The 72,089-nt window shown below is 36.2% G+C and overlaps 5 protein-coding genes and 1 non-coding gene across 7 annotated transcripts; 2 read left to right on the top strand and 4 right to left on the bottom strand.

The window, feature by feature from the left end:
• Positions 1 to 4,919: 4,919 nt before the first annotated feature.
• On the bottom strand, positions 4,920 to 10,614 carry LOC103957952. The gene is made up of 3 exons (XM_009370177.3): positions 10,119 to 10,614; positions 7,711 to 7,958; positions 4,920 to 5,419 (listed from the first exon to the last, which is right to left on the bottom strand). The coding sequence occupies exons 1-3, from the start codon at positions 10,390 to 10,392 to the stop codon at positions 5,063 to 5,065; spliced, it is 879 nt and encodes a 292-aa protein (XP_009368452.3). The 5' UTR covers positions 10,393 to 10,614; the 3' UTR covers positions 4,920 to 5,062.
• A 14,095-nt stretch (positions 10,615 to 24,709) lies between these two features.
• LOC103957942 (dnaJ protein homolog) lies at positions 24,710 to 27,094 on the bottom strand. The gene is made up of 6 exons (XM_009370168.3): positions 26,809 to 27,094; positions 26,319 to 26,487; positions 26,077 to 26,218; positions 25,685 to 25,961; positions 25,365 to 25,563; positions 24,710 to 25,268 (listed from the first exon to the last, which is right to left on the bottom strand). Exons 1-6 carry the CDS (start codon positions 26,956 to 26,958, stop codon positions 24,943 to 24,945), a joined length of 1,263 nt encoding a protein of 420 aa, XP_009368443.1. The 5' UTR covers positions 26,959 to 27,094; the 3' UTR covers positions 24,710 to 24,942.
• A 16,603-nt stretch (positions 27,095 to 43,697) lies between these two features.
• Positions 43,698 to 51,342, top strand: LOC103957915 (protein IQ-DOMAIN 5). 2 transcript variants are annotated; one of them, XM_009370139.3, is made up of 8 exons: positions 43,698 to 44,012; positions 44,928 to 45,026; positions 45,125 to 45,236; positions 45,450 to 45,692; positions 46,779 to 47,006; positions 49,076 to 49,189; positions 50,012 to 50,495; positions 50,752 to 51,342. In XM_009370139.3, exons 3-8 carry the CDS (start codon positions 45,159 to 45,161, stop codon positions 50,904 to 50,906), a joined length of 1,302 nt encoding a protein of 433 aa, XP_009368414.1. In that variant the 5' UTR covers positions 43,698 to 44,012; positions 44,928 to 45,026; positions 45,125 to 45,158; the 3' UTR covers positions 50,907 to 51,342. The 2 variants fall into 2 exon arrangements, with proteins under 2 accessions (XP_009368414.1, XP_009368423.1); XM_009370148.3 differs by lacking the exon at positions 44,928 to 45,026 and having other exon boundaries at positions 43,700 to 44,012.
• Positions 51,343 to 62,493: 11,151 nt separating this feature from the next.
• Positions 62,494 to 63,864, top strand: LOC103958290. The gene has a single exon (XM_018650185.1). The coding sequence runs from the start codon at positions 62,494 to 62,496 to the stop codon at positions 63,862 to 63,864; it is 1,371 nt and encodes a 456-aa protein (XP_018505701.1).
• Positions 63,046 to 63,150, bottom strand: LOC125471168. The gene has a single exon (XR_007253447.1). It is a non-coding gene; the product is annotated as a small nucleolar RNA R71 (small nucleolar RNA).
• Positions 63,865 to 67,270: 3,406 nt separating the features above from the next.
• Positions 67,271 to 71,537, bottom strand: LOC103957893. The gene is made up of 6 exons (XM_009370117.2): positions 71,368 to 71,537; positions 70,019 to 70,072; positions 69,858 to 69,930; positions 69,686 to 69,726; positions 67,649 to 67,708; positions 67,271 to 67,556 (listed from the first exon to the last, which is right to left on the bottom strand). Exons 1-6 carry the CDS (start codon positions 71,431 to 71,433, stop codon positions 67,503 to 67,505), a joined length of 348 nt encoding a protein of 115 aa, XP_009368392.1. The 5' UTR covers positions 71,434 to 71,537; the 3' UTR covers positions 67,271 to 67,502.
• Positions 71,538 to 72,089: the final 552 nt, after the last annotated feature.

Genomic DNA, 72,089 nt, shown 5'->3' with positions numbered 1-72,089 from the left:
CGATTAGAACTCGTTCTAATCAATTGTGACTTGAAACTTACTTTCAATTCTCTCTTTAGTGATTATTCATCTTTAGGGCTTCCACAAACCATGAGTGACACTAGCAATATGTCATGGTTACCCAAGCTAATCAGAAGAGGTTGGAGAACCTATTCAGTTTGGGATTACAATGCAATAAGGCCCATCTCTAAATCAAGACACTTGATCACATTATTTGGTTCATAGTTAATTCATATCTTCTATCCAATATGATTCTTTTATCTATATGATTACCTTGAATGTGATTTGGAATGTCTTCCTAAATCTCATTCACACTTTGGCACACTTTGGCCATAGATTCTTAATCATATCATAGAATATTCTCCCTCAACATTTGAAGGTTAGAGATCATTTGTTATGCATTCACATGCCCACACAATAAAGTAGTTTAACCTCAACTATAACGTGGACATCCTCAAATGGAATGACTTGAACACAGTCAAAGACTAAAGACCTAACAATAAGACAACTATAATGTCTGAGGTCAAATGACTACCTTTGCACTATCTCAAATATGAGTTCTCTTGTGACATGAGTATGAGAACTCCTTGTTGATCACATTCAGTGGACTAACTCTCTATTGACCATCTACGTACTTGTCTTGGTGTCATTCACACAGATGACTTGAGACCAATCACTCTCTAGGGAGAGAAGATATAGTATGTACTTGATCTATCTGGATTACCAATGCCTGATTGTCCTATAATCATAACCGTTTAGAATATGTGTATGAAAGAGAAAGGTCTCATGAATCTAAATTTTTAAGATCAGATTCTCTTAATTACATATTCCTTGGACTTATCATTTAAGGGTATAACACTTACTGAGATAGCTTTTTAAACAATAATTTTTTGCCCTTGTATTAAACTAGTTTAGTTTAATGTGTGAAAAGTCTGTAAGGTATGATCTTATGTTTGACTTTAGGGCATTTCCAACATGGGGTGTATTTATATTAATTAGAAAAGTCCTTGTAAGGATAGTAATCCATGTTAGGCTGGGAGAATCCTAGTGAGAAAGGTGGTTGTTGTCAGGTGGGATATTTTTACTTTTGCTTGATGATTATTTAATTTTAATTTGATATGAGTGATAAATTGTTGGATGTGCGCCCTAAAAGTAATAAATATTTGATAAACTTAATAAGAGGATATAGTGATTAGTCCAAAATTAATTGCAGGGTAGATGACTATGTGTATATTATTAATTGGATTGTATTTTTGTCCTGTCAATCCCTCCACTTTTTTTTTTTTTTCATTTAATGGAGATTTTTCACAAAGGGAATAAAATGATTGACAGTGGACAAACTCTGGGACCACTTCTATTGATTTTTCAATGTCAGGGACCAAAGTGAGGAGTTATGCCAATCTTAAAGACCATTTTGTCTATAAAACCTAAGAAAAAAATTGAGACATGGAATGTAAATTTGAGAAAACAAGAACAAGTATTAGAGGCTAAATTCTACATTAATTACAAGAAGTTATTTTGTTAATTGTCCATAAGGAGAAAATGTGTGTATAAAATTACTACCTTTTAATTTAACAAAGGCCACCTTCCTCGTTTAATATCCGCTTTAGGAACCATAAATGGCATGTATACGAATGAGGTTGTGCTACTAGTATAATTAAACTACAAAGACCCGTAGTTCATGTCGTGTTTTCATATTCATGTTGTTTTCGATTCCATACCTGATATCTTAAGTAGTTCATGTCGTGTTTTCGCATTCATGTTGTTTTCAATTCCATACCTGATATCTTAATGTATCGTGCTGTGTAACATATGTTAAAATCAACAGGTAATATGACATCATCCCAACTTGAACCAACGGGTAATATAACCTAACCCGTTATCCATTAAAAATATATATTTTACTTCAATAAATAATCAAATGAAAAATATAATACTAAATTAGTATTTGTATACCACATTGTCACATGAATATTATTACTTCAAAACATAAAAGTTTTGTGAAGAATGTAAAAAAAAAAAAAAATATATATATATATATATATATATATATGCACGCAAACGTTCATAATGACAAGCTCTACAAGTTTTGTGAGGAGGTCAACTCTGAAATTCGCCACCATAATCCCATAACTTATAGATTTAAATTTAACCCTTGATTGTCGGTTACGTTTATGCTTCATTCTTCTCACCGAATTTCATTTTATCATTTTTTTTTTATCTTTTAGCAAATGCAGAAAGATGAACGGTTCAGATCATTAATATCACGTTAAGATTTTTACAGTTAGTGAAAATTGCTCGAAATTTATAAAGTCTCTAAAACTATTGAAACGTGGTACCAATGATTCGAACCGTTCATTTTTCTGCATTTGTTAAAAGATCATGTTTTTAAAAAAAGAAAATCTAAAAAATGAAATCCAATGAGAAAAGTTGAGCGTAAACGACAATCGACGATTAAATATAAATCTAGGGTTAATGAATTATGGTGTCGAATTTCAGAGTTGACCTCTTCACGAAAGTTGTAAAGTTTGTCATTACGAGTCATTGTATTTTTTATTATTTACCTTTTTCACACTTCTACATTAATTATTATGAATGTTCATTAATTTTGCCTTCAATCAAAAACACTATTCATGAGAGTTTGGAAGGTTTTAAAAGTCTAAACAACGATGTAACTATTATCTAAGCATAACGAATGTAATCACGAGCGTTTGTATATTCTTTTCATATTTCCACACTTGTGCATTAATTATTATGAATTTTTATTTATGTTGGAATCCACAGAAATACTATTCGTGAGTGTTTGTTAGCTTATAGAATCACATAGTTATAGCCATAGATAGGCTCAAATCATGGTTTATCATGATAGAAAATCCAATTAATGGTTGGATGATAAATACCATGGAACTATTCCTCTGCTGAATGATGGAAAGCTTTGACTCCCTATTGTTGGGTATTAAAAATCTAAACGATGATGTGCACATCGTTAAAGTATAGAGGATGAGATTGTCACATCCCGGCCTGGGCAGGACTAGTACCCGGGCCCGCTCCACCACCGTAGCACGATATTGTCAACTTTAGGCTTACCATTCCCTCACGGTTTTGTTTTTGAGAACTCACGAGCAACTTCCCAGTGGGTCACCCATCATGGGATTGCTCTAGCCCCCTTCTCGCTTAACTTCGGAGTTCCAACGGAACCCAAAGCCATTAGCTCCCAAAAGCCCTCGTGCTAGGTAGGGATGAGAATATACATTTAAGGATCACTTCCCTGGGTGATGTGGGATGTCACAGAGATCATGAGCATTCGCATTTTTTTATACTAGTAAATTAATTATTAAGATTTTTTTAATGTGCTTTTGTATATTTAAGTTGCGTTGATATTATAAATTTGTTTTGGAATTTTTTTAATCTTACTTATGTGATATTAAATACTAGCTATTTTGGTAACTAGTAAGGTTTTTTTAGTTAAAAATTATCAAACTAATTTTTTTCTCAACAGGTTTCTCGCCAGTAAATATGTTAGAACCCATTATTAACGGATGACCCAATTAATTAACGTGTTGACACAAAACCCGTTATTTAGTGTCGTTTCATGATGTGTTATTGGGTCTTGCAGAAAATTATCAGGTCAAAGTGGAAAGAGGATGACCGTTTAGAGTATAAGGCTTGTTCAAAAGTTCTTTTAAGATGACTAAAAGTATTTTTAGAGAAAATGTTTTTAGATTCCAAAGCAGTTTGAAGTGCTTCCTACAAGAAGAATCCATTATGTGCTTCTTGCAAGAAGTACTTTAAGTGGTTTTCATGATTCATTTGCATTTTAACTAACGATTAGTTTTAAAAAAAAAAAAAATTTCACCAAAAGCTTTTTCAACCATTTTAAAATCAGTTTCAAATGTGCCTATATAATGTAAAATGTGTCACATCACACAAATTTGGTGTCTGTAGCATCACTCATTTTTTTAACCAAAAGAAAAGGAAAGAATAAATTAAAATATGAGATTGGCTACAATATTTACATGTATTTAGTATAATCATCATTTGACAATCAAATATAATTCATGTGAAAGAATCACTATCCGACCGTTGAAATGGTAATTGGATTAGATATATATGCATTGGAAGCCTTTAAGGTAAAATATCCTCATATTTTTATAAAAATAGAGATTAGTTGTAGGGCACACACCAAATTGAACTTCGATGATCCGAACCATCTATTTTTTTAAGTTACACCTCATAAATCATCTTTACAAAATATTACCCAAATCAATAATATATTAGGCATCTAAATGAGTTCAAAAAAATTAACGAACACTTTGTTCTCTAAGAAACATTGAAATTTCATCATGATAATTAAATAAGCAAATGATTTTAGATTTAATTTAATTTTTGCAAAGATAATTTATGAATCGATACTTTCAAAATAGATGGTTTGAATTGTCTTTGAATTGTCTGGGCCCCATCCCTATTTTTTCAAAAAAAAAAAAAATACGAATCCCTTCCCTTAAAGGGCTTGTATATGTATAAGTATTGTAGCCATAAAAAAGAAAAAAAAAAAAGAAACTTTAAAGAAAAACTCCTGGTACTGTTCATTTAGTCAATCCTAATACTATTCACTTTACTCTTTATTTTATCTTTAGCGTTAAAACTCAAAAATTTCCAACTCTTTTCATTAGTTTTCTATAAATAAAAAATAAAAATAAAAATAAAAAGATACGAAAATCTCCCAACTATAAAATTAGAAAACTACGTGCTTCCCCGTGAAAGAAAAAACCAAAGATCCCACACACCAAAAAAAAAAAAGAAGAGAAAAAAAAAGAAAAAAAAAAAAAAAAAAAAAAAAAAAAAAAAAAAAAGGAAAGAAAAAAAAAGGGGATATGTTACTTCTCAATACGTTTGGGCCACTGAGAGGGGATGATTGGTTAGTCTCGAATCTATTTGCTAGACATCAAATAGCAGCATCTGGAAAACATCATACCAAAATGACACTGCAAAATTAGTTAAAACATCATCACAGTTAATATCTTACTAGTATATTAAGCTGCCTGACCAAATACACGCTGAATCAGTAGTACCGTGACCCGGTATCATAGACTCGGCCACCGGGATATGGACCTCTAGACTCAAACCCATGATCCCGAGAACCTCCAAGAAATCGAGCTCGCTCATTGTATGAATCATATTGATCAGTATTATAGCCTCGGCGTGCTTCGCCAACAGGAGCCGAGGCTGCAGGTCCACTGTACCCACGATGATCAGAGGGGACCATGCTGCTGTTCGGGTAACGATCCATCACGGATTGCTGGTATTGATGTCGTCGGGCATTTGATTCCCTCTCAAGTAATTCATCTCTGAGTTTAGCATGCCGTGACCGAAGTGATGCTAGCTGTTCTTGGTATTGAGCATTGACAGCGCCAATTTTCTGAGAACCCATCACGATGCACTTACATGTAAGATACAAATAACAAAGACAAATGAACATCTATTATCTATCTACATGGAATAAAAGCATGAAATAAATCCTCGTCCTCAGTTAAAGATAGGATGTGAGAAAAAGGAAAGAACACGCAAAACATTGAAACCTTTTAGGTCGTATTCTATCCAAGGAAAAGAAATGTCATTGCCAGAAGTACATGTTATCCACACTTTGCAACCTCTAATAAGAACAGTTCTATGGTTTCGGAAGTGGTGGCCACAGCCATGTCCAGTTTTAGTGACTTGAGAAAACTAACTATAATCCGAAATACATCTGGTGAGTAGATGGAAAATATACTTTCACAAGGCATAAGTTTGATTCGTAGGGCATCAGAGAATACCTAACCATGTTCAAATATATCTAAACCCTGAGTTTGGGGCTCAAATGATGGCTTTTGAGTTTTCTCTATTTGGAAAAAAAGGACAGGAGAATTACTAAACATGAAAAGGAGAGTAATACCATCCATGAAGAACTTCTGCACAAATCTAAGTCCGAAGAAGTCTCAAGCACACATATCCAGACCCATCCAGGAAAACTGTATATGAGCTAGTTTCGCAATGATGTGTCATAAAGGTTTGCTCTCACATTCCAAATAGTAAAAAGACATTCAGGTTTTGCTACTTTTACTGCCCCGGAAGAATTTAATAGCAATGGTTCAGCAATCTATAATCGGCGTCCAAATGTATGTATATGAAGTTCTGAATTTCCTTGTTTCTCCTTCCATTTGGACCAATTAATTCAACTTACATACAAACAGTAACAGATCCCATAAAAAGCATTTGTTACTGTACTCAGTTTTAAATGGATTTGGAAAGGGGGGAGTTAACTGGCAGTTCTATCCCTAGGACTTGCAGAAAAAAGATACCTGTTCTAAAACAGTGAAAATAAGCTTTGAAGCAAAAGATAACCCGTACAGGTATCAAGGTTCCAGCTAGTGATTGTTACAGGATCAAGCACCGAAAATTACTATCCACTATGGCTCAATCTGTTACTTAAGCAACATTATTTCCTAACCTGATAACAACAAAGCTACACATGTATAATCCCAAAACTATTAATAAAGGAAGGAAAGGATTGGATGAGCATGAAGTCAAAAAATATACGTCAATTATAGGCATGTTAACCTCATAAAATTCGGGTAAAATTCTCATCTAGCCAAAAAATAAAAAATACAAATTAAATATAAAAAAAAATCTCACAGCAATCTATCAGTCGATCACCATACAGGCAGAAATAAGACAGAAACAATAAAATCAAAAGTTGAAGATAATAACAGAGACGATGAAATATCTTTCACCTAATTTATGTCATAGTTTCACTAAAATTCTTTTTCATTTAATAATTGCCTTGATAAAGCTAATTCAATCTGCATTTACTCTTCATCTCTCCCACCACTTTAAATCAGGTTCAAAAAGGAATATCAAACGGTTTATCTGCTTGGCTGTTAGGGAGCACGAAGACGGGTACGGGACTGGTACGATATGATTCAATTTGGTGATTCGTGAAAACACAAAATTTCAATACATGGGGACGGCATGGAGACGTTAATTAAAAAATAAAATTAAAAAATAAAATAAAATATATCATCTTGACCAACTGAATGATTCAAATCCAAAGCACATAACATAACAAAATATCAAATAACAACCCTAAAGATTAATTCTAATAGGGATTGGGTAACTTAACTTAGAGTGGGATAGGCTCAAACGTATCGCAGCCGTCTCACAGGCGATTCTGCGAGCACCAGCCGCGTATTGGAAGTAGTTGTTTCAGTGATTCGCAAATCAGTGGCCAATCGAAAACATCCCCGTATGCGATTCGTCACCCCGGTTACGAATCGGTGCTTCATGGGGGGCCACACTTGCAATGCACAAGCCTAGCTTTGCTTGGGTTAGTCATGCCCATGATCGCTTGCTTGTGTTTGGGGCACATTATGGCAATTGAAACATCAGTTTCTTTTTATGTTTTATGACTCCTGAAATAGATTTTGAATGGAAAATGACTAGGTGAATGTTCAAGTTGTGTTTAAAGATGAGTTCATAAGGTAAGCACACTAAGACAAGGCTAACTAATAGAACATGCACTTTTACTTTTCCTGATAAATTAAAAATATGTTTGTTTTCAGAGAAAAAAGGGGGGTTGGGAAATATACCACAAAAACCCAAATAAAGCAAATCGGGAATCCAAGGCATAAATATAAAAGCAAATTCACTTCCAGATATTAAATATAAACTAACCTCTCTATGCCTAGCATATTCCGCATTCTCCGCATCACTTTGTTCCTTGGCTAGATTTCTAATGTCATCAAGGAACTTCTTCTCAAGATCTTCAAAAGTCTGCGACGAAGGCTTGTCCTCATATACAAGGTCCATCTCCTCATTAAGAGGTTGAGATCGGGAATCGTTGTTGCTCTGTTTCTCCAAAGTATGTTTTGAATCAGTCCTTTGACCTTGGAAATAGGATCTTGATGTATCACCTCCTTGACCTGCAAGCCAAGTATGTGAACTAAGCATCAACCAGGAAAGCATAAGGCATATCATCACCTAGAGGCCCTCATCTGAGCACCTAATCCAGCTGCCTCAGGTGGGAGTTTCTATATTATAACATTTGCAATTGACCGTAAAATGATGGGAATGTGACATCTAAAATATGACGCAGAGCCAAAAGAAGCGTAAATCAACCATTGTTTTACCATTGTTGAGTTCCAAAATTTCCTGGAATTATGTGTCTCAACCATAATTCTTCCTCAGTATTTACTAACAAGCATTAATTTTAACTAATAAAAGCCATATCATCAATCCCAAACCCTCTCCCCAAACATCAGGATCAGTTTCATTATTTTCCTAAACTGAGGTACATATGTACTATTTATGTTTCTAACATGGCAACATTTATCTCTTATGTGCACTACCACAGATTAAACTATATGGTCAAATTAGCTGATTAAACAAATAGTTGAAGAGTTAGCTCAAGACAACACCTGAGAGCTTAAACGACAAATCATGCAACCCAGGAATTAGATAGAATAAAACTAAGTTTGAATCTTGCTAAAGTCTAGGACGGAGTACATGAAGAGTTGCAAAAAAAGAGGCCTACGGAAAGTTAATATGAGCAGAGCTGCTGCCGGCACAAACACCAAAAATAGGCCAACTGATGTAGCTATATTAGCTATTGAGGCCCATCGGAAAAAGCATTTAGCCGAAAGAAATGAGCTCTAACCCAAGAGCATTCCCGGAGAACAAGTTGCTCCAGGACAGATTGGAGAAGCAAAAGAGCCCGTAAGCCCAGATGACTAAGAAAAAGAGCAGCCAGTGACCAGGATCTCTTTGTCCATGTGTCCAGGATAGATACGGAGTGATGAAAGAGCCTCCAGGGACCATTCAGAATAAATGGTGAAGGGGATGGGGTAACATTTGAGAGGATATAAAGGCCAAACTTTACCATAATTGATGTTACAGGATGGCTATTGGATCAACTAGTCACCCTCTCACAACATAAGTTTTCAACCCCTAACTCCAAGATGCTCAATGGGAAAATCGATTCCATGCAGCCTACTATCACTTTCCCAGAATAAAATGGAATTATTAGGAGAAGACGACACTCACTATTATCACGTGTTCCAATTCACTCTGTCAGGACCAACCCTTTCTAGTTTAGGCATATGCCTCCACAAACTATCCCTAGATTTACAAAGCTGCTCGAGCTGTCCATGATATCTTAGTACAGTCAGGAAAAAGAGGCAAATGAAGATCCTTACTTCCGTATTCATGATGAAGATGGCAGAAGGAGAAAGGTAGCTACGTTCTCAATTCATTGGGATGCTTGAATAATCAATCGTCACTAAGAAATGAGAACTTATGTCTCACCGTAAGAAGAGTCCTCAAAGTAGAACTGTCATGAGGTGTTTTGGTATAGGGGCCAATCTAAAGATAGATGTGGACACTTTTTAACGGCACGGCACCCAGAAATAGGCAAAATGATGTAGCAGTATCAGTAAGACTATATGCTAATTTTCGTAACGGACACAGATTAGGAAAAAGAGTTTCTTCGGAGCAATCCACCTTGAGGACCAGAGATATCCTGTAAAGGAAAGTCTATAACTATCTCTTATTAGGAACCAAGTTCAACAAGAAACAGGGGACAAGTATCAAGAGATTCCTTTTCCTTGTCCAATAAGACTCAGGATCATAACAATTATGGTATGATTTCTTCATAACAGGAATAACTGGATTCTTGTAAAAAGAACCCTGCCTAGGTGCTTCTCCTTTCCTACCTTGAGCGTCACAGCATAGTTTACAGGTATTGCTCCATCAAATTCGTGAGAAGAGTGAGAGGTCTAGCCAAAGTCATCAAGTTTTGCAGTTAGCAAATAAAACAAAAGGCATACAACCAACCTCTTTTATGGAGGTCTGGAAAAATCAAAACCCTTGTGAACTACATTCCGGGAGCATAAAATGAACTTCAAACAACAAAATATATGGTTGTTAATTTAAAATCTAGATTATATTTTGACTTATACCCATTAACCAACACAAAAACGTAACAAGATTTCGACATTTGAATTAGCAATTCATGTCACAACAAACCCAGCGTATATGTATATGAGAGAGAGAGAGAGAGAGAGAGAGAGAGAGAGAGTACTTACCTTCATTGTACATATGAGATGTGAGTGGATTTGACCCCATTGATCCATCTCTTTCCCATCTCCATTGGCCGTCTGATTTGGAAGTTGCAAATGGATTGTCCGTCTCTGGAGGTGGAGTGAAAGCTTCCATCCTTCCTTCGAAATCACTAGACGTGTGCTCCATCCTTTGACCGGACATATGATGCATCGGAGCACCGGCCGCATACGCATTCGCACCCGAATCACCATACTGTCCCTGTCCCCGTCCCCGTCCCTGCCCCTGCCTTCTCATCATCTCACCTCTCAAATTTCAAAACTGCACCAAACAAACAGAGTGCGAATTCAGATCAGTTATGGCAGCCTACTTCATTCAGCCATTTCATCAAACAGATGGCGCGCAATGTCGTGTGTATATATATATATATACACGCCAAACCATAAGCTGAATCGACTGGGCCTACTGGGTTGTTGTGGCCCAAAATCATGGAATAGGATCTATCCGTATCCTCTTTGTGAAATCGGGATTCACTTTATCGTTCATTTGTCATTCTGCCATCAAAAAATATTTTAAATTTTTTTATTTAAAATTAAACACAAAAAGTACCTGATAAAAATTGACCACACGATATAAGATAAACGAAGATGATGAAGTGATTCCTGAAATCCTCACAAAGAGGATCCAAAGAGGAGGGCGACAACGGTTTGTATCAGGTCCGGTTCAGTGGCTTCGGCTTTCTACTTCCATATTATTTTGCCATGCTTTCTAAAACAACAATCTTGGGGTTCATAGATTTGAGTTTAAGTCCCACAAAAAACTAAGAGAAGTGTTATTGGCACTCCAAAATCTTATTCTACACTCTTCACAAGTGTATTTTTCTTTCCAAATATAGAAAATTTGAAGGTAGAATGAGATTTTTAGAGTGCCAATAACAATTCCCTAAACTAATTATAATTTGGTATCATTATTTTATTAAGAATCAAACCTATAATATTTCACATATGAGTAAAGATAGATTTTGGGGCCACTTGGTTCTCCAGTCTAAGTCATTGTTCACTTGTAAGTGAGAAATTTTACGTTCAATAGGAATGTCACGAATGGTGAGTTAGCAACCAATTTATTCCCCCACCCTATTAGTGTAAAAATATAGCTAAATAAATAAAAACATATTGATCTTGGCGTAGAGGAATTTGAGTAAACCTACACAACGACCAATATAATTTAGTGTCAAAGACGAATGGCATGAGACCGCTAGTGGCTTTGTTCATTGATTATTGTTTCGTCGATCATCTTGCATTTACCAATGACAATGTTTTCTTTTATGTGAATCGTACAGTTAAAATGTTCTCAATTTAATTTGATTTTCTGCAAAAATACATGCAGAACTAATGGAATTCGACTCGATCCCTACAGGTAGCAAAACACCAAGACGCTTTATATACACATTTGGTTTTATGGTACATACCAATCAAGAACAATGCCTAAACCTAAGCACTAGGCATTGGGTGCTCAACTAGCAGACTATGTTGCATAGACACAGATACAACGTTAAGGCGACACGGAAAACCTCAAAAAACAAGGACACGGACATGGCAAATCTCAATTCAAAGACACAAGAGATTGCAACACAATTTTGAAGTTAAAACTGATGCAAGACAACTTTTGGTTCTATTCATCCTCGATTGTCATCTTAAGATTGTAAGATCCCTGCATGCATGAAACACCAATGTCTATGAAACATCTGAATAAAATGCACTGCTAATAGTACGTTCAAAGTACAACGATTAAGAAGAAAAGCTAATAAGAAAAGGAATTTGAATTTTTTTAGCAACCCACTATGTCGAATCAAAAAATCATAAGAGAAAGAAAACGATACTTTTTTATCTGTCATGCTTGCTGAGCAGTAACGACCAAATTACTGCCACGTTTTTAACTCATGAACAACAACAACAACAAATCTTTATCCCTCTATATGGGGTTGGTTATATGAATCCTAGAACGTCATTGCGCTCAGTTTTGTGTCATGTGTTCCGTTAGATTCAAGTAGTCCAAGTTTTTTCTTAGAGTCTTTTTCAAAGTCATCTTGGGTCTTTCTATGCTACTTTGGCCCTGAGCCTCTGACTCGTAATTGCACCTTCTATCTAGAATGTATGTAGATCTTCGTTTCACATGTTAAAACCACCTTAATCGAGTTTCTCTCATCTTATCCTTCAATCTCGGCTACTTCTAATTTACCTTGGATATCCTCATTCCTAATCTTGTCTTTTCTCGTATGTCCATACATCCAACGAAGCATTCTCATAGTTCATAACTTCTAAACGAAAAGGGAAAAGTCAACATTGGATGCTCCAGTTTCTTAATTCTTTTGGTTTTTTTTTTTTTTTTTTTTTTTTTTTTTTTCTGGATGTGTTTAGTGTTTCCTATATCTTTATCAATTTTCACATTTTCTTCGTAAAATTGTTATATTTCCTTTCTATGGGGCTAGATGATCTTAATTATCAGAAGAAAATTCAACACTAAGAATCAAATTATTATCACATGCACACCACGTGACTCTCCTTTAAGGACAAAAGCGTCACTTCGCTAGTATAGAATCACACAGATTTGTATAGGTTGACATTTTAGGAAACTAAAGCTTTCAATTATTTTAAAGAATGAAACGACCGAACTACCCTCACATGTGAACATGCTTCCATTTAACAGAAATTTGGATGGAATGAATGAAAAACTAACAAGGGGAAATTGGCCAAAATAATTTGTTTGAGTCCTTAATTTTTCAATTGAAAAGTTTAAGGGGGACATAGAAAGCTAAATGAAAGTTTAGGGGGGAAATCGAAAGTTAAGTGAAAGTTCAGCAGTTTACTCTAGCTATGTAAACACAAAAATCAATCAAACATTATTAACTGGCACAAGTTGTTTAAGAGACCAATCCATATTTACAGCTAAGGAAATCAAAACACATACTGTATTCATCTTTGTTACCGGAGAAAAGGTTTCTTGGTAATCTACACCATACGTTTGAGTATACCCCTTAGCCATTAACCTTGCTTTATACCTATCCACTGATCCATTAGCCTTGTACTTGATCGTAAACACCCAACAACAGCCAACAAGTTTCTTCCCTTTTGGTAACTGCACTATCTTCCAAGTTTTATTCTTCTGCAATACTGACATTTCTTCATTCATCACTTGTGTCTACTTAGGGTCTCTAAGGGTTTCTTTTACCAAAGTTGGAATTTTTATTGATTCCAAATGATTTATCAGCGCCCTATGTTCTATTGAACAACGCTCACATGATACATAATTAGCAATCAGATACTTGACATTCCTTTCCGGAGAAAACCTGTCAAGTGGCATACCACGATTTTGTCTTGCTGACAATTTATAAGTACTTACACCAATATCAGAATTAGTTGTATTATCATTTAAAATACTTACCTCTTGGATATTCAGAGGAGATGGAACGGGCACTGCAGGATCAAAGAGAGATGGGGTACTACGAACATACTAGGCATTTCGACAAACTCTTGTTGAACTGGGGTGTATTGTTCAATGGGATCCTGCAGAACTGGACTGTTTTCTTTGATTGCAGCATGCCGAACTAGGCTACCTAGTTCAATGGGAGTTTGCTGAACTAGGCTATTAGGTTCGGTAAACTCCTGCAGAGCTAACTTCCATAACTTATCTTTCTCCCCCTGAAGTATATTCCAACAAACTTAGATTACCAATATCACTAATCTCCCCCTGGTGATCTGAATTGGATACAGATGAAGTATAAAATATTCAGACTCTGAGAAATTCACATCCATGGTTACAAACGTACATTGACTAGCAAGATGATAACACTTGAATCCCTTCTGATGCAGAGAAAATCCAAGAAAGACACAATGGTATGCACATGGATCAAGTTTACTACGATGAGCTTTCTGAATGTGAACATAAACCACACAACCAAAGATCCGAGATGACAAAGAATTTGTAGAAACCACTAAAACAAGTTGAGTAAGCTCCTGAAGTGGTGTTCGAAAATTTTAGACCCAAGACGGCATACGATTCATAACATAAACTGCATGTACAATCACTTTAGGCCATAAACGTTTAGGAACAGATGCACCAATAAGCAAAGCGCAAGCTGTCTCCAGGATATGACGATTTTTCCTTTCCGCCATCCCATTTTGTTATGGAGAATGCGGATAGGTAGTTTCATGAACAATTCCACAATCTTTTAGAAATAGGGATAACTCAGAATTTATATACTCTCCACCATTGTTAGAATGCAAAACTTCAATATAAGAGGAATACTGAGTTTTAACCATCTGAAGAAACAGATGAAACACATTACATACCTCATTTTTATTTTTCAACACATACAACCATGTCATACAGGTGCAATCATCCATGAAGTAACAAACCACTTAATTCCCCTAATAGGGAATGCCCTCACACATTATAGTGTACTAGCGCAAACGGAGATGACCTTCTATTCATACTTGGGAATTAAGCATGATGACTTTTGGCTAAAATACATACTTCACACTTCAATTTTGAGTCTTCGATACCACTGAACAAATCAGGTAACATATACTTCAAATAACCAAATGTTGCATGCCCCCAACGACAATGCAACAAATACCTTCTGTATATTACTAGTACGCAACGTATGAACCAAATTAGCTCTTTTAGGAACCACGTCATCCACATAATATAGCCCATCTCTCTTAGTGTCATGCCTAATGATCTCTTTTGTCTGAATATCCTGAAACAAGCAAAATAAAGGACATATTAATACAACACAATCCGATTGTTCAGTGACTTTTAGTACATACAATAAGTAATGGGACAATGATGGAACCAATAAACAATTATATAAGGGGAGAGAGGGTGTAAGACAATCTGTTACCGCTCTAACAACAGAAGCAGTAGTACAATTGGCAGTTGCCACACACTTTCTATGAGGATAAGTCATAGATTAAGACAAAGTTTTATCATACATCATATGATCCGTTGCACTGAAATCCAAAATCTAGCCTGTATTTGATATTGTACTAACACACAACTACATAAGAAGGACAGCACCCGAGGCCTACTTCCAGGCGAATATCTTACATAGCATTGCAATTGCTTAAGCACAACAATTGCACTTGGTAAAAAATTTATTTTTTGACACAGAAATATGGCATGGCTAACAGCAAGGCAAAAGACAACAACAGTTGGCATGGCAGTCATATTTTTCCCTGAATAAAAGGACTTTAAAACCTTTTTTGTTTCATGTTTTGACCAACAACAGCAATCAAGACCATGAAGACCACAACCCCTTATTTTAGACCAAGACAAAAAGAATACCTTGCAATGAAAGACAGTGGCACATAAACCAATATGCTGGAACTTGCAGCAATTACACACATCACTTGTTTCACATAATAACTTAGCAGCAACACTGATTACAGTGTTGGGCTTATTATAGCCATAGCGACATAAAGATTATTTAGGATTTGTGTAACGCCCCAGCCCTTAATTTTTTTTTTTTTGGGGATTGACTTTTTTGATAGGCCCAATTTCAACTCGTAGTTAATTTATTTTCATTAGTCACATTCCTCTAAGTTAATAATTTAGATTCTTACAAGCTATCCATATTTTCTTAAATGTCAAAACATAACATTAAATTAACAATTGAAATCACTATCATTAGTAACATTCTCCAAATAATTTCCTCCACCCACGTGTAATTCATAAACATTAATCATTTATCAAAACATAAATTTCACTTCCAATTTGGAACCCTTTCCTTCTCTTAGGTTAAAATTCAATCTAAATATTAATTCTCAATTATTTAATCTCAGTTATTTTATGGCTGCATCTAACGTCTCATTAGACTGTCTACGTACCCTAAACAGGGATCAACCATTTGTAGTTTGCATTTTAATCTATTCTCCACTTCCAAAAATGTTCTAGTTTAGGTCACATTCAACCTTAGCTTCCAAGATCGAAACGCAACAAATGGTTACCAAACATGAATTCAAAATATCTAAATTTTCATGAAAAATGCAGCATCGGCCCACTGGACACATGCCGCTGTGGGTGGTGGTCGGCTGCCCTGACTCGTCGGAAAATTTCACTATTTCTAAAAATTCTAAAAAATTACAGAAATGAAGATCTCAAAGAGTAGATCAAACTTTATACCTGCGGCCAAGTCCAGTTTGTCCGAGAAACCCCTTAAATTGGCCACAAACTGCCGGAACCCTTGTTTTTGGGTGTTCTTGATTTGACTCCTCCGGTGCTCCGCCACCCCAACCAATGGCTGGGCTATGTTCATAAGGTTGAGGTATGACTATGGGTGGTGTTTATGGGTGGAGTTAGCTTCAAATCATGGTGAACTTGAAGCCAACCCGTGCATCCCTCCTCACGGTTTCTCTCGCAATCCTCCAAATTTTATTACATTTTCGGACTAAAATGGGAGAGGGAACGATTGGCCTTGAGGGAAGGGTCATTTTGACACCAACCTAGCCGTCAACAGTGGCCGGAGTTGGGAATTAGGTCCGGGTCGGGTCATGGTTTCACGAGTACCCGTTTCCCCCCGTATTTTCTACTTTTCCTTCTCTCCCGTCCCCTCCTTTCCTTCCTTCCCCATTGGTCCTAGTCCCTCCTTTTTTCTCTTCTTCCCTTTCAATCATAGCCACACACATGGCACTCCCATTGCTCTAAATTTTCTGGAGCCTTCCCTTTTAATGCTAAAATGACTATTTCGTCCTTAAATTCTATCGTTAATAACTTCTTCGTTATAAATCCGTTTCATGAACGGTTTGCGCTCACGCGTTCATGAGATCGAGCTCTATTTTAAAATATAAATTGTGACCTCGAATGGTCTACGGATTTTAAATAATTAACTTCCAAACTTCAAACGTCGTAACCAGTTTAATTTAGAATTGATTTCAAATAAATTAATATAATTTCTTGAAAAACAACATAGAATCTCAATAATACAATTACGTGAATTATAATAATTTCCCTATTTTATCTTCATAACCGTAAATTGATTTATTTTCGATTTTCTCCACATATTCATAATTATGAATATATTTCATATATGTAAGTATTCAGGGTATTACAATTTGGATCGAAACCTAGCTCTGATACCAAGAAGAAATACATCAGAATACTTTGTTACATTATTCATCATTTTGGGTTTACAAATATATAGGCAAACATACCTTATTGTACAAGGAAAGTAATTGCAAAAGATAAGGAAACTAAATCTTAAAGATTACATATCCTAATCCTACCTAAAATAAGACTCCAATAACATTTACAATTAAGACTCAAATCAATAAATCAACAACTTACAGGCAGAGTGATCCCAGGTAAAGTTTGGGTGTGAGAAAGTAGAAAGTTGCATGCTGAAACCGGGCAGGACAACTTTTCACAAAAATCTCGAGTTTCTGTATGCACACGCACCCCAAAATAGTAAACCTTGATCACCACTTTCCCACTGAAGATTGCTTGACATGCAACAGGCATAATTATCTAAAAGAAAAAAGATGATAGATGTGGCCCATGGATGTATGCAGAAAAAGAGATGCTTAAATACATGTATTAATACAGTGGTTTATATAATTATAGAGCACCAATACATAAATTGTCCCTTAAGTCTGTCCTAATGTTGTGTCATTAATTGGGAGTTTTAACGAAATACTTCTGGTACTGTTCACTTTTTATGAAAAACCACATTTTTACCTTTCCATGATACTATTCACTACACCTTTATTTGTCATTTTTCATTGAAACTAGAGTTTTTTTTTTTAACTTTTCGTTAGTTTTCCTTTAATTTAAGCAAATTGGTAATTTTCCCTCAAATATGTCCTAATGCTTTATGGCACGGAATGTTGGGTGGTGAAGTATCAACACATACACAAAATGAATGTAGTGGAGATGAGAATACTTCATTGGGTGTGTGGGCACACGAGAAATGACAAGATTAGGAACGAGGATATCCGAGATAAATTGGAAGTAGCCGAAATTGACATGTGAAACGAAGACTTTCGGACGCTCCAATTAGAAGATGTGATTACAAGATAGAGGCTCAAAGCCAAAGGGGCAAAAGAAGACCTAAGAAGATTTGGAAAGGGACTCTAAGAATACACTTGGACTACTTGGATTTTACGGAAGACATGACACAAAATCAAGCACAATGACGTTCTAGGATTCATTTAGCAACCCTACGTAGTGGGATAAGGCTTTTTTGTTGTTGTTGATAATTACAAACAACCAATTGTCTTAAATCAAGAAACTAGCTGATTAAAAGCATACGCTCGCATCAACATGGAACGGTTGTCTTTAATCAACCAGATAGAGAACGGATATCCACATTTGGCTTGGAGACAAGTGGAAGAGCTTCAAAATGGATAGCTGAGTTTAAATGCATGTCCTTAGTTCTTAACATGAGTTAATCAATTTGAAGAGACAAGTGCTGGCCTTTAATTAATATACTTGGTTTCCAAACAAACATGGATCCCTGACCCTGTTATCTAAATGGAGAACAGAAAACCATAAGCGAAATAATGCGCACCGGAAAGCTAGCAAACAAGGATGGCTATCCATTATCTAGCAACGAATTTATACTACACTACATTGAGCAGATTTAGCAAAACAAAAAACCAATAAATTGGTTCATCGGGCTCTTTATCCAAAGGAATCTCCATTTGTGGTTAAAAATGGAGACTAGTTGTATGACCCACTTTACGTCGAACTTCAACGATTAGAACTACCTATTTTGTAAGTCTCAATTCATAGATCATTCTTACAAAAATTCAAATTAATCCAAAACTATTTGCCTATTTAATTATCACGATAAGATTTTAATATTTCTTAGAGAACAAGGTGTTCATCAATTTCTTTGTACTCGATTAGATGCCTCAACTATTTCAGATTGTTAAAGTTCAATGTGATATGGACCCCACAATTAATCCATATTTTTATAAAATAAATAGAGTTCCCTTCCCTTAAAAAGGCTTCCATTGGTTAATATACGTGTTGTGGCAGAGATGCTAAAAGTCACTCGCTTGCCTCTCACCACTAAGCCAGGCAATATCTCCACTCCCTAGACCTTCACAACATACTCATCTTTCTGACCTAAAATTTGATAGAAATTATTATTTAAAAACTAAAATAATGATATTATTGTCTGAAACTAACCAAAAACAACTAAATTAGCATCAATACCAATAACGAATAGTTACTCAAATTGATGCAAGAACTGAATTATAAAGAAAAGTTTATTGGCAAATTTCATAGCAAAAGTATTGATTATTTAAAACAAAATAGATAAGTAACTTGTTCAAGGTACGAATTTATAAAATCAAGTAGACGACGCTTTAGAACAGTGAATGAGGAGAGCAATCTTTTAACCCACTATTACTTAAGATATACTCAATAAAAAATAAAGGAAATTTTAAAAATAACTAAAATTTAGACCTTATATAGAATTAGAGAACTATTGGACCCATCCTGTTGTCTTATTTTTCCCTCACGTTATAATCTCACCGGCCACAGAAAGTTAAAATATTGAAATATTATTTTCTCACCGACAATTATTCCTAAACTTGTTAAAATGACTGAATATTGTAAAGGCTGTGAAAATGGCAGATTGAATGATTTCGTATATCTCATTGACAAAGTATATTGTACAATATATACAACACTAAGTCAACTAATCAACCCTGCATTAATGGCTAGGAAATAGTGATCCATATTTAGTGGGATTTGACTCAAACCTGTTTAGGTAAATATAATACAAGATATTTACATATAATACCGTATAATATTTCCTAAAACTCCCCCTCAAGTTGGAAAGTGAATATTATGAAGTCCCAACTTGTCGCGTAGTGTCACAAATTGATCATTCCCCAAGGCCTTAGTAAATAAATCTGCTAACTAGAAACGTGTAGGTACATGTGAAGGACTAATCATGTGACAATCAATTTCAATATGCCTCGTTCGCTCATGAAAAACGGGATTAGCAGCAATATACAAGGCGGCTTGATTGTCGCAAAATAATGGTGTGGGAGCCTTTTGCGGAACCTTTAAATCTTGAAATATATAGCGCAACCAAGTCAACTCTAAACATGTGTTCGTTATAGCTCGATATTCGGCTTCTACAGATGATTGAGAAACATTGTCTTTTTTCTTGGATTTCCATGAGATGAGAGAATTTCCAAGAAAAACACAATACCCTGTAACTGACCTTCTTGTGGCATGACAACCCCCTCAATCGAAATCACAAAAGGCCTTTAACTCAAGATTATCGAAGGCAGGGAATAACAAACCTTGACCAGGAGTACCTTTGATGTACCTGAGAATTTGTAAAGTTGCATCCCAATGAGGTTTGCGAGGCTCATGTATAAATTGATTCAATGTGTGAACTGAAAAGACTATGTAAGGCCTGGTGACAGTAAGGTAAATCAATCGTCCGACTAGTCTTCTGTACTTGGTGGGATTATCTCCCCGTAGCCAAGTCTTGCAAGACACAAAAAGTGGGAAACAAAATGGCACAACAGTTTAAAGAATTAGTGATTTGGCTAGTAGACATTTTTCTAAGCAAGGTTTAACGAGGCAACTGATGTTGATATGTGTGCATCCAAGCAGAGAGTGTTGTAAAAGTCGTGGGAATGAATGCCTAGATGTTTTAGCCAAAGATGAAAAATGAGGAAGACTTAAGAATAGTAGCATTGTTGCTGTTGTATGATGATTTTCAAAATGCACTCATTTCACTTTTATGATTCTTTAGGGATATGACTCTATATAAGGAGCATTTCGTGTATGATCATAACACACATAAAAGAAAATAGTGAAAGCAATAATACTAATATCCCGTCATTCCTCTCTTTACCTGCAATCCTTTTGTGTTATAGTTATAAAAATAAAACAGTGTGATACATTGCACCCGTTTCACTCCTATCTCTAATAAAGGTTATCTCTCTCACTTTTGCCTATTTATAACAGTGGATGATTTATATATAGCCTTGTATAACCTTTTTGTTTCTTGATATGCCAAATATATCTCAACATGATGCAATATACACACACACACACACACGAGCCCTTTAACAAGAGGGATCCCTATTTTTCTAAAAAAAAAGTAGGGACACCCTCTTGACCGTTAGATTGGCTTTAATGAAATTGTGTGATTGAGATTAAATCACATGCCATACAATTTCATTAAAGTCAAATCCAATGTTCAAGAGAGTGTCCCTATTTAAAAAAAAAAAATGGAGATCCCTCTTGTTAAAGGATTTCTATATATATATTTCTGACGTGTGATGCAACGTATATGGGTCCTAGTTGGGTTCATGAGGTAGTGAATGTTTCCTCCCGCTTGTCAATTAATCTTTGGACTTGTAAATAGTGGGTGTTCTATTCAATGAAAAAGTAAATAAAACTACTTCTGGACTAATTCTTTGGCAATCATTGAGTTGGGGCACACTATAAAGTAAACCTCAGCTACGTAGCACATTAGCTTCTTCCATCCATTCGATTTACTATGTTCTTCAATTTGTTTAGAGAAGAAACAAGAGACAAGAAAACTTCTTTGATTACGATTAAAAAGGAACAATCTTAAATGGACCAAGATCAAATCTCAGGTCATTTCTTGGTGAAAGAAGAAAGAATATATGCATGGTTGCATGGTGGGATGCAATTAATATTATTTATCTTATATTTGTTGCTGGTCACTTTGGTGTCCCTAAATTACTGTGTAATATAATTTTGGCACCGTAAAATTGAGGTAAAGATGCTCAAGAAACTACTTATAAATGTTTTTTTATTTTTACTTTTTTACTTGTGGCTAAAATTGACAGATCAGAGATCAATGCAGTGCGCAAAGATGTTCTTTGCATTTTGATATCATTGTGTGCCTTCTTTTTTAGGCTGCATATCATTCTGTGCTTTGATTAATTGCATTCTTTTGAGATTGACTCTAAAGTGAAACGAACAATACGACAATGGAAGAATGCGTACTCTTTTTCTGGGAAAGAAGATGTTAATGCGCTATACGGAAGTAAGAAGTTCAAGAAGTTCGCGACTGCTTATCCCGGCAACAATAATGTTCCGTACCAGCTTCTTCTACCTATACCGTAGTCGAAGCACCTAAAGGAGAATTTGACATGCGTTTGGTTGATCTGGTTTTTCTACAGAATAGTTAATGTAAAGAGTAGATTGATATATGCATCTTAACCTTCATTTTTTTTTTTTTTTTTTTTTTTTTTTTTTGGCGTTTGCTTAAGAGAATCGAAAAGAGCCTTTTTCATTGCGAGTCTGGCTCTTTTTCTTGACATGGTGAGGTGTGGCTGAAGCTTCTTTTGAGAGAGGTGGTGGAGTGTGTAGTAACATTTGGGCAGCTGCGTCATTCTTTTCATGTTCAGCCACTGTTGATGACATCTGTTTTGGTCTTCAGGAGCGTTTTGTGCAGCATTTCTATCTAAATTTTGAGATTTTTACGCAATTTGTTCATTAGCATTTGTAGATTCTAGTATTTGGGTTTAGGACCAGTGTTGGAATTCGATCACCTCAGTCTGCACCAATCCCCCATAGTTACAACGTATTTCTTGTTTCTCTACGCTTGTAACTAGCTCTTAGAAGTTAGTAAGAATTATGAGGCAATGCCTTGGATTTTGACTCTTCCTAATGTAACCTTGATGTACTAGCTAGTGGAAAAAGGGAAATTGAATTCGATTTGTATTCCAATTACATGTGTTTAAATAAAATTTTATTAGACATCTCTTACGTTCTCAGCTTCAGGCCAAATATTATTTATGAAGCGTTTTCCTTACAAGGATATAAAGAGAGCAACAGATGACATAGTTCTCTCGGCATTTATACTTATATGGTGAAGCTCCTTTCACAAACTGTGCATTTTCCAGGGATGTTAAAGTCTTGGTTCCTTTTGAGTGAGCTCAAGATTTTTTGTCCATCACCCCATTGACGATGGTGCTAATTTGCGTATTAGTTATTTCTTGAACTGTTAAATTTGCTGTGGTTTTTACATTCTTGCTAATTTCCTGAATTCTACATGTAACGTGAAACTAGGAGATGAACCTTCAAGGAAATACATTGACAATCCTTGGAAATTGGTTTTCTAGGATTGACAATAGAACTAGTCATGTGACCATTCTGTCCACAGTTGCTGCAATGTATGAATAACTTGTATATCTTTGCTGTTTGTCGAAATTACCTGTTGCAATGTATGAATAAGTTGCACATCTTAGAACTCCCTTGAATTGGAGGACATGGCTACAAATAGTCCTTGGTGGGGTGGCTGCATTGGTATTTTACATCTTAACGCAACAAAAATTTGCTGCTTAATTTGATTTCATGCATCAAGTCAACATAAGATTGTAGCAGTATCATTTTCCACATCTAAAGCAGGATGCTCATCCACTGGTTCTTATATCTCAACGAATCCAAGAAATTTGTAAAGTTCTTTGGTTCTTTTGTGTCGATTTTGTACATGAATTACCCTTATATTTACTTGTTGGAAGTTCCTTGATGTGCATAGCCAGCCACAGGAGTTTAGCTCACAGCGTTCTAGAATTGCACTGCAGGAGTACTTGCTTCTCTTCAATGAACCTCCAATGTATCTCGTCTCCATTAACTCAAGTAGCATCACGCTAGATGAAAACTATAACGCAAAGGTGAGGGCTCCGTTTCATTTCCACAAGGTGTAAGAAGGCTACTACTATCATCTTTGTCAACTTCATATGATCTTCCCTTCTGATCACAGCTTTCAGACGTCAGGGTTCAAAGTTCTGTGACTCGAAAGGTTGACTCTCTTCAACCTCTCCCTCGTAAATACTTAATGCAGTCCTCATTCCCTTCCCCTTTCGTGCAGATTGCATGGGTCAGGAATGCGGAAACATTATGTTCCAGCTTGGGGTTCGGATCCTGGAGCTTATCACAGGTCGATCATCACAAAACAGTGGAGCAGATCTAGTTCAATGGATCCAAGAGTCGTGCTTCTGTAGTTCTATACAGCAACTACTTCGGTATCTCCATAAAAATATTGAAATTCCACAACTAGTATTGTACTGAATTATTATCATTTCATACGAAAAGTTTCATATTTTATGAAACCAAACTTTGATTGTTTCTTGGAGAGTTTGTACTCCCCATTCCAAACATTTGGTTCAGTTTGCTCTCCAGACTGATATTTCTGCCCTCTGCCTTGTGGATGAATGAAAATATAATTTGTTTTGAAATATAGTCCCGATCATCATTTGACATCAAATATTGAGATTAAAATATCGAACCAAGATTCTGATCCATGACGACCATTGATATTAAATCAAAGGATAGGTAATCATGCATTAGAAAATTTCTGATCCATGACGACCCAAGATTCTGTTCAGAAGAAGAAAATTCACAAAGAGAAATGGTCTTAGAAACTAGCAAGTTAATTGAAAAAGCTAATTTTCCCAAACACATACAAGTGCAGAAGAAAGATACTGCCTCAAATAAATCAGATTCAGATACGAACGCCAAATGACGATAAACACGTTGCTCTCAAAGATCTAAAAGATGTTGCGGTATAAAAACAAAAAGAAAGGAGAAAAGAGACTACGTTGAATAGATTAAGAATGATATGATGGTCATTTATAAAGAGATAGTTGAAGAATAACAGGATGTTCAATCATCACATAACATTTAATGATAACAAGTGTTCCAAAATTCTAGACCGCCATGCCATCATCACAGCCACGCCCTTCCCTACTCTCATCCCCCACCTTGTCATACTGTTGTTACGCTTCTGCAAGTACCCAAAAAACTAGCACAAGTCGTTGAAAACTAGCATCAATCATATCACTGCTGGGCGCACTGCACCCTCTGAGCACCACCAGGCATATCGTCGTCCTCATCATAGGCCTCTTGCTGAGCCTGCTGCTGCTTCCTCCTCATCTCCTCCTCCATGTTCACATCATGCAGAGTCGTCTCCTCACACTCATCCACCTCCATATCGGTGAGCTGAGATGCTGATGCCTTGCCTGGAAGAGCAGCTTCCAATGCCTTGACCTGCTCAGGGCTCAGAGACTCTGGGAATTCCACATTGAAGTGGATGTACAGCTTACCCTTCATGAATGGCCTCTGGTACATGGGCATACCCTCATCATTGATTGCCTTGAACGAATCTGCATCATCAAAACAAATCACAAGATTAATAACATTCTGAGGATTCCCCAACCAATACATCAAATGCTATGAGCTTATACATTAGCTTTACTTACCAGGCTTGACAACTTCGCCAGGGTTTGATTTGATAAGCAGCTGCCTCCCATCTAAATGGGTCAGCACGTACTGGAAGCCGCATAGAGCCTCAGTAAGAGACAGTGTGTGCTCAACGAAAAGGTCCTCGCCCTTTCTCTTGAACTTCGGATGTTCTTTTTGCTGAATGACAAACACTATATCACCAGTGACTGTCTCAGGCTGCATGACAAAGAAGGCGTAGAAAACCAATCAATCCCACATTTCCAAACACAGATCAAACCTCCTACTGCTACTACTAATGCTAATAAAAAATCACAATTAATGAGGACACAGAACATACAGCTTCATCTGCTTCACCAGGGAATGTGATCTTCTGGCCATTCTGCATACCCTTCTCCACATGGACCTCCAAAACCTTCTTCTCTTGAACAACCTTCTCCCCTTTGCACTGAGTGCAGCGGTCTCTGTCACTAATGGTCTCTCCAGTACCCTTACACTCATTGCAAGCATGTTGCATCTGTTGAATCATTGACGGGCCAAGGTGCCTGACTGAGATCTTCATACCAGTTCCTTGACAGCCAGAACACTTCAATGAAGCCCCAGACTTTGATCCCTTCCTGCAATTTTGGAGACAACACATTCACATCCCACACGAGCATCACTATTTCAATCCACAAAGTTATATACTTTATCATATTAAGAAGCTTAACATGCAAATTCACTACTACCCACCCATTACACTTGGAGCATAACACATTTCGCGACAAAGATAGTTTCTTTGATGTCCCAAGATAGAGGTCCTCCAATGAAACCTTCAGTGCGTGGACAACATCTTCTCCACGTCTCTGTCTTCGTCCTCGGCTACTACCACCACCTGCTCATACAAACAAATACAAAATCAATTCACATCCATTGTTCACCACAAATAAGAAACCCCAAGTGGAAACCATGAAAACCAATCGCACGATTCTTACCTCCAAAAGGGCTTCCACCAAAGAAGGATGAGAAGATGTCAAACGGATCGTGGCCTCCACCACCGCCGCCACCCATTCCCTCCTTGAGTGCATCCTCACCATACTGATCATAGATTTCTCGCTTCTCAGGGTCACTCAAAACCTCATATGCCTGAGCCAACTCTTTAAACTGCGCATAATATACGAAAACAACATTAGCCCTCTACAACTACAGATCCAAACCAACCCTTTATCGTATATCCGAAATTCTATCGACAAAATCCCAAATAGAAAACCCAATTCACAGGTCAACCCATGAATTCATTCCCTCAATAATTTACGAAAATACCACATCCAATCAAACTCCACAAAAAGGAAAGGGCTTGGCAGAATTACAAGTATGATATCAACAGAACGATCAGAATCCACAACAACCCAGTTCCCCAAATCCAGATACGGAAACCAGGTCGAGAAATCATAGAAAAACAAAACAGGAGAGGCGGGCACTTACTTTCTCAGGATCTCCACCCTTGTCAGGGTGGTTTTTTATGGCGGCCTTCTTGTACGCCTTCTTCAAATCGTCCGGAGAAGCACTCTTCGAGACTCCCAGAATCTCATAGTACCGAGTGTTATCACTCTTCTTCGGCGCCCTCCCAAACATCTTGGCCGACTAAATCGATCGGAAAAAAAATACCCTAATCGCCAAATCGAATTGAAATCACGAATCTTGTTCCTCTGTTCGTATGGTATTACGAGAAGGCGGAAGATACCTAGCAAGGGCAACTAGGTAAGACGAGCAGCCCGTTTGGGTATTTATAGAGAGATCGGGTCACTATTAAACAGAGAGGCAGTGGACGGTTGGGATTGGGTCCGTGTTTCGGAAGGGTCTAGAATTTCCTCCCTCCTTGGGGATTTTGGTCATCGGGAGTTTTGGACCGTTGGATTGGTTGATGATGGAATTGTTGATTTTTATCAGGAAATGAAAAAGGAAAAGAAGATGGGTTTTGTTCTAGATCCTTCCTAGAGAGTTCATCTTCCCGCTTTTGAAGTCTTGGTCTTCTATCTACAGTGTTTTCCTGCTGTACCGCGTTTGCTTTTTGGTCTTGTTTTATTTATTTATTTTTTTATGAGAAATGCTTTTTTGTTTTAACCTATCGTTATTAAGAGATAAATAAAATAAAATAAATTGTGTTGTAATCTTATAAGTCATTCAATGTGTGGATGGTCAACTCATTACAACTCTACATGTTTGTCTACTAATCCACTTGTTGCCTCATCCTTCTATATAAAATCACACACAAAAACACAAAGCCTTACGGTTGAAAAGAGAGAAAAGAAAGAAGGAAGACAAAAGGAAGAAAAATGAAGCCACAAGGCTCACAACAAAGAGAAGAAAAAGAAGAGGAGAGAATAAAGAGAGTTATTTTTGTAATCTTATTACTTCAGATTATAAATGAAAGCGTCACTGCTACTTTGAGAACGTACTCCAGTCACATTAACTGTAGAGGAACCTCGTAAATTTTATGTCTTGTTTATTTATTTCACTGCACACATCGTCGATTTTACAACACATTATCAGCACGAGAGGTTCTGGTGTTAGTGGAAAGCACAACGCCACAAATCTTGTTCACCTCTGTCGCCTGGAATCTCACAAATAAGAAAATCTTTTCATTTCATCTTAAAATCTTTGTACTACTGATTTTCCTAAAGCAAATATATATATGTTGTTGTATGGCTGTATATCAACATTTGCAAAAGCAAAAGAGTATAGACTAAAAATTCGTTGAGAATCTAACAGCCATGTAAACGGCCTCGGAACTCCAACCTGCAGACCTCGGATTGAAATAATTTCTTCTTCAAAGTTGTTCGTCCGCCCAGTGCCTACAACATATCAAATTTTCAGAAAATTCAAACGGTGCAATCATCGTTGATGCTTGAAATACCAAACCAGTTTCCAATTTCCGCAGAAAATTGGATAGGCACCTTATGAGTACCAAAACTCCATTTCAGTAGCTCAAATAGAAATTGTTTCTTCACGAAAATTGTTTGGTATCCTCTTATCCATATCATACTAAAATTTAAGCTAAATCTAACGGTTTGGTCTTCTCATAAGTTGCAGACACTCTTGACTCCAAAACTTATGGGAACCGTTTCGACATTTTCGAAATTCACTAAAGGAGGAACAACAATGGGAACTTATTGTTACTATTACTTCCTGAGTAACTAAAAGGACTTAGAGTTGTGAAATGAAAAATAAAATAAAAAGAATGAAACAAAAGAAGTGGCAGACCAAGAAAAAAAAACAAAAGCAAAAGATGAGGACTTGATCATTGCATTTTTTATTTTGGCATATTTATGTGCATGGTGTTGGTTTAAAGCCCTATCACAAGTTCTATTTATTTATAGTGGGTAGAATTATTACCCTTTACTTTAAAGTTTTGATATTTATGTAAATGGTGTTGAATCAAAGCTCTTGTCACAAACTTTATTTACTTAAAGGTAATTTATTTACCATGGCTGGAATTACCGCCTATTGCTTTTATTTATTTATTATACTTCTTTTTGTTACGATGACTGCATATTGGACTCAAAGTTCTTTGATTAGATCAGAACCTGAAATTTCTTGATCCTCATCACGTAAAATGATTAGACCCGAAGTTCCATCATGCAAAAAGATCAGGCATGAAGTCCCTAGATCCTCAAAATCAGACATGAAGTTCCTTGATGAGTACCTTAAGTTTGAAGAGCCGAAGTGCCACAACTTAATTGTAATAAAGGACATAAGAGTCTCAGTCCACAGACTATTAAATAAGGACTAGAAGTTCCTTAATGTATGTAAATGATGATATATAATGCATATTTGCTGGAGAGTTTACATCTCAAAGTCTTGATGATTATTGTGTATCACTGGGCATTGATGTTGAATGTTATGTTCCTCATGTCTATACCTAAAAATGGTTTAGCAGAAGCATTTATTAAGCGGATGAATTTGATTACCCACGCTTTGCTCATGAAAAAGAAATTGCAAGATGGGTACATACCATTTTACATAATTCATTATTAAGTTTGGTTGAGACTAGTTGCCAACCATTAATATTTCTCAGTACAACTTATTTTTGCGCACCAGCCAAACATTACACATTTATGAGTTTTTGGTTGTGTTATCCATGTATCTGTTGTACTGCCACAACGTACTAAAATAAGGCATCAATACAAACTGGGAATTTATGTTGGATTTGATTCACCATTTATCATTCAATATTTGGAACTCTTGACTCGGGATATATTTACCACATAATTTACGGACTATGATTTTCATAAGACAGTTTTCCCACCGTTAAGGGGAGAAAATAACATCGTTCTAGAAAAATGATGAGAAAATATCATTCTAGAAGAGTTATGAAAAAAGAGTGTTCCAGAAGAATGGGAATTTATCTTATTTTGATTCAAAAAGCAATCAAAGAGAAAATGAAGTAAGAATAATTGAATGATGCAACGAAAGTGATAAAATCAATAACTTGTTACAAATGTGACTACAAGAATTGATGTCCTGTTAGACAAAATAATGTGGTAGCAAATGATTTATCTGTTGCACGCCTGAAGCGTGGCAGACCCTTAGATTCAGAAGGTTCAGTCATTTGAAAGAAGAAGAATATGGCACTACTGAACTATTACATTCCTGAAGCATAACTGTTGTATGCCAGAAGCAAGACAGTAGTCGTATACATGTCCCAAAAAGGAGAATCCGTGGACATATGAATGTTGATGTCTCATGCATGAAGCATGATAGACATATAGGTTCCAATGACTCAACTCTCAGAAGTGAAGAATAAAATCCCAACTCTATAACGCTCTAGAGGAGGTTATGATCCGCATTCTCTAAATTATGACTATCCTGAAAGAAATAGTGTAATGCCCTTGGAAGAGGCAATGGATATCCAAAGAAATGAAAAGATTTTATGCATGTGCATGCACATGAGAATATGAGACCAATGATTGATGACAACCAATAGTAATTTTGGTCTTTACAAGTAGCTCCTAAATTCATCAATGAGCTGTATTGATATTAAGTCATGTTCTTTTATTTGTCGACGAAAGGAAATATTATTTGCTAAAAATGGAGAAAAGCAATTCCATTACAATCTTGTAAGAACGTGGAAAAATGGACCTATTTATATGTGTATATAATGCAAATAACAAAAAGATGTTGAACCAAATGAGGTTACATATGGGCATTTGTAATACATTGAATTACACTCACATGATATGACACAAGGTTACTAATTGAAACATGAAATTATGCTCTTATAAACAAGTTCATATGAATGAAGAATTATATACGAAAGGTTATGAGTCGCCCACATCATATCTCCATAATTAAATCCCTCAAATATACATGGAAGCAAGTTGCTCTGTATAAATTCCAAAGGAAAATGTGTCATGAAGTGTAGAAAATCTCTTAAGGATCCAGATTGTTTGAAGAAAACCCTGGAAGGGTAAAGCATAAAATATGTACTTAAAATACCAATGGATGTTATAAATTGTCTTAGTGAGTACTATCATTATGATCTTGTTGTAACATACTAAAATCTCTTGCAAGAGTCAATAATATTAGATTTAGACTCCTGAAGAGTCTAGAAAGTTTATAAAGTGTTGAGAGAGATATTGTCTCGAACTGCAGAATCGAACAATATGTCAACACGAATCTTATCCATGATGTTTATAAAGAATCATATGGATTGAAGATTATGAGTTGAATACTCAAATTATTTAGACACTAAGAATGATCATTTATCTTCGCGAAGGTAAAGGTAAATTGATATTTGGTCCAGAAGTACTACATCTTAGTGAAGTATATGCTTTATTGTATTTGGCACAATACATTGAATGAAATAGAACTTATTTATTAATATCTCCAAGAAATTACATACATATAAGTTAAAACAAACAAACAGGAGGGAACCTTCACAAAGGTTGCTCATGTGAAGCCTCAGTACTCGGAAGTACCCCAGAAGGGGAAGGCACCATAGGTTGATTATTTGGAGCCTCAGTACTTGGTGAAACTCCAGACGGCTAAGACAATGGGTGTCTTTGGAATAAAGACTCAAACCCCCTAATTGTCATTTTGAGTCCGACCTTTGAATTCCAGTAGTTGGTCGAGCTTTCTTTTCATGCTCGTCAAGTAATTATTTACAAGCATGTGTAACACTCTATTCTCATGTTTAAGCCCTCTTATCTCTTATTTAAGACTTGCCACCTCAGCCATCAATGATTCAACTTGGTGAGTTTGAGCAAGTATGCGTTGGCCAATATTAGAAACAGAGCCCGCACATTGAATACTGAGAGTCAAGGAATCTTAAACGACCAACTCATCAGACCTGTTTGAAAGGATTCTATTATCCTTGGGAGTGAAAATATTTCTAGCTACCATTGTAACGGTTAGGTCATTCTTCATCACAGAGTCCCCAACCATAAGAGGACCATTAGAAGATAAGAAGAACGAGTGTCATATATTATCTTGACGTGGCTCGTCTGTATGACTCTTAAGACTCAAATCTAAGCAAATGTTCGATGAGCAAGCCATTTTTCAGAAATGATGAAGAAAAAAGGAGGTCAGATAAAATCTCAAAAGTGCAAGAAAAGGAAAATTCTACATACAGTAGTTTTTCGAGCATACATTTTGAGCACAATTGATGCCTCTATAAAAGAAGAAGCAACAGGGCCACTTGTTCAAAAATCGAAGAGATACAGCTCTCCGAATTTCAAAAGTTTGATTTCCTGGATGAAAGTTTGTCGTTACCTTTCACACGCAATCTTAGGTTTTTTGGATATCACATGTAACTTTATCAAAAATCTCTAACAAAGCTGAAAACGCGTGAATCTTACTGTTCTAATTACACCATAGTTACCGACAAAAGTAAATGCACAACACCACTACTTGCTATTGAGAGAATTTTATATATGTCGACCTTCGTCCTCCATGGCAAAACAGACCTGCAAAAAGGCCTAAACTCTTCCTCCTCTCCAAGAATGCATCTTTAACAAAACATCTCAAAATACTCAGTTTTCTTCCTCTCTGAGAATACCTCTTCAAACAAAGTCATACCATAGGAAGAGTATCTCATATCATCAGGGTCGAAAGCAAATGTATCTCATATCATGCTTTCCCTTGTCCTTTTTCTTTGTTGTGGCTCTTATCTGCAAGACAAAGAGAAAGAAAGCAATCAGTCGGAACCTTAAATCAAGCTTCCAATCTGGAACTGATTGTTTGGAAACCTTCCCAGATTACTTACCTTGCATTGCTCTCTAAGTACTCATCTTCAACTGTTGATATGATGTTAGCTATTTACATTGAAGCTGACAAACATAATGAGTCGCTGAAAAGTGATGTTCTAAAACACCATTCATATGCAAGGTTTGCATTCCACTCCTGCATCAGGGGACAAATACTGTAAGAGAATATGTCACACCTGCATAGGAAAAAACCACTTCTACAAAGGGAACGGATAAGGCAAGTGAAAATGATACATTGAAGCTCGTCGAAAATCAACAAGCCCAATAAACAAGTGCTAATTCATCCCCGACAAAATCGAGTATCACTTGTCACGTGAAACTCCTCATGGTTTAATTTCATTCAAGATCAAGTGTCCACCACTCTTGAATCAAATTCCACTCCAGATAAAAAGAGTAAATTCATACATTTGGTGCAAGTCTAGCAGAAAGTCCTACAACCCAGTTCAAGAAAAAGCTTGTGGAAAGTTAACAACAAGTAAAGCACCTCATTTGGCAACTCTCCCCACTAAGAGACTAAAGCAGAAGGATCAATGATCAACATAAAGAATTTGAAATCAGGGGGAGAAACTCATCAAGGGGAGCATCCAAAACAATCAAGATTTTAACAAGTCAATTGAAGACTTGTGGCCATCCAAGGGGGAGTGTTGTAATCTTATAAGTCATTCAATGTGTGGATGGCCAACCCACTACAACTTTACATGTTTGTCCACTAATCCACTTGTTGCCTCATCCTTCTATATAAAATCACACACAAAAACACAAAGCCTTACTGCTGAAAAGAGAGAAAAGAAAGAAGGAAAAAGAAAGGAAGCAAAGAGAAGCCACAAGGCTCACAACAAAGAAAAGAAAAAGAAGAGGAGAGAATAGAGAAAGTTATTTTTGTAATCTTATTACTTCAGATTATAAATGAAAGCATCACTACTGCTCCGAGGACGTACTTCGGTCACATTGACTGTAGAGGAACCTCGTAACTTTTGTGTCTTGTTTATTTATTCCATTGCACACATCATCGATTTTACAACAAATTCCATATTTGCTTTCCCTAAAAGTGATGGTCTTTTGCAATCCACTTTTACTTTCTCATAAAAATCTTTTTTGAAGAAATTTTTTTGTTTAACCTAGGGGTGTAGTCATTTTGATTTTTAGAGGATTTTAATAGACTTTTTTTAATTGACACATTTCAAAAGATTTTAATAGACTCTACAATTCTATATGGGTTTTGATACATTTAGATGAATTTCCATTGTAGATTTCTATGAATTTGTGCAAACTTCTATCATGGATTTCTTAGGATTTTTTAGTTGACTTCTACAACATCAAATGAATTTCTTTTCCAATGCACAATCTGAAGAAAAAATAAATAAATAAATAAACATAACATAAACATACAAATGTTGACATAGAAACACAAACCAATCAAATATGTCTTTGCCTTTTTCATTTGAATTATATTAAAATAAAAAAAATCAATTAACCAAAACAAAGATCATTGACTTACAATCACCTGTAACCAGCCACTTCAAACCTAATCAATCATAAAATTAAACTTAAAAATAATAATTTCCACCCACATAATTAAAATTAGGAATCGAAGTTGATATGAAAATTAACTTAACACACAAATTAACCCTCTTCTGACAATTGTAGTATATAAGTAAGTAGGGATCGTTCTTAAACCGGGGATTAGGAGGGATTGCTAAACACTTTAAACTGACTCAAATAAATAAAACTAAACCTTAAAAAACTTAACTCAACTTAAAAGACTCAAAACAAGTTCACAAGACTCAAAATAAGCTAAAAACACTCAAAACTGCCTAAAAAACACAAACTGGGCAGATTTGACTCTATACACAAAATTGGAAGAATTTTGATTCTAACTTGACTCAAAACACTTGAAAACACAATCTAAAACATATTCTAACTAATTAGACACTCTAAAATAAATGGGGATTTGGTTTTGGACGAAAATAAAATTAAAAAAACAAGAAATTAAACTAGGCAAATTTGGACGAATTTGATGGAATTAAGTGGATGATGGGCTAGCTAGGAGGTCTTTCTCCACACATGACATACTTGCATACAAAACAATCTCCAGTTGCTTATTCAATGAATCATGAACCTCAACACCCCAAGTTAATTAGGTACGCTTAAATTAACCTTCAAATTTTCCTTAAGTCATTGAATTGAATGGAATTAGCGCATTGCAATCAAATTATTCCTCAAAAGTTCTCTATATGAAAGCGCATAATAGAAAAACAATCAAAAGTCATTAGATTCTATGAAAATCATAAGTGTTGACGAGACATTCGTAACTATGAAAGCACATGATACTTATGCCAAGAATTTACTTAACATGATTATCACCAACAACCTTAACTACTCATGAATATAAGTTCCCAACGATTAGGTGAAGTTTCCTTATACCCTAGCATCAGATTTATGCATGCAAATTAAGTGTGCACTCTCAATTCATATACATAAACAAGTTTTAATTCAAATAGATAAGTAAATTGAATTCACCATTCATGAAATCACAACCGGAAGTAATCAAATCATAATGCAAATATAGCCATGGTTTCAAAATTCCCCCTAGCCAAAAGGGGATTAGTTCCTCATACTCGCAAAGCAAAGATTCTTGAAATTAAACATTGAAAACACAAGAAAGATTACACCTAAACGTTTCAGCAATTCCAGGTTTAATGGCATGCTCAGCTAGGCTTCCCTTCCTCTTCCTTGCTGCGTCACAAGTTGTGGGTGGTGGATTTGGGGGTTTTGAATGGTGTGCTCTTGTTTAGGATGATGAATAATGACTGATTATGGTGGTAGGGTGCGACAGGTTGTGTATGGAGGTGTATGGAGTCGATGAAGGGTGAAGAATGGAGGCTAGGGTGTTGTGGCACAAGTTTCTGAATAGCATAAGGGGGTGTTACAAAATTGTGGCTGAAAATATCAATATATAGTCCTAGGGTTAATTAGATTAGGGTTACAACTTAGCAGATTTTATGGATTAGGGCCCTAGGGTTCGGCACAATTGATTTAATCCACTTCGGAGAGGTTTGGCCCAATTAATTTCCGAAAAGGATTTGTGTAACCCAAATCTACAAGGAATAAGGCCTAACAAATCAGAATCCAAAAGGAAAAAGGAATTCGTCCAAAATTGGGCCTTTTAGAAACTAAGTGTTTTGTGGCAGATTTTGGGTTTTCTAGAAGAAATAAAATGGGGAAGGGTGTGGCACCCTTTTAGAGTTAGATAAGGCTTCTAGAAATTAGGTTTTTAGGTCCACTTGCAGCTAGGATTAAGGTGGAACAAGATTAGGTTAGGATAAGATAGGATAAGGTTTGGACAAGTTAAGGTTGGATAATGTTTCCTCTTTTGAGTTGATTCCTTATCCTCTTTGTCTTTAATTTAATTTCTTCATCTTCTTATCAGATTCCTAGCCTTTTGAACTCCAAATTCGTCCATCCATGTTGGCCCATACATGTGCTATCCATTTAGTGCCCAAAACTGCTCCAAAATGCACCAAAATGCACTTTCTTGGTACTTTAACCCTTTTGGACCTACAAACACACGACAATGAGTTGAAATACTACATTAACTAAGAAATAATTACACAAATACATAAGAATAAGCTACCTAAGTTGCCTAAATATGCTCCTATTAGAAGCCATTAAAATCTTTTGTATAAATCAAAAGCAACACCACAATTGAGTTTTAAAATCTAATACAATACACGCACACACAAAAGGCAAGTCAAAGAATATGTTGTCTATATTCTGGGTTTTGTCTCATCCATTCTCTGTGGGCTGCTGCTCTTTATATTCTAGGTTTTTTCTCGTCCAAATAATACATTGGATTGGAATTGTATATGACGGAATTGCAATTGAGATTTTACAATTGTACATGACAAAATGTCAAGGGGTGGGTTGTTGGGGATGAGGGTGACGAAAGATAGTTCTTCTTATGCAGAGAGAATTCTTTGGTCTTGAAAAGAAATCATAGGGGTGGAGGTTGGAATGTTGAAAGCATTTGGTATTTATACCACCTACCCTCAAATCCATCAAAATCCCTCACTTACACTGTTCTAAAAATCCTCACCCCGATTAATGCCTAGGCGTTTGCAAACTAAGAAAGGCACCCGCCCAAACCCACATAGGCACCCGCCTAAGTTGTAACTCACTTAGACATAAAATAAATAACTTTTCATTTTGCATTTTATTTTTTCAATAAATTGTAAGAGACTTGTTGAATATTTAAATGAACACACATGATATGATTGTTCCCTATGTTTTCATTATGTTCCAACACTTCATCATTCCCTTTTTGTAGTTATGATGAAATTATATATATATATATATATATATATATTAAGTATAAACAGACATTTATTTACATGAATATAATAAATTTACTTAAATCCACCTAGTTCGCCTAGGCCCTACTGAGCCGCTAGAATGTGTAGACTTTTTAAAATCCTAAACGACTACCGCTGGATTTGGATGTATCCTTTAAAATCCTCTCAAATCATAATTTGACTACACCATGATTTCATAATCTTTTAAAATCTTCCTTTAGAATTATAATTGACTACACTTAGATTTTAAAATCTATTAAAATCCTATCAAATCCTAATTTGACTACACCCAACATCTGAGCAATACATGCATGAAATTAAGAATTAGAGATGGCATGAACTCAAAAATAATTTTAAACCACAGGAAATTCAAGGCCCTATGTTGGTGAATCAAGACCCTTTATAAAAGAAGACATATTTGAGCTTTCATACACTTGAAGCTCATTCTTTCATTCACAAGGTTATCGCCCAAGTGGAAGGCCTTCATGTTGTCACCATGAGGGTTTGATGAAAGGTTTATCTACAGCTTCCAAAATTGCAAGTCTCTAAGTCTCCACACAAAGGATGCGGTGTGAGGGCAGGATAGATGACTTAGGAGAAGTTTTGGTGCTAGTAGAAGTCCCCCCTGAAGGCCGGCCTCTTAGAGAGAAATAGAGAGAAAATTGTTTCTCTTTTGCCTCCAAAGAAAACCCTAATAAACCTTCACCTATAACTTACTTTTTATACCCACGCACAAAGGAGTGACAAACTTGAAACTAAGGCAATCCCTCAAGCATGGTCAACCTCTCATAATTAGTGAGCTAACTGCCTATTTTGTTTTAGTTGTCATACAACTTAAACTCAATGGGTCTTCAAGATCATACAAAGTTGTTCGTATGACTAATTAACTAATTAATTAATTTTGACCATCCACAATTAAAATTTAATATCCATCTCATCTCATTCATCCTTACACGGTGTACGATTCATTAGGTTCCAACTAGCGAGGTAATGCATGATTGTAACTAGTAACAATTGATTGTGAATTGAAACTAACTTTTAATTCTCTCTTTAATGATTGTTAATCTTTAGGGCTTCTACAAACCATGAGTGACTCTTAACAATATGTCATGGCTACCCAAACTAAGTAGAATTTGTTGAACAATCTATTTAGTATTCAGTTTAGGATTACAATGAAATACAGTATTTCCCTATATCAATACTCTTGATCACATTGTTTGGTTGAAAGTTTATTCTTATCTACTATTCAATGTGATTCTCTTGTCTACATGATACCTTAAATGTGATTTGGTACGTACTTCCTAAATCTCATTCATGTGCTATGGACATATATTCTTAATCATATGACAAAATGTTCTCCCTCAACAGTTTGAAGGTTAGGATCCCTTGTTGTGCATTCGCATGCCTACATGATTAAGTAGCTTAACCTCAACTATGTCGTTGACACCCTTTAATGAAATTCCTTTAACATATTAAAAAAATTAAGGACCTAACCACAAGACAACTATGATGCATCATGTCAAATGACTACTTTGCATTATCCTAACTAGTGAATTATCATATGACATGAGTATGCTGATCATATCCAGTTGGCTCACTCTATTAAGCACCTACATGCTTGTCTTGGTGTCATTCATACCAATTACTCGAGACCAGTCACTTATTGAAGATAAGACATAATATATATATTGATCTATTCAAATTGTTAATGCCCATCGTAATAATACTCTATGTATGGATGTCATTGAGTGGTCCCTACCTTATGTTTGGTTCCATTAAGTGCGCCTGGAACTGTTCTTCCTATGAATTCCATGAAGTGGGTCTGGAATTCTACTTCCTATGTTGTGTATCAATTCTACTATAAGTGCATTTGGAATGCGGAACTTTGTGATTAGTGCTACCCTACTAGGCTGTTATTATCTTATATATGAAAGAGATGATTGAATGTTGTGTGGATTCAATCGTGATTTGTGAGTAAGGATTCTTTTATATATGAAAAGGATAGTGAAACGTTTATAAATGAGATCCATTGACTTTTGTATCACATATGTTGTAGTACTGTTACTCACATGAGCTTCATAGCTCAACTAGGTACACTCAAGTGCAGCTTGAAAGGTATGCATTTAAAGTATTGAGAGTCATTCAAAAGGAAGAATCTGATTATTCACTTATGGGAGGGATTTATTGAGGATTCCAAGGTGTTTTTTTTTTTCATAGTTTTAATACGACGATGATTTTTTTTGTCCATAGGAAAGCAAATGGGGTTGCGCATCGCTTGGCTAACTTTGGGCTTCTTTGACGAATGAATTGCTTTGGTTTGAAGAACATTTGGGATTCTTACATAATGTACTTGTGGTTGATTTCAATTGGGTTTTTACTTGGATAAGTTTTTTTTTGCTTTTTCCAGAAATTTTAGTAAGTTGTTTGGCATGCTTTGCTTAGTTAAAACATATCTAATGTCTTGGGCAAGAATTGGAGGCTACAAGCAAAATCTAGCCCCTAAGAAATGATGATATTGTTTGCCAATATTTCTTTGGTTCTAGCAATGAATGGATAGGCTAGAATTTCAAATTTTAAGTGGGTCCCACACTGCCCAATATTTTTTATTGGGTTAGTTTGGCTGTGCAAATGTTTGGGCTTCAATTTGACTAGGCAAATTATGTTGGGTTTAAAGTAGTTTTTTCAATTTTGAGGGCAAGATTATGAATTTGGCTAGACCATATGTCTCCCATTAGAGAAAGTTCACTTGTAGACTAATTGATAGGATAATTTGGTTGAATTGCCCTTAGCTCCAAAAAAGGTGATCCACCGATACAAAAAATGGAGGGCTATTGGAGCAACGGCAGCAGTTTATTGGGATGCCCTTACAATTGAAGTCGGGGCTTGCACTCCTTGAATTTGTTGACGTCAGCATGGTCGTCAACATAATGACAGACTAGTGCCCACTTGTAGTTGACATAGCCTAAAGGATGTCCACACGTGTTGCAAACCGTTGGATTTCCAACGATAAAAAAAATTGCAACTTTTTCTGCAGCTACCATATGGTGAGATCTTGGGCATCCAACGACAATAATTTTGAAAATCAATGGCCATGATTATTCTAGCGGTAAAAAATTAAAAACAAAATACAAAAAAAATATAAAAAAATCCCTAAAAGTACCTATTTTTTTTTTTCTATAAATACCCAACCATATTCTTCATACTCCACACCACAACTTAATATTTGTTTTTACTACAATCTCTTTGTTTCTAACTCCCAAGTCCCCTTTTTTTTTTCTTTTTCTTTTTTAACAAAGAAAAATGAATGAGATTTCAAATTGGTCAATTAAGGAAGATGTTGCTTTGCTTCGGGCTTGGATGCGTCTTACTCATGACCTGATCATTGGAAATGAGATGAGGGTGCAACATACGTGGATTTGTCAAGAAGATTCAAGGCACATCTGGAGTGAGCAATCTATGTCAAGTAGGTACAAACATCTGCATAAAGATTTGAAAGCTTAGCAAAAAGTGCTTGCAAAGTCAGAAGGAAATTATCGAAGTGGCAATAATCTAGCCAATAGTTAATAACATTTTAATATTAAGTCATGTCAAAATGTAATTTAGTTAATTAAAAGTAATAATTTGATTATTTGTTTCACATTTAGTTTTTCAGCAACTACAAGTACACATGTGGTTCAATGTTGCCAACCAAAAATCATTCACAAGGCACAAAAGTTGGAACATTGTGAAGCATACTACAAAGTTTTGCCAAGTGGTCCACAAGTTGTGTTGAACAACTCCTTTGCACGAATCAACTATTGAAGAGTTGCCATTGGAGACCCTAACTCAATCTATCATATAAACTAAAGAAACCTCAAGGCCTATTAGTAAGAGGGGTGCTAAGGAAAAAGCTGAAAGAGGGAGTTCTTCAAATAATGATTATTCCAAATTAGTTGACGAATTGGCTCGCCAATATGCATTGAATATGGAACGAGACGTGTTAACATATGAGCAAAACAAGGCTAGAAATGAACCAAAGGTGAAAGAAAGAGAGTTAAATAGGCAAGAAAGGCAAAAGGAGAAGGATCATGAGATCACATCTTGACACCTCAACGATGAGTATCCTAATTCCAAATGTTTTTGGAAAAAAGAAAAAAAATCACGTCATGGGAAGAAGATTCTCCGTGGAAGATGAGGAAGTCCATACACTCCAAGGAAAGACAGACTGAGCCACACTGTTTTATCTCCTATGTTAAAATTAATTATGTTTGTTGTAATACTATGCTTTTTCCTTATATTTGAAATAATTGATTGGAATTAGACTTTATTTGAGAAATAATGACATGTGGAGGATAAGGCCAAGAAAACATAAAGAAAAAAATAAAAAACATATATGTGAATAGTAATCTCATTTGCCCTTGGCCTTTCTTTTCCCAAACAGGTGGACTTGCACTAAAGCAATTACGATTTAAATTGAAAACTAAGGGCAACTCCATTGCCCTTGCTCTTGCCTTGCCTTCTTAAGAGCATCTTCATAAATTCCATCTGCTTTTGTGGAAAGTCAAGACTTTTATGTTTGGCTTTCCTTGTCAAATATTGTAATTGAACTACACACATGCTCAATTTAGTTTTCAGTTATACTCTGATTATAAACTATTATTACTGGAGTAAATGTTCAGGATGTGGCACATTTCACCTTAAAAGGTTTGTTTATGCTTGTGCATTTCATGTATGTATTCCTATTGCATTCTATCTAGTTTGATTTTCTAATCAATTTTGCGTGCTGATTTCCAGCTGTCTGGGCACACAAATTAAGACAGCCCATATGGGCTGACTGACACCTTTTTGCTGGTGGTTAATTTCTGGCCATTGATCTGCCTAGATCTTTTTTGCAGCTGATAAATGTCATTTGCACAAGTTGGTTGATGGAAATCAGATTTCCTTTGGTATATCTTTGCACTAGGGTTTCAGTTTGTCTCCATGGGTTTAGGATTTATTTTAGAGTGAGAGATTGTCTTAAAAGCTTTGATTTTGCCTCTTCTCTATTTATGAAACCCCAACTGCCTTCTTCATGCATTAAACACCAATCATTAGGGAGTAGGTTTGCATTGTTTTCATGGTCTTGCATTAAGTTTCAAATCCTTATATACACCTGATTTTAGATTCTCATCAGTTTCTTCCTTCAAATGTCTGACTGGAGAAACTGACTAATCATTGAATCCAGATTTCACATAATCATCATTGTCATATCATTTGCATTGGTTGTGTTGGTTCATGGTGCCACAAGGTGATGAGCTCAAGAGGACCTGCCACTTCGTGAAGACCGAATGAGTCCATCTCGTGTAAGCAATGTTGCACAAAGGTATAAGTTGCTTCGTAGATTAAGATCTAGGAATTGAGCTTGTGTGGATACTTTGTATGAATCTTGTTTACACTAGTCGATTGGACTCAGTGGTGAGTCCCTGGTTTTTTAATCCAAGGGTGAGTTTTTCCAGCCAAAAACTCCTTGTGTTGATTCTTGTTATTCTTGTGCACATATCTTGTTAATTTGCATGTAACTCATTGACTCTAGGGTGTGCAAATAGATATGTGCTTTCAACTAAATTTGATAAAGTTTTAAAGTGCAATGAACTGGACCTTTGTTAACTAAGGTTGTGTTAGTAAACAAAGTATAATTGTTTATTCTTGATTTTGGTAAACTAACAAATCTGATTTTAGTTGATTGGTGATGCTGACTAGTCAGTCAAGCATACATCGAATTTTAAATTACAGGAGATTCCACTTGGTACCAATTTCATTTTGCAAGCACTTCTTGCCAAGCTTTCAAATCTTTATGCAGAATTCTGTATCTACATGACATGGATTGCTCACTTCAGGATGTGTGCCTTGAATTTGCTTGACAAATTGTGCATGAATCTTATTCCACATGAATAAGAAGCACCCAAGCCTAAGCAGCATTTTCCCCAATCGACCAATTTGACTTCTCATTCCTTTTCTTGGTAACAAAATGATTTGGGAGGTAGAAAACAATTATAGGAGATTGTAATAAAAATAAATATAAATATTGAGTTGTGGTGTAGAGAATGAAGAACATGGTTGGGTATTTATAGAAAAAAAATTTGAATATTTTTTGGTATTTTTTACCATTAGAATAATCCTAGTCATTGATTTTCAAAATTATTACTGTTGAATGTCCAGGATCTTGCCACGTGGCAGTAGCAGATGAAAGGACCATTTTTTTTATTGTTGGAAAACTAATGGTCTAGATGAATGGACTGTCGGAAATCCAATGGCTTGGATTGAAAGGAAAAAGAGCCGTTAGGCTCTGTGTGGGTACGATGTGGTTGTCTTCGGCTAACTTCCATGATGACATCGGTCAATCCAATGGACGCAAGCCCGGGCTTCAGTTAAAAGGGTAGCCCAACAAACTGCTGCCTTTGCAACAATTGCCTCTTCTTTTGCGGACGGGTTTCTTGGGACCAAAGGCAATTCGACCCCAATTGACCTATTAATTGGAGAATGGATGGTGTTACTCTTTGGATATGCTCTCACGATCCACTTTGACAATCTTTATATAATTATAAAATGTTGTTTTACCTCAGGAGAGTGACTAGTGAATATACATCTTGACTTTTGAGTTAAAGTGGTGAGCAAAATGCTCCCAAATTTCACCTGAGGCCGTGCATATGCTAGCGTGCGCAGGGGTAAAATGCCCCACCTAACCGAGAAACGTGGTCTCAGCTTTTCATTAGATTCGGTGGTTGGCATGCGTCCCGTGATTTACTCTGTCACTCACACGGTCACTCTCTGGCCCATGGACGACAAGGACCCGACCCTCGTAACGACGCCGTATCAAGGAAAAAGTAGTAACAGGCCTCCCCGGTGCACATTAGCCGAGACCGGTCCTCGCTCCCACTGCCGGCCTTTTGTTTCACATTTATCGCAAACTGCAAAATTCGCTTTTGAATGAAGCTCCAAATTCCAAATTCCAAAAGTTGAATTCTTCAGGTGGCTGTGCAGAAATTGAAAGGGAGAGAGGGAAATTGACTGAGGTTTTGACTAATTTGACCCCATTGATTGGTGGATCAAGGTATCTCCCTCTTTTCTTTGTAATTTCTCAGCATACTTTCTCTCCTTTTACTGCCTCTCTCTGTGTTTGTTTGTGTCCAATTTTCCGCCATCGCGGTGAATTGGGTATCTTGTGTTGGTGATGGGTGGATCTGTGAATCGTTTCATTGCTCACTCTTTTGTTTCATTGCTCATTTCTTTCTATTTTTGTTCTTTTATCAGTACTACTACATTTTTTGGGAGTTCTTTGAATGAGGCTTCAGTCTGAATTGTTCGAAAATTGCGAATTTCGGTCATTTTGAATAGGAGGAGTGGATTTGGGCTTTAGTGGGGTTGCTTGGTAACTATTGAAGATGGATTTGGTTGATCCCAATTGGGGTTTGTAAACGCTTTATGCAATGGGGGTATTGTATTATCAATTGGTTTGCTATAAAGTTGTGAATTTGATGAAAATGCTTGGCTATCTGGTCGGTTTGTAAGGTTTTATGCAATTGTGGTACTGTATTATCAATCGTAAGTGTTTTTTAGCTTCTTGGGTTTTACTTAAAACTCCATTGAGATCTTTTATCCGTGTGGGACTTGATTGCTAAGAAATTTTGTTTAGAAAGTTTAGGTGTTCATACAATTTGACTAGTATTCAGTCTCGGAATCTTGGCTGTGGAAGTTGCAGGGTCTCTTTCCATGGTGAAACTTTGTTTAGTTATATCAAGTTTTGCTATGAACTTATGAAGTAATATTGCTTGCATATGGGTCTAAGGACAATTGACATTGCATATATGGTTTAGATTCTAGAATTTGTATGATTATTGCCTGTGATAAAAAATCACTGTTGTGTTCCAGTTTGATTCGCTTCATATGTCCAATTGCTTGGCTCTGCATTTTTTGAAACTTCAGATTCATATTTATAATGCTTTGGTCGGTATTTTGTCTTTTGAAGTGTCCATGACATGAGTACGTTGCCTGGAATTTTGGGCTGGTGCTCCGGTTTACGGAAGTGACCATTCTTGTAGAAATAGTTCCTTATTTATACTGTTAGGTGAGAGATCGGGAAGCATCCTTTTTGGAAATTAAGCAATATTATTATAAATAATAAGTCTTCTTACATCTTAACTGTCAAAAACTTTCCCTAAGCAGGTCTTCATTTGGTTGAGCTAAAGTGACTGGCGACATGGGAGTGTCTGGAAAATGGATTAAGGCATTATTAAAGAAATCAGAAAAGTCTCAGTCTTCTGAAAAAGATGACAACGTGGGTATCATAACTTTTCAAAACTAATCTTATATATCTTGTTGCCTACTGCTTTTCCTCTTCTTTCTTGTTCCCCATCCAATTGCTTGCAAGGTTGGGTTAACACTTCAGTAATATTTTTTCTCCATCTTAGTTGGATTCTTCTGGGATATTCTTACGTTATTCAAAAGTACCAGTCTGACTGACTTATTTCCTTGTTTTCAATCATTGTAGAAAACAGCTGGTTACAGGTTTCGGCACAGGAGGAAGAATTCCATTGAGTTTGATGCAAATAGACTTAAATGTGAGTTTGATGCAGATGTTGCTCCGCCAGTTGGAGATGCCAGTACTCAACTAAACACAGATGCTGTGGATTCTTCATCTGGTTCACTTCAAATACACAATGCACAAAGTGAGCAGAATGTGAGAGAAGAATGGGCTGCCACACGCATTCAAACAACCTTTCGTGGCTTTCTGGTATTAAGTTTTACAGTCGTATTTGCATTCATTGAGCACTTATAATGATGCTTGTATTGCTTACTTCAAGTATGACATTTTCAAATGCATTTAGATCAGGTTCTTCTTTCAAAAAGTCTCTTTTTACTTTAGTGATTATATATAGTAGTATAGGTTTTGTTTTTCTTTCAAAAAATTGATACAGTAGTAAGTGTTAATTAATACAAATAACGAAGGATTTGCTATGCGCACATGCTCACAATTATAGATAAGGAAAAAATGTAATTAGAAGTTGGACTTACATAGCATAATATTACTGGAGTATAAAATTCCAAAATTCTATATGATGTATTAGTTTCTGCAATCATATGTGTATCCTAAACTGCTCCTTAGAATTTAACCGCAATAAACTAAACACTACCTTAACTACAAAAATTTGCTGAACATAGCACCCATTAGCATTGCAGTAACCACAAGGAAAAGTAGATTATGATACTGCTTAGCTTTCTAAATGAGCTCCAATAAAATGGCAGCGACCTTGGTTTGCATAACAAAGCCTATTTCTCAAGCATAGAGAAAGATTCAGTTTGGCAGTTTATCAAGTTATTTTGTGACAAAATAAAATGTGCGAGTACCAAGTCTTAAACTACAAAAGTCAGGTCATCATTAAGCATGTAGAGGTGGCTAGTTGAATTTATACTCTTTAACATTTTTCATTTTGTGGTTTAGCAAACTTGCCATTTTGTACTGTTTGATTGTTTCATAAGTTTTTTATTTTTTTATTTTGTATTTTTATTTTTTTTCTGAAAACAAGCCTAGAATGTATTTGTTTAGTCAGAGTTGGTTTATTTTTGTGGCTTGGATAGTTGGACTGACATGTTATCAAGCCCTGTAGTCGAAGAGGAAAAGTGCTAATGTTTATTGTTTCAGAAAGCTTTTTGCATAAGGGTTTGTGTTCTGCAATCTTCATTGAATCTGGCACATCGTCTTCAATAGTTTGTACTTTAATGACAGCAGCTGCAATTTGTGTTTCTCCATATAGTTTGATTTATTGACCTTTCAGCATTTTTTGTGATCACATTATAATCTTTTGGTGACATATTTCAGGCTAGAAGAGCTCTTCGAGCTTTAAAAGGATTGGTGAGACTTCAAGCCCTTGTCAGAGGCCATGCTGTGAGAAAACAAGCTGCAATAACTCTTCGCTGTATGCAAGCTTTAGTTAGAGTTCAGGCTCGAGTGCGAGCAAGGCATGTTCGCCTGGCATTAGAAGGTCAAACGGTTCAACAAAGACTTCAGCAACAACTTGCAAATGAGGTTCGGGTTCGAGAAATAGAAGTAAGCAAGAGCAGATACCGTGTCTACTTTAATTACGAAAACAGTATACTGTGTGTAGATGGGAGTTGTTGTTTTCATGCTTTCCCATTTTTCTGGTATTTAATTTGATAGGAAATTATTGAAAACTTCCAATTGGGAGTCCAATTCCTTTAATGCGTTCAGCTTCTTTTCCAACTTTATTTCACCCCCTGAAACAATTAACATTTTTCTTTCTAAGTTTAATTAGGGATTGCTTTGGTTTACTCTTATAGGATTTAGTAGCTTATGCGTAAGGGTTCTTGTAGAATCTTTGTTTTGAAGTTTAGCATTTAGGGTTTAGCTCTTGCGTTTTAGGTGGAATTAAAACCTGGGAGTAGAGATGCTCAAAAAATTAGTAGAAGGCAACCCTGTAACTGTCTTAAGGGCTGGAAAAAGAGACAGCTATGGCTCACAAAATAAACGCAGAAGAAGCTGTAGGTGATAAGTGAATCTCAATGCATTTAGAGGGAGATAATGGGGCAGGGCTAGGTTTTGGTTCTATGTGGTCATCAGTTTCAACTTTCGACTTCAGTGGTGTACCTCTGTCCAATATTCATCTAGATAGGAGGGCAGTTGTTAGCTAACATTTTTTAGCAGTTCAGATTTGTCATGATAACTGCGGCTGTACATTCTCCTTTTGTGATGGACTCTTTTCTGTTGTAATGTATTGATATCTTGTGTCCAATAAAAGTAACAAAAGAACAAATTAGTATAATAATAATAATAAGATCCAGCTAAGATCCCAAAAATATTCTATGCAAGTAAAGGTAGGGGACAACACAGGGTAGGCGCAGGTGATTAGGATCTTGAGCAATCTGGCTGTCAGTGTTCTGTTTAACCTTATAGTCTCTGTGGTTTGTTTTAGTGTGGCTTGTTCACTTAGGGCTCGTTTGATAACCATTTAGATTTAAGTTTTTAGTTTTCACTTTTTGTATTTGGGATATGATGAAAGTATATGGGCGAAAGGTGAGATGAAGAAGGGTGATGGGAGAGTGGGGAAGAAATAAAGAGTGAATGAAAACAAATTCTTGAAAGTGAAATAACTTGAAATTGTTTTTCATTTGGTTTACCCTTGCTTGTACATTTGTTCTAAATCTCTCGTGTCATCCTTCCTCAATCGCTCTATATCCCTCATTTGTCCCATGTATTTCCCCTTTATCAAATGCAAAACTGAAAACTAAAATTAAAGCGAAATGGATTTCAAACAGTCCCTTAGCATATCAGGTTTGATGATAGAGAAGTGACAAGTGTTAAAATGATATTTATGTAGGACTAATGGGAAAATTGGGGAGATTAAAAAAAGAGAGGGAAACGAATAGAGGTGGAGGAGAGGAGAAAGAAGGGAACAGGACCTTAGTTCATCAAGGCTTGTCCATGGGAAGAGAAAGTCTTAAATAGAACAGTGCTAACATGCAATTGTTTAGGTGTGGTACCACAAACCAATAAAAGGATTTCATGCAGTCATATTTAGGGGACCAATATAATTTTAATTTGATGGCATCAATCTTGGCCTACTTATAGAGGCCAAGCCATACTCAAATGTAGCAAGTCAAACCTAAAAGGAAACTACAAATGAATAAAATTCCCACAATGAAGGAAACCAAACAAAATCTGTCATTCAGGAAACCAAATAAGATTATTGGCCCTTTGCCTGTGTATAACATAGGTGTGTAGGCATTCTTGACAATCTCGTGGTATGTGCTCTGTGAGACGCTGAAGTTTAGTTAACCCACATTCTAATTGAAACCAAGCCTAGTATTTCTTTCCAGTGTTCTCTATTCCTAATGACAATGGAAATAAGGTTAATAAAGTTAGTTGCATGAGTAGGCAATTGAATCTGCTGATGTTGTATTCATCAAGTTTCTAATTCTTCTGTAATTACAGAAACGGGATCCAATGTGCATGTATTGCATATTAATGACTTACTAACTTGTCAATTACCATTATGTTTGACATAAGCTCTTATAGATGTACATCTCTATTAACCTCTTCCATTCTTGTTTCCCTTGGAATGAAGGAATGTTGACAGCTTCTTCTTGACTGTGGTGCAGGAAGGGTGGTGTGACAGTGTAGGATCTGTTCAAGAAATTCAAGCCAAGTTGTTGAAGAGGCAGGAGGCTGCAGCTAAGCGTGAGAGAGCTATGGCATATGCTCTTGCTCATCAGGTGACACATGATAACCACTCTGTTGATTTCTTCGTGGTAGCATTTTTGTTATTTTTATTTTTTGGGCCTGAATTTGATTGTGAATTGCCCTAAAAGGAAAGACACAACTTGAAAGGAGGAGAAGCATAAATGTCGAAACATGATCATCTGGAGTGGGAAAATAGTGGTTTCAGTTCAGGATTCTGAGCTTTAATATGATATTTAGCTAGTATGATAAATATATCACTCTGCTAGGTCTTTTGTTTCAAACAGAAGTTTCGACTAATAGAATTTGTTTGAAGTTAAGCAACCTTGTCTGATTGGTCTCTCAGTTACTCAGCCAACTGAATTTCATTAATCAGATACTTTACCACTGTTACTTATTAACATAATAACATATGAATAAAAAATATTTCAAAAGGCATATCCTAGACTTTCTGGATACTTGGATGTGTGAAGAGAAATCTGACCCCATTTATTGAAAAGGAGCTGTAATTTGCTCTCCAAAAGTCATTCTGCACTCCAAAACATGTAACAATGCAAGAGAGAGAAAAAGCAATTGGAGGAGTGCCACAATAACAGTACCCTATTAAAATTGTAAGGGAAAACATAAAAGTCATAACATTTGTTGGACTCTTGGATGTTAATGTGATTGATATCTTTTTCTTTCAGGTTGCAGAATTGTAGCGTGTGTGTAGTTTTGCGCACACATTATCCAGCTTAGCTGCATCAATCTTTTATATTGACCTACAATGGGTCGTTAGTTTTTTCCCTGGTTTGAAATTGTTAGAAGCATTGAATTCACCTCCACAAGCTTACACATAAGATTTTGCTTTTGTGCAGTGGCAAGCTGGATCAAGACAGCTGCTAGCTCCCTCGGGGTTCGAACCAGATAAAAGCAGCTGGGGTTGGAACTGGTTAGAAAGATGGATGGCTGTCCGTCCCTGGGAGAACCGCTTTCTAGATATTAATCTCAGGGATGGAGTTATGGTACATGAGAATGAATCAGCTGAAGATAAGAACGGCAGTATAACCCAGTTAAAATCTGCTGGCAAGAATTCAAATATTCAATCAAATCTTTCAATTCAAAAAGCAGGTCCCTTTCATTCTGATGGCTGTGATTCTTCACCTAGTAAGTCATCTGGAATGCTTGAGGCATCCAATACTACCCAACTTGGAAAGCAAAAGTCGAAGCCATATTTGGATGATGCAGCTGAACAAGGAAACTCCAAACCTGCTATTACTTCAAGATCCCATAGTAATCCAAAAGAGAGATCCACTGAGTCAGATAAACAGGCAAAGAAGCGGCTGTCTTTGCCTAATAGCGGTGATTCTCTCTCTCTCTCTCTCTCTCTCTCTCTCTCTATATATATATATATATATAAGCTCCCCTAAAAATGAACAAGCCTTTAGATAGGCGTATCTGTTTCTAGAATAAGCAGGTGCTGTATCCTTGATTTCATTTCCCCAAGTGACTCGTCTTAAACAGTGGATTGGAACTGCATTATGATGTTTATTTTCTACCTTTTACTCCTTTAGTTGTGCTGCTAAATATTTATTTCATTATCAATTTCCTTGGTCAGGGGGAAGCAATGGATCCCAAACTTCCAGACATCCTATAAGATCTAATGTCAAAGGGACGCCCAGTTCTCAGAAGCCCATCAAAGCTAGATCCAAACCCAGTGGAAGAGGGGATTCAAACCCTACAAAATCAGTCTCGCAAGCCGTTGATGCATAACTTAAAATGTTCCGTGGAAAATAACATTCTTGATATTTCCCGCTGCGGTGCTTGCTGTTATAAATCTGTACATATTGAGCTGCATTGGGAGGCTGCTACTGCTTTGTTCGTTACTGTCATACCATTTTAAAGCAGTTTCAGCGCAGCAGTGTCAAGAACGGAACAATTGGTGGAAGCAATGAGACTAGTAGGATCATTGTGTGATTGTTGTAATCAAGTTTGATTAGTGTTGTTAAGTATGCTAGCATGTGTTTACTATTTCAATGTACAATTTTTGTAGTTGCCTTTGATGTTACTGTCATTGGCTCGGGTCGTCAGAAGATCTGCAAATGTTTGGTAGCTGATGGTACGACCTGGGAACTGGTTCACCTAAACTCGGGCGGATGTCATGTATACCGGTTTATGAAGTATTTTTACGTGAATGTTGATTGTTGAATGCCTTATTGTTTGGGTTCTTGACACCATCTTTTGACAAGAGCTAGAGAAGTCTATGAGCTCGTTTGGAAGTACTTTTAAGATTACTGAAAGCGTTTTTGATGAAAATGTTTTTGACCAATCCTTAGTAAAAATCCAGGAAAAAACACTTGAAGTGCTTCTTGAAAGAAGCATATAACTAGTGTGTTTTTTTTAGAAAACGCTTCAAGTGCTTTTAGAACTCAAAAGTATTTTATTTAAAAGCGGTTTTAGTCATTTTAAATGCAATTTCAAACAAGCTCTAAGCGTCGAAACTGTATTGGTTGATGGGAGAGTATCCTACGCACATTAATATGTAGCCATAAGATGTGTCGTGTGGTCCAATTAATGCCATGACTCTCAGTTGCGCTAAAACCCTTAGAGGAAACTAATGCAGAAAACTTATTCGCATGCTTTTGCCACATATTTTATTTCTAGGGCTGATATACACTCTCAAATGTTGCATATTACAATTCTAAATAGGGCCGAAGAAATTCTTGTTAGCATACATAATACAATGGAATTAAGATAAGACCTTTGTATAAGACTCAATTCATTAAATAAGAAAAAATTGAACATATCAACTAGTCGGGCAATGAGTAGGGGACTAGGTTTTTTTAATATTTTAATCAAATTTATAGCATAAATAAGTGTGTGCTTATATTTAAAAATACATATAATTGTATTGAAAAATTGATGACCTTAAAAATTATAAAGCCTATGTGGGGCGCAGACCAAGTAATTATGAGCTAACTACATCCTCGTGAATGCACGTGTGCCATTTAGCAACTGAGCTCGGTCGGGTGAGTAGAATAGGTATAGTAATGGTGATGTCGAATGCGTTGTTAACTTCTGTACTCAAGCGATTATGGCCGATGAAGGAACACGTCTCAGTGTTGGATTATAGAACCAAAAGACAAGGTTGCCTAGATCACTGCAAAATTTAGGATCTCCTGTGCCAGGTTTAGCTGCCTAGACAATATTCGTGAGAATATAGGTGTGCCGAATCGATATCAAGCTATTGGGACACAAGTACTCAAAGAAGATATGCATTTTTATGGTGAACATGGTTTGAATGTCTGAATGCCGAACTGCAAAATGCACATGAGAGTAACCAATCATAGAAAACTCCACGTCGCTGAGAAGCTAATGAAGTGACCTCTTTTGGTGAATAAGTTAAAAAATCTACACCGGCCGAGACTTGGATAGATAACCAACCAATTAGAAGCAGTGTTTGTTAGTCCAAACTGAAGATGCCACCGATTGTCAACACAGTACTGTTAGTCCAAACTAAAGATATGTTACTAGGAGGGTTAAGATAGTGTTTTTTCTAAAAAAGTGTGAGAAGGGTTTCATGTAGAGCGAGAGTTTTCGCGTAGAGCATTTGAGTTGTTTGTTGAGTTGAAGTGGCTTTCAATGTTGCAAAGTCTCTTCTATTTATAGGCAACGCTTCCATGGTAAACAAGCCTGCTATGTTAGAGTTCCAATGGGACTGTGTTTGCTTAGCATTTGCTTGGATCTTCCTTTATCCCTTCTCAGCTAAAACATTATCTTCATTCAGTCTTTGCCTCTTCGATTCTTACAAGGACTCTGCACATAGTCCCATTAGACCATCTCCAACCCATGGGATAAAACTTAAAATATAAGCTTTAAAACCCCACCCCACCCCACCCTCTAAAAAAATTATTTTGGACCCACCAAATTGTCATATTTCTAACATTTTTTTTTTACTTATAATCTAACGGCTATGATCAAATAACATCAAATCTAATAGTAAAAAAAAAAAAAAAATATTTGACGGCCCAAAATTAAATCTAACGTCTAAAATAATTTAAATCAAATTTAAGTTAAAATTTTATAAATACCTATATATTTGTATGATTTTTAATTACTTATCGGAATTTAAATATTTCTAGACTAAAATGTTCATAAAAATAAATTAAGATAATCTACACAAATTTAATTTTAAAAAGAGTTACTGAAAACAAAAAGTTAGGCTAAAATCCTTATTTAATCATCACAGGCTAAAATTTTAAGCCACAAGGGTTGGAGAAGAAAAACAGTTTCTGGCTTATGGCTTAAAATTTTTCTGGCTTAAATTTTTAAACTTTATCCCCAAGAGTTGGAGATGGTCTTATGAGATTCATTTATCTCTGTTTGCTCACCTAGGCATTCTGATCCCAGCGATAATCCATATTTATCCAAGGCTTATTCTAATCCTTAGCAATTTCAATCCATGTAGGACTTGACTGAGTTGCCCTTATACTTAATCGTTTCACATTCCTACTACCACGAGGACTCGGTCGAACTGATCCTATTTGTAGGCCAAAACCCACTAGCCCGAAGGATATTTATTGGGCCAAGAATCGTGGTCCTAGGGTCAACTCGTCTCGGCCCAAACCATTATTTTAGACCCAAATCTTGTCTTTCACTTCTAAAACCCTTGGCCATGGACACTTGGCTTGAAGGTTTTTAAGAAGTGAATATTCTTTAAATTGCCCACTACCTTGCATTAAATGCCTCGATCCCTGCTTACATGTCAACTTTGCATTGATCGACACAAGTCAGGTTCCTATGAGGGCTCTTCGGATTCAGCTGCTCATGCACCCCAATTTTCTAGACAAAGTAGCCACCAAAAGGTGTTTTCCTTTAATAGACCAACCTCAAAAATCAAACTGTCATTTAAAAGAACGTTGGGCAAAGCAAAGACCGCCTCAAGCTGTTTGATTTACAATAGTAATACCCTAAAGTTACTCCTAGATCCTCTCAAATAAAAACCCCCTAAGGTTCCTTACTGGCTCATCTATACAAACTCCAAGGCTTTCCTTCTATATCATATCTTGTCTTTTCTCAACAAAGCTCCCTACCTTTATACTCTGAGAAAACAACATCTTCAACCATCTGTTGGAACCCTTCCAAGCTTTTAGTGTTCAAGTTGGAAGCTTTTGATCAAGTAATACATTGTAACATCAAGCTTCTAGAATCTGGACTAGTTCTTTTTGCCTCCTTCATCTATGCCTCTAATGACGCGGTTGTCAATAGGAATCTTTGGTCTAATTTAGTTTCCTTTGCTAGTGTTTAATCTAGCTCCCCTTGGATTGTTTTAGGGGACTTTACTATCACTAGAAGGTGTAATGAGACTGCTGGTGGTTCTCAACACTTCACTAGTGCAATGAAAGATTTTGCTTCTTGCCCTTTCAAGACTGAACTTGACAATCTCAATGCCACTGGAATTTTCTACTCTTAGAGCAACAAGTAGGATGATTCAGAGTGTATTTCTAGAAAATTGGATCCTGTTCTGGTGCATGAAAGGTGAACTAAAACTCTGCTAAATTGCTTTGTTGAATTTTTCCCGCTAGCATCTCTGATCATTCTCCCATGGTAGTAAGTTGGGGCTCCCTTTCTGAAACCGAAAATCTCCTTTTAAATTCTTTAATTTCATGGTTGACAGGGATGATTTATTCCCACAATTTCTAGTGTCTGGTCTACTATAGTGTAGGGCTCTAAATAATTTCAGGTTTGCAAAAAACTCAAACTTATTAAGCAACAGCTCAAGCGCCTCAACATAGACCTTGTTGGTAATGTCTCTAATGTTGTTGTTAAGCCCAAGGCTGATTTAGAAATGTGCCAAAGGCTTCTTGACTCTAACCTTTTTGACAACTCCTTGTGAGCATAAGAGAAAATCCTTTATGATGCTTATGCTTTGGCTTTGACTATGGGGGAAATGTTCTTGAGGCAAAAATCTGGAGTTCAATGGCTAAATGCAGGGGATAGAAATTCTTCTTTTTTCTTCAAGTCTATATCAAAGAACAGAAGTAGGAATCATTTGGTTTCTATTATTATAGTTGATGGGTCTATTGTCAATTCGGAGGAGGAAGTCAAGTGGGAAACTGTCAATTTTTTTCAATCACTCATTGGTTGTTATGTTGGTGAGGACTCTTCTAGGCTTGATGGTTTGAGCAGGCTAGTCTCCAACACTTTGGACCATGTTTTTACTGATTCTCTTTGTGTTGATTTCACTTCGGATAACCTTAAGTCTGTTTGCTTCTCTATGCTTCCTAATAAGTCTCCTGGACCAAATGGTTTTAATGGTTGTTTTTTTTTCAAAGAGCGTGGTCTAATATTGGAAATGATGTCATCGTTGCTGTTCAAGAATTTTTTCACTTGGGTCATCTTCTTAAGAAGTTAACTTCTACAATCATCACCTTTGTCCCTAAGGTCTCTGTTGTTAGTGATTTTAGATCTATCTCCTGTTGTAACACGCTTTATAAAACTATAGCTAAGTTGTTGGCTAATCGGCGCAAGGAAATTTATCTCATATGGTAAGTCCTACTCAATCGGCTTTTAATCTAGGAAGGAAAATTGGGGATAATATCCTTTTCGCTCAAGAAATCCTTCGTGACTACCACAAAGTCAAGGGATCTCCTAGGTGCGCTCTGAAGGTTGACATTATGAAAGATTATGATATCGTGGAGTGGGGTTTTATACTTGCTACTCTTGATGCATTTGCTATCCCACCTAGAATGATTAATTGGATAAAGAGTTGCATCTTGTCTCCTATGTTCTCGATTGCTGTAAATGGTGGGCTTGCAAGTTATTTGGGAGTAGGCGTGGCCTTAGGCAAGGGGATCCCTTGTCTTCCTACTTATTTTTCATTGCTATGGAGATGTTGTCCTATATTATTAATGTTAAAATAAGATCCTCTCCTCTCTCTCGGTTTCATTGGTGGTGTGAGAGAATTGGGTTAACTCACTTTTTCTTTGCGGGGATGATCTTCTTATGGTCTGTTTTGGGGATGAAGAGTGTGCTCGGGTTCCCTATCAATCTCTATGCGATTTTTTATTGCTTTCTAGGTTAGCTGCCAGTGCCTCCAAGAGCCAAATATTTATTGCTAGAACAGATAACATCTCTAAACATCAAATTTTGCAATTGTTTAATTTTCCCTTAGGATCTTTGCTGGTCCGTTATTTAGAAGTTCCTTTAATCACATCCAAGCTCAGTTGTGATTGTTGGAACTGTGTTTTCTGTGGGACTTGGAGTCCCACATCGCCCAAACATGTTTCTTATTAAGTCTTTATAAGTGAGTTCACTCACTTATAGTTTGAAAAGAATTGGGCCAAAGCCATGGACCTTGGGCCTTAGAATTGGAGAGTTTGGGTGTATATATTAAATGTCAAAGATGGGCCTTGGGATGGACGAAAAACACAAGTTACGTTTTTGATGTTTTGGATTCAGTTTTTGACAGTTATGATCAGTTTTTGTGAAAGGTTGCATTCAGTTTTCTTTTTACAAAAACTTGATAAGAATTAACGGTTGGAGAAGTTCAACTGATGCCATTATATATATGGCAATAAAACTCAGAAGTATATATTATACAACAATTTGCACAGTTTTATTTCAAATGGTAAAACTCAACAACAAACACAATATATTAAAACATAAACACTTAGTGTAATTATATATAGAATCACAAATCACTGACTTGTTCTTTTCGGATAGAGGCTTGCAGAGCAATCTCCTAAGACAGAAACTCGTCCCTACACTAGTGCAGCAGTTCGATGGACGTCTATCTTGCAGGATACAACTATCTAATCCAAGTTCTTGCACTCGAACTTGGATTCTTGGCGAATTGGTTGTGTAAAAAGAAAACTGAATGCAACCTTTCACAAAAACTGATCATAACTGTCAAAAACTGAATCCAAAACATCAAAAACGTAACTTGTGTTTTTCATCCATCCCAAGGCCCATCTTTGACATTTAATATATACACCCAAACTCTCCAATTCTAAGGCCCAACGTCCATGGCTTTGGCTCAATTCTTTTCAAACTATAAGTGAGTGAACTCACTTATAAAGACTTAATAAGAAACATGTTTGGGCGATGTGGGACTCCAAGTCCCACAGAAAACACAGTTCCAACAGTGATTGCTCCCCTTTAATTGACAAGATTGAAGCAAGGATTAAAAGCTGGGACAATTATGTTCTCTCTTTTGCTAGGAGATTGTAACTCATCCAATCTGTGTTTTCCAGTATCCAATTTTTTTGGTGCTCACATCTAATCCTCTCCCTAAAAAGTGCCTTTTAGATGTTAAGAGAAGACTTTGATCTTTCTTATGGTCTGGTACTTGCTTAGGGAGTTATGCAGCTAAAGTGTCTTGGTATGACATTTGTCTCCCTAAGGCTGAGGGGAGCCTTGGTTTAAATAGATTACAATGTTGGAATAAAGCTCTTATGATCCACCATATTTGGAGCTTAATTTCTGGTGATTCTAATTTATGGTATAATTGGGTGAAGGCTTATTTACTTCAAGGTAATTCTTTTTGGAATGCCCTTTTTCCTTCCATTTGCTCTTGGAATTGGAGGAAATTAATTCATCTCAGAGGGCTAGTTAGACGACTCTTCTTTCATGTTATTGGTGATGGGCGCTCCAGCTCTCTATGGTTTGACAATTGGCACCCGCTCGGGCCCTTTACCCTTAGATGGCCTTCAAGTATCATTGAGGAATCAGGGTGAAAATTCAAGTTTCTATGTTTCACCTTTCTTCGAAACAATTTAGGTGTGATTCTGTTACTTGGACATTGTCACCCAATGGAAGCTACCCTGCCTCATTCGCTTAGAATGCTATTAGGGAATCCCATCCGAAAGTCCCACAGGTTGGTCTCTTATGGTTTGGTAAGCATGTCCCAAGGTGGAGATTCATTCCTTGGCTTGCTATAAGGGGTAAGTTATATACATGGATAAGGTAATGATCTTTACCCTTCATGCCTCGCCTATTTGCTCTCTTTGCTTGACTGATAATGAGTCTCACAATCACTTGTTCTTTGAGTGTCCGTATAGTGCCAATATTTGGTCTCATGTGCTTTCTTAGTGTGGTTATGATCCTCCTCCTTTGGATTGGCATAAGTTTATCACTTGGGTTGTTATTAATTGGATGAGTAAGTTGTTGGATGTTAGCATTAAGAAGTTGTGCCTCCAAGTTGTTGTCTATGCTATTTGGAAAGAAGGGAATAACCGTAAGTTCAGAAATGAACACCTCCACTCTGTTGCTATCTTTAAACCCATAGTGAACTCTATAAGCTTACGGTTATGTTCTTTGCAGATTTCGCTTTCTACTGCAAATGTACCTATTTTTCAAGAATGGAGAATTCCTATGTAGTTCTCCTTTTGGTGCCAGTTGTTAGGTTGGGTTGTTGTTTTTAGCTTGGCCTTTGTTGCCATTGTTGTGTAGTAGTTTGTTGCTTCTTTTGGTTCTCTTTTAATACAATCATTCATTTACACCCACCCAAAAAAAAAAAAAAAAAAAAAAATCCATTCCATAGGAAATTCCAACTCAGTCCTCGTCTCAAACATCTTGCCAAAAAATGCCAAGGGAATCAACAATAACATATATAAGATGTATTTTGTGAGGGGTAATGATGGAAGAGTGCCGATCAAACTGACCAAAAGTAAGGTTTTTTTGCCTTTTTTGTATGCTTGTTCTTTGTGTACATATATGAAGTATGCTTAAATCGCATACCGTACGCCTATCTAATACACGACAAGAAGTAGGGAAAAAAAGGGCCCTACGTTTGAGGACACTGTTGGGCCTAATGTGGTAATGAATTCGGGTTAAGCCCGATCCATCTTTTTACCAAGAATTTTCCTCCAATTTTTTTTTTTTCATTCCCTCCTAAAAAATTGGAAAATAATTGTGTATTTTGGTAACATGTATGTATATTCAATTGAGAAAAATGTTTGTTATATATGAGAAATGTTCTTTTGTCAAACAAATCTGCATTATTGAATGGGTTGGATTTTGTTAGAATGGACATTACATACCATCTTCAACAATAAACATTTCTTGAAGTATTTTTAGAAAAGATAAATAATAATGGCACATTATTTTTATAGACACATGGACCACCTAAACCAAATTATACAAGGAAATGCAAGACTGGAGAAATGGACTTTTAAATTGAAATTGCTTAAGTTTGAATTTTGTTGATAAGCGACTTTGATATCAATTTGTTATGATTCGCATCGTGTGATTTAGTTTAAATCTCCTACCTTTAGTGTAAACATATATTGTTGTATTAAAAGATAAAAACTCGAGGTTGTGCTGCGACAAAATTTATCTATATATTGTCTCAATGACAATACTGATGACATAAATGATTATCATGTATTTAAATAGTACATTCTTCGTACGTTAAATAGTTGTTATAGGGTATCACCAATTCTATAAGAGACTTCTCGGCCTAGCGAGCCACCACCCACCAAAAACGACGGGTCGAATGCCATGTTTATTTGGCTTCCTGTTTAACTAAAGCGTTTTATTTGGTACATTTAGATTGAATGGATTGATGTTAGCTGGAATCAATCAGCACTTGCAACCACATGAAATGAAAGCAACCATAAAAATATCAACGGCTCTTGGGCAACCAACCAGCCAACCACATGCCTCTCTCAGCTTCCAATGTGGAGTCCCCACCATATTCATACAAAATAATAATAAACTTTTGTTTTGCCTAGTGATCCTTTACCACAGTGGTGGAGATGATTGATACCCTTACACCACGGTGTAGGTTCAAATCTTGTTGGCTCTTTAACACTAATATCAGAAAATGTGACAGTACATGCAATTTAATAAATCTATCGTTTGACATAAAAAAATAATAATAATAATAATAAACAATTGTTTTTATTTTTCCACTATTTTGATGTGGTGCCAATACTAACACTAATATTAGTATTAAATCAAAATACTAATATGATGTCATGTGTTGAATGCACTGCTTCCAGCTATCTTCAGATTAAATCAAAATAATATGATGTCATGTGTTAAAAACTTATACATGTAACTGGTGAACTCATTCCACAAAAGTTCTTCTTCAATTTCATAAAAATGTAACAAAGTTATGCATAAGGTTTGAGTCATATAGAGACATATATTTGGGTTTCAATGTCATATTTGAGTTCAAGGTGCACATGCCAACCAAATCATAAAAACTCGTATTTCAGTTTTGATTTTAATATTTCTCCTTCGATGTTATACTCAAATGTTAAAAATCAAAACTTTTGAGTTTTTACATTTGGGATTACGTCACGGAAGCTATCTCCAATTCAAAGGCATAAGTTAGAAGTTGAAGAGTCATATTTGACTCCAAATGTAGCGGTGTAATTTATAATATCTTTAATACTTATGAAGTCAAATTTGACTTTAAGTCAATTCAAGAGGTAAATATAACTTTCTTATCTATAGTTATATTTGAAGTCAAGTATATATGATCTCAAATTTTCATTGCATTTGGGATTAAGTCGAATTAGAGGCAAATATAACCTGACTTTAAATCTTATAGTGCATTGCTGTAAGCCTCACCATTATATTGGGCTCAAATTCAAGACAAGATTATAAGCGCATTGCCAATACCGTCCATACCACTAATAAACTCTACATTTAAATAGGCCAGAAATGCAGTCCCTAAAAGTACAGGGACTTGATGAGTCAATATTATATTATATATTTCACCCTATTCTTAATATAATTTGGTAATTATTTTGGTAGAATGTTGATACTTTGCTTTATATTCTCAACGTAGGACATTAGACTTCCTCTGGAGCAAAACATGACCAAACGGACGAATTTTGGAGTGATTCAAATTGGAGGACATTTGTGTGTTCCTTAGCTTGTTCGTGTCAAAATCTCAACAATTTCTACCAAGCGGTTATTTTCTGGAGATTAAATGAAAGAGCAGTGCGCGATGCTGGAAATTGACGTTTATGGGTTTAAACTGCATTTTTGGAGCCCAAGATGACCTCAGATGGGTTTGTGGCCTTCTAGAGAAGTGTTCAGAATAGTCGAAGCTTTAAATCCAGCTATTTTGGGCCCATTTTGGAGCTGATATGGGTCCAAAACGTGGCTGTGCAAGATTTTGGGCGAATTTACCAATTTAATTTAGGATTATGTTTCCTATTTTATTTTAATTTATTTAGTTCCCTAGTCTTATTCTAAGACCATTTTTTTATCAGGAGGGTTTAATGAGGGTAGTATAAATAAGCCTTTTTGGCAGACCTAGGGCGAGAAGGAGGGGGAGAAGGAGGGAGAGAGGAGAACGCAGGCAACTTTTGGAGAGAAGATTTTGGGCAAAGTTCAGAGATTTTCAGATTTTATTCTACAAGGTGTTTTCATTCTTTTTCTATTTCAATAAAGACTATGATTTTTAGTATGAATATGCGTAACTAATTCTTTTTGCTAGGGCGAGGCCATGATCCTTAGCAAGAATATGTAGTCTCTTTTTACTTTGCTTATGAATTTATGCATGTAGGTTTTGGAATGTTAATCACTGTGCTTTAAACTATCTATTTGTCTTAGTGATTCGCGACCATTAGGATATTTGGAAAAGTTATTTGATGCAGTTTTGGCGGAGGATTGTCCCTAAAATTGACTAAAGCTTCTTGTGGTTAATATGTGTAACCTCTTAGGATGGACGACACGTTTTAAGGGTTATATGGTTTTTTAAAAAAGGTTTTCATAAAACTTAATGAGTCTTGCATGTTCACATTCGATCTGAACACCACGGACGGGTTGCATGTTAGATATACGTTCTATGTTGGAGGTTCCAAGTAGGATATACTCTAGGAAAACCTAACCTTCAAAACATACATGTATGGTTCGTAAGTAATTTAGAAAAGCTACATAGGATTGTTAGGGTGACAGCAGAACCCTAGTACTTTCTCTCTTTGAATCCTAAAAATTGTTCCCCTTATCTTTCTTTAAAGTTGTGGTTTTTAAGTAATATTTTTAATTAAATTCGTTTTTCTTAGTTTAGGTCATTAAATCACCTCTTTCAAAAGAAAAACTTTGTTTTAATTAATTAGTTGAGAATTGATTTTGCTTTGATCTCTTTAAATTAATCCTTGTGGAGAACGACCTTGCTTGAGCCAATTATACTACAATAACCTTGTTTCTCTTGCAAGTATTTTAGGTGTTTTTAACCCTTTTACGCAGGTGGTAAAAATTCTATCAAGAAATTGGCGCCGTTGCCAGGGATTGATTTTAAATAGATTTTTGTCTATCATATTCTCAATTAATTATTTCCGTATATATAATAAAAAAAAATTAATTTTCATTTTTTTTTATTCTCTGCAGATTGTGCATGGTCTGTACCAGATCACACAAACAGCAAATTGCAGATTTTGATCCAGAACCTGAACGTACTGCCAGACAGAGACTTAGAAAGCAAAATCTACAGTGTGAACCTTCACTGCAGGGAACAGTTTTGCATAATCGGTTTACTGGGGTTTTGGACAGCAAGGAAGCTATGGCATTTGTTCTACCAACAGCGGGACAACCACTGAGGGAATCTTTGGCTGCTCATGCCACAGAGGTGCCCAGCTGCATTACCTATCCTGAAGTTGAAGATGGGTCTACGTTTGAGATACGACATCATATGTTGGAGATTCTACCTTCATTTCATGGTTTATCAACAGATGATCCTAACATGCATCTAACTGAATTTCTAATGGGATGCAAAAACATTTTGGTGAGAGGATTTTCAGCAGAATCTATCAAACTCAGACTTTTTCCGTACACTTTGAAGGATGGTGCAAGGAGATGGTTACTCACACTACCATCTGGAAGCATTACTTCGTGGAACCAACTTAGTGCTGCATTTTTAAGCAAATACTACCCAGCTTCAAAAACACTTGATATGAGTACTCAAATTTTAACATTTGCTCAAAAACCTAATGAAGCAATTCATGAAGCATGGGAACGTTACAAGGATCTACTCAGGAAATGTCCACATTCAGGCATTAATGGTGACACTCAAATGAATTTATTTTACAGAGGGCTGAATTTGACTACTAAGACTCTTGTTAATGCTTCTTGTGGAGGAACGTATTCAGACAAAAATGCACTGCAAGCGTATCAATTGTTTGAGAACATGGCGACAGAATCTCAACAATGGGCAATTGATATACCTCAGACCAGGGGTGTTTTTGAGATGTCCAGTGGTTCACCTCATGTATCTGCACAAATAGAAAAGATGGAGAAGAAGTTAGAAAATTTTGATGCAAAATTTGACATGCTTTTACAAAGAATGGCAGCACCTATGCAGCAGGTTGCTGTCCAGCAGCCTATTGCAGCCGCCTGTACCATTTGTGGCATTACAACACATGATTTTATGGGTTGCCCACATAGGGCTGCATACCCGGAGCATGTTACAGAGCAGATTAACGCATTCAATAATTATCAAAGGCCTAGAAATGATCCGTACTCAAATTTTTACAACCCCGGGTGGAGAGATCACCCAAATTTCAAGTGGAATAGAGATCAACAGGTTAAACCACAGTTTCAACAACAAATACAGCAACCTGATGCTCAAGCTAAACCTTCTTGGGAAGTCGCAATTGAAAAATTGGCAGATCATACTAAGGCAAGTTTTGATGCAACAAAACAGGAAATTCAAAAAACCAACCAAAACATTCAGAACATACAAGCAACAATGAAAGATCTACAGCAGTAAATGGGGCAGCTTTCACTCCAGTTTTCGGGCAAAGAACCAGGAAAATTTCCCAGCCAAACTATCCCAAATCCACGTGGAAATGAAGATTGTAATGCTGTTAGAATATTGCGTTGTGGTAAAAGTTATGACAACCGTGATGCAGAAAATAAAGAAAACAGTGCTGGAGCTTCACGGGTAGCACCTGTGCAGCCACAAACAGGTTCTGAAAGTTCTGCAGAATCTGCCCAACCACTGGACAGATCCAAAAATACTGCAGTGCCTACTGCAGAAAATGCAGAAAAGTCAAAACGTGTTTATGTTCCACCTATGCCATATCCCGAAAGATTGAAGCCACATGGAAAAGATCAACAATTAACAGATTTCATGAAGACATTGGCTAAAGTTCAGATTAATCTGCCATTAATTGATGCAATCAAGAACATTCCTTCATATGCCAAGTTTTTGAAAGATGTGTGCACAAATAAAAAGAAGCTTGTGGACTTCGAAAAAGTGATTCTCACAGAGCAGTGCAGTGCAGTTCTATTACAAAAGCTACCACCAAAGAAAAAAGATCCAGGGAGTTTTACAATTTCATGCACAATTGGAAATTCTGAGTTTAAACGTGCTTTAATTGATTTGGGTGCTAGTATTAATTTAATGCCTTTTTTTGTTTTTCAGCGGCTGGGACAAGGAGAAATCAAACCAACATCTGTTATTTTACAGTTAGCAGATCGTTCGGTTGCTTATCCTAGGGGTATTATTGAAGATCTTATTATTAAAGTGGATAATCTCTACCTTCCAGCAGATTTTGTGGTTTTGGATATGGATGAAGATATGCAAACACCAATTATTTTGGGGCGCCCATTCATGGCAACTGCTAGAACTTTGATAGATGTGGAAGCTGGCACATTGACGCTTAGAGTACAAGAACAATCTGTTGTGTTTAATTTATTTGAAGCAACTAAGAGGCCTAGTGATATGCAAGATTGTATGAGAGTTGACGTGTTAGAAGGCATCATGCATGCAGATATTATGCCTAGTTTGACAGCAGATCCACTGTTCAAAGTTTTACATGGTTTTGAAGACGCCAAAACTGAAGATGAAGAAGCTTTTAAGTATGTTACAGCTTTGGAAAGTGTCCCTTTACACCAGCCAAAGTGGAGGCACATTTTTGAGAGTTTGGGAGAACCAAAAATGCCATTACAGCCTTCAAAAATACAGCCACCTAAGCTGGAAATGAAGCCATTACCAGCACACTTAAAATATGCTTATTTGGGTGCTAATTCTTCACTGCCAGTTATTGTTTCTGCAGATTTATCTCCAACTGAGGAAGACAAATTGCTGCGTATTTTGAGAAAATTTTAAGATGCCATTGGGTGGACAATTGCAGATATTAAGGGGATCAGCCCAACACTCTGTATGCACAGAATTTTGATGGAGGAGGGTGTCAAACCCACCATTGATGCTCAACGCCGATTGAATCCGATCATGAAGGAAGTTGTTCGAAATGAGGTTATGAAGCTTTTAGATGCTGGAATGATTTATCCAATTTCAGATAGTAAATGGGTAAGTCCTACTCAAGTGGTACCTAAACGCACTGGAATTACAGTTGTGACAAATGACAATAACGAGCTTGTGCCTACACGTTTAACTACTGGGTGGCGAATGTGCGTTGATTACAGGAAGATCAATACAGGTACTAGAAAGGATCACTTTCCGCTACCCTTTACTGATCAAATGTTGGAAAGATTGGCTGGTCGGGCTTTCTATTGTTTTTTAGATGGGTATTCAGGCTACAATCAAATTCCAGTTGCACCAGAGGATCAGGAAAAGACCACATTCACCTGCCCTTTTGGTACATTTGCTTACAGAAGAATGCCTTTCGGATTATGCAATGCACCTACCACATTCCAACGATGCATGATGAGCATATTCTCAGGTTTGGTTGAACGAGTTGTTGAAGTATTTATGGATGATTTTTCTGTTTTTGGGGATTCGTTTGATCATTGTTTGCAGAATTTATCTTTGGTTCTTGAGCGTTGCAAAGAAACTAATCTCGTATTGAATTGGGAGAAGTGTCATTTTATGGTTAAACAAGGAATTGTTTTAGGGCACGTAGTATCTAGCAAGGGTATTGAGGTTGATAAAGCTAAGATTGATGTTATTGCTAAGTTGCCCTCTCCTACTACTGTGAAGAGCATTCGTTCGTTTCTTGGACATGCTGGGTTTTACAGACGGTTTATCAAGGATTTCTCCAAGATTAGCCGACCTTTGTGTAACTTATTGGCTAAGGATGCACAGTTTGTTTTTGATAATGCATGCTTGGAGGCTTTCAACAGGACTCATCGGAGTACTGAAAAAAATCCCCAAGAATTGGGAAGCTGTACGAACCGTCAATGGGGTGGGGCCCATGTTCTTTTTGAGTTGGGTGATATCCTCATATCCCCACCATGTGAAGTACGTGTGAAGATGTTGTGCAGCTACCCAGAACACACCTAACACGCAATAATATTTCTTACTCACCTGACGCAGCGTCAGGGGCGGTCACGCTGCCTTTTCATTTGTTCATGGATGAGAAATCAAAGGTCCTGATAGCATTTTTATTTTGTTTTTGTTTTTTACTATTTAGATCAACGATTGTGAAACTAACAATGATTTTTAATCTTTTAGTTCCTACATTTAAGAGTTTTACTATAAGAACCTCTCTTTGAAGGCGAAATTCTTTTAGAGACCTAAATATTCCTTGAAGCCCCTAAAAGAGTCCTAAAGAACGTAGGTTAAAACCCTAAGATAGGATCTCTTATTAAAGATGCTCTAAGTTTTGTATCAGTAATTTAGAGAAAGTCTAAAGAGCTGTATTTGCTCGCATGCATGTCGATGATTGATCCGAGCATTTTTCACAAGGTTAATCCCAATCATTCTTTGCTTTATAAGTCTCACAAACATAAATAACTCAGATCATCCACATGTTAAACTTTTTCTCTGTTCACACACTCATATTCACGTCATTATTATTTGACTTATTTAATATGAGGACATAGAATAACGAAAAGTATGAATGAAGTTAAGAAGTTGATATTATCATTTTGGTCTCACAAAAATTATAAAGGACTGTCACACTGACGGAATCAAGGACTACGTCAATGAGGCCATGCTTTTTTTTTTTTTTTTTTTTTTTGAGAATGCTATCCATCCATCCTTTTTTTATTTCTCACGCACTTGTTAATTTATTTCCTTTATTTTTTTTTTTAATTTTTCAATCCGACAGTCAATTTAAAAAATATGAAGGCGTACGTTATAAACAACAGAGGAAATCAAAGGAAAAATCCTATAGCGTCACCCTAGCTTGGTGTCCAACGAACAAAAGAAAAGACCGGAAAACGTCGATACTTCGGTGGAACTGAAACTCAAGGATAAGTTTCTCAAGTGCCAGAAAGCTGCGCCCCATCCATTTTTGTGACTTGAGAAGGTCCAATGCCAACTCAGGTATGAATTGTTTAACAATGTTCATACAATCACAAGGGTAAAAAGTTGAGTTGAGAGTCAAAGGAGGGCGGTCGGGGGAAACTAGTTGACACTAGAGAGTTTCCTTACAAGAAGAGGAAGCAGAAAGAAATATCACCAAAAACAACAAAAAGCACACAGAATCCAGCTACAGATCACGACGAGTTCAGGAATTTCTGGGCAGCATCCAAACTCAGTTCTTCATAGACCTGGAACAAATAGAATCGAGGTTTTTTCAATGTAAACAGAAACCAAAGTAGTATTTATGACTACTATTTGTTGAAAAACATATGGTACATACGAGTTTCTGGTGGATTCGTTGAAATGCCTTGCAAAATCTCTCTGCTTCTGCTGCACCCACCTAAACAATTGAGTACAAGTAGTTAGTTTTCCTTCCAACCAAAACTATTCTTAGTTTTTGTTTCATTTATTTCTTCCTTTGTAGTTGAAAAAAAATGTCCCCTCAATTTTCAGTTAACTCCATTTGTAAATATGACAGCGTCGTGGAACACAAATTTACAATCAACATATGAACAGCTGACAACTGATAGTATACATGTGGCCAACTAAGGAATAAGATAACACATACAAGTACCAAATAAAATAACACGCACACACGTATGTGGCTGCACATGCGTACACAAGCAAGAAATAAAAGGGTACTGCATACACTAGGTTATGACCACGGCCAAGGCTTTGTTTTTAGCATTGAAGAATTACGACAACTTCTTGGAATCGTGAAATCAAGTTTCCCAATTCCTTTCAAAGAACCTATAGTTCAAAACGAGAGCTATCCCTGCCTCTGGTTTTATCTAATTGTATACATAAATAGTACTTTTACAAAGCTCCTAAGGTCTTCTACAGTTTCAGCTTTGCTGGCTCAAGATATTTCTTTTTCATGAATTATAGTAAGGACTGCTTTCTGGACATGGGAAGATAATCTAGATTGAATGCTGGAGAAGTCTTCGATAAGATAGGAGGTTCCCAAATATTGGTCCTGCTTAGGGAATCTTTTTTTTTTTTTTTTTTTTTTATATTTTTTTCCGGTAACATCCTACTTAGGGATTTTGCTAATTCATAAAACATAAATAAATCGAGTTCCAAAACAGAGTTAGATTTTGAACCTAAAAGAAGGAACCACTAAAAGCCTATACAAATCCAAATCCCAACTTCTAGAAAATATTAATCCTAAAATTACTACAGCCATACTCACATACAAACATGAAGCTATGGCCGTGCCTTTTTTAATAGATAGGTTCAGGTTTTCCTTTCATACAGATGTTTAAATCTTATGTACTTCTAGTGCAAGGGATCTGAGTATTTCACAATAAAACATGGGTGATTAGGCCCTTGAGCAATTCTCCGCGCAAACACTCTACTGATGTTGTCTAACAATATCAACACAATTAAGTGTTAGTTAATACACTTGCTTAACTTAAAAGCAGTTAAGTCATAAATTCATTTCCGGGTGGCCAATGTATCAATGTCAACCAATCAGGAAAGGGTGGGCAATTAATTTTGAGGCTTTTCTGCCCAGCTGAGTGTCTCAGATGAAAATGAAAAGACACTGAGGGCCAAGCACTGCGTTGTTACCTTGTACTAATGACTAAAGTTGTGAAGCAGTTGGAGAAAGTAAGCAGAGTTGGAGAAGACTTTAGAATACAGTTCACATTGTCCGCCATGGGTAGATTTATTTAATTTAACTGGAAGAGGGCTTCTTCCGAAGCCAGTAGTTGTAGTCACCCTAGACTTGTTTTGATAGCAATGGTACAATATTCAACCCTCAACTTGTTTCATTATGAACTATTGAACATTAAAAAATAATTGGGTTGTATCAGATCTCTATTGTTTCTTATATGTTTATTTCAATTGCATAAGTATCCATCAACTCAATTCTCAAAAACCTTATACAGAAGAGAAGAGAGTTCACCTAAGTACATTAAAACATTCAACAAAAATCACAATGTACACCCACTTTTCACTCCTAGACACTGAGAACAATTAGTTTTTATTTTGGACTGGACTTCAATTACCATTGGGTAGGGTTTGAATAAAACGAAGAGTTCATAAATGGGACAATTAAATTTTTTGGAGTTTTTTTTATCCAACATCATTAGATGCAAACAAAAACGGCTAAAATATAAGTACATCATTGCATGCTCAAAACCACATCACTAAGTTCATGTCTTCTGTTTCTATATGTCCAGAAACCTGTTGTGTCAAAATATGACACCATATAAAATTTCATATAATGGTCTTAGATAATCATATTATGTAAAAAATACAATCGCCACATATCCATGAAAATCAAGAAAATCAAAGACGAATATGGACATACCTTTCTCTCAGCGATCAATTTTAGCTTCTCCCAGAATTCACCTGTAATTACTCATCCATATAAGTGCAAAATATTTAACTTCTATATTAAACATACAAAACTGGTGGAATTTCTTTTTGGTTACTGATACATCCATGGAAGACGAATAAAGAGAGTGTATGTTAAAACATACCATGTTCGTCAAGTCCTTGCTTCTCCACTTCAATTTTATCTCCCTCATCCCATGCATCTTGCCATTCTTTATGCTGTTGAGAACATTCAAAAACGTCAACATCTTGTGTGTGAATGTGTGCATACTGTAAAACGGAAATATGTACAAACATTTCAGTATACCTCTTCATGCTGTGCTGACTTAGAAGTTGATTCTCTAGATTGTTCTGATTCAGCCTAAAATTATACAAAGTTGTCTAAGAATGGCTTGATGAATATATAATCAACATAAAAACTCATAATGAATACTAAAGGAATAGCCAGTTCAAACGGAAAATGGGTTGGTCATTCAACCAAATTGTTTGGAAACATTTAAGATACTGGAATTTAATTTTCAGCAATAGTACAAGAATTTATACGTTCTATGTAACCCATCTCAAAACTTTGACACTGCAGATACTCAAGAAATATTTTTAACTTCACGAAATTTTCCTAGATGCATCAAATTCCACAAAGTTTTATTACCTTGAACAATATCAAATGTGAAAATTTTCATAAAACCTTGATGCAGTTTCGTTAATATGATGTTCACATCAGGTGAAATCAGACAAAAATTTTGAAAGACTAACAGAAACAAGCCAACAACCTTAGTGATCCAAGAAAAAGCGCAACCATAGTCTTGTACAGCAGAAAAAAGGTCTCGAACTATTAAATGCCACCAAGTCTTGTTGAGAAACAATGGCAGAAGAAGCAAGGATGACACACCAACCCTAATAACTTTTTTGAATCCCTAACCCAATCTAAACCAAATAAATCCTACTTAAGCTACTCATCTTCTGACCCTGAAAAACTAGCCGTCGCTGACATCATCTACAAGGCCGAAATTTTCATCTTTGATTTAATTACAAAAAAAGAAACGACTAAATAAGGGATGAAAATTTCGGCCTTCCATACATATCCGTGATGATGCCCGCCAATGCAAATGGCTCTGAACTTTAAACAAATTGATCGAAACTTACTTTCTTCTCTGACTCAATATGACATCTACATCAGTCAAAACTACTTAATGCAACCCACCATCCATCTAAATCGATTTATCCATCACATCCCCCTCTCAAAAGAAACATAAACTCTTAACACCTTCCACAATGCCACTTCTAATTGAGCATGCATCCATAATTTCTATAGTTCCCCGTGGTATTGATATTGGCAGATGCAGATTGCAGCTGCAGGCAGCAGCTGCAGCGCTATCAAATCCAATCTTTTCCTTTTCACAATCAAAATCTAATCTTTACACCTTCTAACTATAAGAAATGATAAAGGGTTATCTCAAAAATAGATGGTGCATCTGCCCAAAACTCAAAATCCAGAAAAGGATTATATACTGTTCGTTTAAAAATATAAAATAATAACAGGAACAATTTTTGCCCAACAAGTTTTAACGGTTGCCAGATTCCATAAATTAAATTATCAACGACGCGTTCTAAAAGAGAGAGAGAGAGAGAGAGAGAGAGAGAGAGAGAGAGGGTTACATGGTAGTCGCGAGATCGGACGATTGGGAAGAGATCGAGAAGGCGTCGAAATTCAGCGTCGTCCATGGCGGTGGTGGTAAAAACGTACTTATTGCTAAAGTGCTGATTCTTGTACTCTCCCAATTCTCCAAATTTTATTCCACCCTTTTTTCTTCTTCCTCTCTATTGGAAAAGAAAATTACTCCAAAAATAAAAAACAGTTTTTTTTAATAGCCAAATTTGTGGTGACATGTCACTTTCAATGTGATATTTGTGATGAAAAAGCTATTAATTAAACTTTCGTGGTGAGCCGTGTTAGCAATTCAGGTCCAAATTCAAAGTTCTGTTAATCTTCCGTTAAATAAAATCATGTGGCTATCACATGTGGATCGGTCAAAATTAAGTTAATTTATTTTGAAAAATAAAAGAACAAAAACATGATTGAATTAAAATAAAATTACAAATAAAAGATACTTGTAAAGAGATATATATATATATATATATATATAAATAAATAAAACCCAGCAGTTCTCGTATCTCATCTCAGGCTCCTAGCCACCGCCATAGCTACCAGTTGACCTCCTCCAGGGTCGCTAACCATCACCCCAATTCGATAGCACATGTATCTCAACCTATATAATGTAGAAAAATCATATATGCACAATAATAACTTAAAGAGTTAAAGACAATGGGTGAAATGCAGTATATTTGCATTCAAACGGGTGAAAGGCATTGTAGAATTA

Source organism: the organism of the source record quoted next, unplaced genomic scaffold (genome assembly GCF_019419815.1).
Source record: "Pyrus x bretschneideri cultivar Hongxiangsu unplaced genomic scaffold, Pyrus_bretschneideri_v1 Contig58, whole genome shotgun sequence".
Lineage (NCBI taxonomy): Eukaryota > Viridiplantae > Streptophyta > Magnoliopsida > Rosales > Rosaceae > Pyrus > Pyrus x bretschneideri.
Note: the sequence above shows the minus strand (reverse complement) of the source record. Positions and strands in the feature narration are given on the sequence as shown.

Coding starts and splice junctions, on each gene's coding strand:
- LOC103957952 (XM_009370177.3), bottom strand. CDS start 10,392: ATGATGAGAAGGCAGGGGCAGGGACGGGGACGGGGACAGGGACAGTAT. Junction 7,959..10,118: donor ATCTCATATGTACAATGAAG/GTAAGTACTCTC, acceptor CTTGGCTTGCAG/GTCAAGGAGGTGATACATCA. Junction 5,420..7,710: donor AATATGCTAGGCATAGAGAG/GTTAGTTTATAT, acceptor ATGGGTTCTCAG/AAAATTGGCGCTGTCAATGC.
- LOC103957942 (XM_009370168.3), bottom strand. CDS start 26,958: ATGTTTGGGAGGGCGCCGAAGAAGAGTGATAACACTCGGTACTATGAG. Junction 25,962..26,076: donor TTATGCTCCAAGTGTAATGG/GTGGGTAGTAGT, acceptor CCAAAATTGCAG/GAAGGGATCAAAGTCTGGGG. Junction 25,269..25,364: donor TGGCGAAGTTGTCAAGCCTG/GTAAGTAAAGCT, acceptor TTGATGATGCAG/ATTCGTTCAAGGCAATCAAT.
- LOC103957915 (XM_009370139.3), top strand. CDS start 45,159: ATGGGAGTGTCTGGAAAATGGATTAAGGCATTATTAAAGAAATCAGAA. Junction 45,693..46,778: donor CAACCTTTCGTGGCTTTCTG/GTATTAAGTTTT, acceptor GACATATTTCAG/GCTAGAAGAGCTCTTCGAGC. Junction 50,496..50,751: donor GCTGTCTTTGCCTAATAGCG/GTGATTCTCTCT, acceptor TTCCTTGGTCAG/GGGGAAGCAATGGATCCCAA.
- LOC103958290 (XM_018650185.1), top strand. CDS start 62,494: ATGGTCTGTACCAGATCACACAAACAGCAAATTGCAGATTTTGATCCA.
- LOC103957893 (XM_009370117.2), bottom strand. CDS start 71,433: ATGGACGACGCTGAATTTCGACGCCTTCTCGATCTCTTCCCAATCGTC. Junction 70,073..71,367: donor TCCGATCTCGCGACTACCAT/GTAACCCTCTCT, acceptor GTATAATTTTAG/GCTGAATCAGAACAATCTAG. Junction 69,727..69,857: donor GCAAGGACTTGACGAACATG/GTATGTTTTAAC, acceptor GAGTAATTACAG/GTGAATTCTGGGAGAAGCTA.